Consider the following 68,114-nt stretch of genomic DNA (forward strand, 5'->3'; position numbering starts at 1 on the left):
TAAGTATACGCTCTTTAGCGTCTTATTTATATAAGAGGTAATATATTATTAATTACTATAACTAGCTTTAGTAAAAGCCTTATCTTCTATACGTATTTAGTATTAACTAGAAAGATTATACTATAGTTAATACTACTCTCTAAGCTAGAGAATAAGTAGCTTAGTAATATATATTATCTTAATAGCGTAAGACCTTACTTAGTTAATATAAGAACTTATACTTAGTTTTATAAGCTTATTAATAAGATTATCTATAGTAAGTATACTTATATATTAATAGAGCCTAAGTAGGTATCTAGTTATATCTTCTAGACTGCGTTAAGAGACATAATCTTCTAGTTGTAGATTAGAATTATTGTAATTAACAAGTACTATCTTATTATCTAGTAGAAAGTATTTTATTCTACTTTTACGTAGCTAGATAAACTCTATAGTATTCTTACGTAGAACGTTAATTAGTTTAGTTATTTAGCTACGTTAGACCTTAACTCTACTAAGTAGGTGTTAGACACTACTAGTTTCTACTATCTAGAGCGTAATACTTATAAGACTAAGTTAATTTAAATAACTATTAATAGGCCTAATACGTCTATAACTATTATAGAGATACTACCTAGTAAGTCTATATTATAGAATCTTTTTTTCTTCTTACTACTACTATCTATAACTAGAGAGGCTGCTATACCTATAACGTAGTCTAAGATAATTATCTTTATTAATAAGAGAACCTAACTCTAGAACGCTACAGAATAGGCTATAATAATGCTTATATATATAATAAAGAACTTTCTAGATAATTAATACTATAGTACTAACCTATTAGCTAGAAATTAGTGCGTATTTAACGTAGTTAAGATGTATACTACCTATATTACGTAGTATAACAAAGATGCGACGTATAATAAGTTTAAGTATTTTACTTCTTATATCTATATTATCTTTGTAATAACGTCTCTTAGAATAGGTATAAATCTACTAGATATTATAAGAGTTATAATATAGAATATACTAATTACTAAGAGTATTATAGACCTATAGTAGTAAATTAGTTATAGAGAGAGAGGCGCTAAGTGCACTAGCTAAGCATTTATCTTTCTTCTATACTAGCTCTTTAACTATAATAGAGTTAATTAACTAGACGTTATAGTAGTTCTAAAGCTAAAGCTTCTAGCTTAAGTGCAATAGTCTTGTTATTAGCTTCTATCTTTACGCGTAGCTAGTAGACTTTTATAGATAGTAATATCTAGTAATATTAATATATCTATTAGCTTATCTACGTCTTAGTCTATAGATAATAAAGTAGTGTCTTAAGTAAGGTTGTCTAAAGACAGTTATAAGTTCTAGTCTAAAACTAATAGACAAAGGCAGGCAAATATACTACTATTTTAGCTAAAGGTTATAAGTAATAGCTATTACTATTATAGGTTTCTTAAGTAGCTAGGTAAATATACTATACCTATAGACTAGCAACCTTATATAGCGCTAGAGGCCTGCTATTCTAAGTATACTTAGTAACTAAAGTAGTAGATTAAAGAGGCCTCTAATATCTCTATTAGCTCTATAGAGCCTTGTAGAGGTACACTCGCTAACCTAATATATACTTAGATTAGAGTATTTATAGTGTAGTAGGTAATAGTGCTCTTATATAGAGAGAATTAATAATTTTCTATACTATTAGGTATATATATAGACTAGGTTACGCGTATCTAGATTAGTAATATATTAGTAGATATAGATACTAGAGCTAATAAAGATCTAGCTTTTCTAGATAGTATTAACTAGATACTATCTCTATACACATAGTAGTATTGCAACGTAGATAGTAAGGTAGTACTATTACTATATTAACTACGCAATATACTAAATACTTTTTAAGTAGAGTATAGTGCACTTCTAGATAATAGAAGATAGTTAAAAATAATAAGAACTTAGAGTACACTATTAGAATCTTAGTTATCTATATATCTACCTCTACTAGACTAGCGTATAGATAATAATATAGCTACTAGTGTTATAAGAATAAACGCGTAGGTCTAAGTTAAAGCGTTTATTAATAGTCTAAATAGTAGCGTTGTAGCTCTAGTTCTATAAGACGCTAGTCTCTAGATTATAGTAGACTATTTAGCGCGCATCTATTATAAATCTAATTTAATACTTTTACTAATAGTGTCTTAAATTTGCAAAAACGCAAGTTAGACTACGCCTACTACTAGTTTAGTGTCTCTCTTGTTTTTTACTAGCGTAGCTAGTACTCTAAGTTCTTATATAGTAGTAAGGCGTTACACGCCTAGGTTAAGAGGTTAAGATAGCTATAATATAGTGCGTACGCTATAACTAGCGTTATACAAGAGACAGGCTACTAGTCTAAATAAAGTAGTAGAGATAGTAATAGTAACTTCTAGTTACGCTATTAAGATATTAGTAATATTACAGAGTAGACGTAAGTAAAAACTAATAGATAAGAGTAAGAGTGTGTAGAAGATATTAGAGTAGTAAAGTAAGCTAGTATTATAGTTAGGTAGGTAGACTCTATATATTAATTAGCTACTATTATTCTTATTTACTTAGAGGTTTCTAGAAGTTTATATAAGATTATAGAAGATCTAAATATATAGTTAGTTATTATTATTATATAATACGTACCTTCTCTTTTATCTTTCTATTATAGTGTAGATAGCTATATTACCTTACCTTTTAGTAGAGAGTCTAAAGTCTATTATTCTATTAGCTTATAAGTTTCTATAAGTTTACATAAGACTATAGAACTATTAAATATACTTTTACTTACTAATAGAATACCTATTACTCTTTTACTCTTACTCTACTAACGTAGCCTAGACAGCTAGGCAATATATTCTTTTTAGTTTAGAGTCTAGAGGCTACTATTCTATTAGCCTAGTAGTTTATAGTAGTTAGTAGAAGGTAGTAGATATTTATATATAGACAGCGTCTAGTAATTTACTATAAAATTAGCCTTAGTAGTAAATAGACGCAGGCGCTAGAATATAGCAAATCTTTTTAGCCTTTTTAAACCTTTAATAAATACTTATAATACTTATTATAATATAAGTACCTACGCGCTTTATACGCTACTACATAGTAGTAACTAATAAGGCTTAATACCTTACTACTATAGCTAGTTTACTATAGAGCACTCTCTATAGGTACTAGTAGGTTTTCTAATAGTATTAACACAATATCTATACTAACTAGTATATAGTATAGTACCTAACGCGTAAAGTTAGTTAGTGTAGGTCTCTTACTAACGTTATAACTACAACCTTTATCTATAGCTTTTTTAGCGTTGTTCTACTATTACGTCTCTACCTCTACTTATAGTTATTACCTCTATAGTATTAGCTAAGAATAAAAACAAGAATACTAAGATAGATAATACTTTGCTTATTATTAACAACAATAATAACAAGAGTAGTTTACCTATTCTTAGTAATAATAATAATAATAATAGTGTAGGTAGAGAGAAAGAGAATAAAGCAGCGTAGAAGTCTATTAGTAAAGAGAATAAGAAGATTAAGTAGAAGAATAAGGTAGACTAGAAGTCTATAGTAGAAGAAGAGAAGAACGTAGTAGTAGTAGAAGTAGAAGAGAAAGAAGAGAAAGAGAAGAAGTTAGTTAGCGCTCTCGCGTTAAACACTAAGATACTACTCTCTAGTTCTCTTATCTAATCTTCTAGTAGCGTGTTAGTAATAATACGTACATAGACTAAGCTAGCGTTAATAGAGAGTTAATATTATACTTACCTTCTTTCTTTCTATAAAAGAGAAGCTACTAGCTAGAAGCTTTAGCGCCTAGACTTATAGTATAGAGGTAGTTATAATAGTCGCGCGTTATAAACTTAGTCTAAGAAGATAATAATAGGCTATATTAGTACTATTATAAAGATAGATATAGAAAAGCAGCGCCTTAGTAAGAACTACTATAAGTAATACTGTAGAAACAACTATAAGTGTTAAGTCTACTCTAAGAAAGTAGAGACGTATATTAAGTACGCTCTACCTATATATACTTATTACTAGTTTACACCTAGCCTAGGTAGCTACTCTCTTTCTCTCTAAAAGAAGAGTAGTAGCATATTACCTAAAGAAGGTAATCTACCTTATAGTTACTAGCCTAGGTCTTTTCTACTAAAAAGTCTACCTAGGTTTAGTTCTAGCAGAGCTAGTGCTAGTAGCTTTACTACCTAAGATACTATAAGGTAGTGCTTACCTTAGATAGTTCTAATTAACTCTAGTTGTCTATATACCTAGCTTAGGTTAGCAGAGAGACTTAGTGCAAGTATATATAGTTATTAAGACTAGTAGAAAGAGCCTCTCTTTAGTTATAATAATAGCAGTAATAGCTCTAGTATTTAAGGTAGCCTAATAAGTTAGTTCTTAGGCCTTACGTACGTAGTTCGCTATTAGCTCTAGCTAGTTTAATGTACCTATATAGATAAAGAGAGCTAGTGTCTAATAGAGGCTATCTACGCAAGTTACTTAGTATTAATAATAGTATAGTACGCAAGAGTTAGATAGTTTAATAGATCTAGTAATCTTTTACTTATTTATTTATATATTATTCTTATAGTGTTATATTATATAACAAAATCTAGATATAACTAACTATTACCTTCGCTATAAAGAGCTACGTTACAACACTATACTTAAGCACCTTTTCTTAAATAGCAGTAATATATAATTAGCTAATAACCTAATATAAGTATATAGAAGTTTATAGAAGTTTATATTACTATACTTAGTAGTGTAGTCTATATATAGTAGAGAAGAGAGAGGTAGCCTATACGTCTCTAAGTATTTATAGAATATTACTAGTTAGCTTATAAGTCTCTAGAAGTTTATAGAATATTACTAGTTAGTCTATAAGTCTCTAGAAGTTTATAGAAGACTTATAAGCTAAAAAAAGCTAATAGTAATAGGTACAATTTAAACCTAAAGGTAAAAAAAATAGTAACTTTGTATATAAGAAATCGCCTACCTAGTAGTTAAGCTAGGTATCTTAGTTAAGAGCTAGAGGTTACTAGACTAGTAAAGAACTAATATACTAAATAGTAGTACTATATTAGGCTATTATTAATAGAGAATACCTAGATTTAAGGCTCTATATAGTACGTAAGTATAAGAAGCTAGTAGAAATATAAAGTTGTAATAAGCAGAGACACTATATTAATAGCTACAACGCTAGCTTTACTAGTATAGTAATATAGTACGTAGGTATAAGAGGTAGGTAATTAATAAAGAGTAAGAAGTAAAGAGTAATAAGTAATAAGTAATAAATATACTATTTTTTAAGACTATAATCTTACTTATAGCTATTAAGACTTTAGTCTATAGTAATTCTATACTATATAATACCCTCTATATTAATAACAACAGCAGCAACTACCTTAAAATATCTACTTCTAACCTTCTTCTATTTAGCCTTCTATTTAGCGCTTTGCGCGCTATACTTTTAGTGCTACTACTATAGTTTATTACGTAGTAGTAATAGCAGCACTAGTAGTAGAATAAGCTCTACTAGAGTAAATTAAGGTCTAGCATAGTTAGAGAGCGTAGGTAAGCATAGCACTACTATAAAGCTAGTAACTATATACTAATAGTAATATAGCCTACCTTAAGACTATACTTAGCGCACTTAGCGTCTAGTAGCTATACTACTATTAATAATTATACTTACGCCTGCGCCTACGCTTATTATTTCTACTTCTACTCTTTCTATGCCTTTAGCGCATAACAATAATAATAATAATAATAAGAAGATAGATATTACGCTAAGCTAGGTAGAGATCTTAGTTACTCTTGTACGCAACGTTACGTAGTAGTAGTAAAAGTGTAGTAGGTAAGTAATAATAGATATAAAATAGCTTGCTTTCTTCTCTTCTCTATAAGGTATAAGTAAGTAGTGCCTTTATAGTACTACTACTATAACGTATAGATATTCGCTAGCCTTAGAGCGTTAGCTTCTATATTCTATTCTAGCTATTTAGAGTACTACTAAGAGAAATAATCTAGGTATTAGGTTAGAGCAAGCGTTATAGGTTAGAGTTTAAATACTAGCTATAGTAAGAGAGTAGAGTTTAGTTAGTTAGAATTAAAGTTATTACTATATACTTCTCTCTATATATATCGCTATATACTTATATAAGTAGTAACACTAGTTCTAGTAGTTTATATCTTCTTACTAGTAGACTTACGCTGTAAGTAGTATATCTACACTAAAATCTATCTTTTATAGTGTTAACACTTTACATAACATAGTTATGTTGCTTATAATATAAGTATAAAAGGTAGGTTTATAAGTAGAGAAGGCTAGTAAGAGTATATTATAGGCAAGAAGTTATCTAGACTAGTTATAGCTTGTTTAGATTATATAGAGAAAGAGTATATTAAGAGTTAAGATAAGGTATAGCTATAAGATTGTCTATATCTATATATAAGACTACTTTACAAAGTTCTAGCCTAGCTAATAGCTTACTAGATTAAAGAGTAAAAGCAGAGAAGAGAAGAAAAAACTTATAGCTAGTTAAGAAAGAGCATAAGATAATTAACCTCTATAGTAATAATAAAGAAGAAGAGAAGCTTATAGCTAGCTAAGAAAGAGTATAAGATTATTAACCTAATTAGTAATAACAAAGAGCAGAAGCCTATTACTAATTACTAGCGTATAGTTAAAGATAAATAGATACTAGTAAAATTACCTAGAAAGTAGAAGCTATAAGTAGATTAGAGGCTAAACAAGAAGACTAATAGACACTAGTAAAATTACCTAGAAAGTAGAAGCTATAAGTAGATTAGAGGCTAAATAATATTTCTATAGCTAAAAGGTCTATAGTAGCATTAAAAAGAGTATAAGTAGAGTTAGGTTTATAAGTAGCGCCTATGTTACCTTAATAAGCTCTAGAGTAGTAGGTAAAGTTAAGGCTAGAAGAGTCTTAATAGCCTTAGAGAGAGTAGAGAACGCTAACTTAGTACTCTATAGATGCCTAGCGTAACTTAGAAAGTTACTACTAGAAAGTCTAAATAATATATTGCTAGTAAACTCTCTAGCGTTAAAGCTATAGTTAACGTTAAGAGTAACGTTATTAGTAACGTCTCTAGCGTTAGAGCTATAGTTAAAGTTAAGAGTAACGTTGTTACTAGAGTTCTTAATAGATAGTAGAGAAAGGTTATAGTTCTAGAGAAGAACTCTAGTAATAATAAGCTTCTTCTCTAGCGTTAAAGCTATAGTTAAAGTTAAGAGCAACGTTGTTGCTCTAGAGAAGAACTCTAGCAATAATAAGCTTCTTCTCTAGCGTTAAAGCTATAGTTAAAGTTAAGAGTAACGTTATTACTCTAGAGGAGAACCTTAGTAATAATAAGCTTCTTCTCTAGCGTTAAAGCTGTAGTTAAAGTTAAGAGCAACGTTGTTGCTCTAGAGAAGAACTCTAGCAATAATAAGCTTCTTCTTTAGTGTTAAAGCTATAGTTAAAGTTAAGAGTAACGTTGTTGCTAGAGTTCTTAATAGATAGTAGAGAAAGGTTATAGCTCTAGAGAAGAACTCTAGTAATAATAAGTTTCTTCTCTAGAATATAGTTCTTAATAGATAGTAAAGAGAGGTTATATGTATACTTAATAATAAAGTACTTAATCTAGTAGGTATTTTAGCGCTAGAGAGTTAGTTAGAGTTAGAGTATAGTTATTAAAAAGGTAGTTAGATACAAACTTAGAGCTAGAGCTACTCTCTACGCCTAAGACTACTACTACTCTCTACTTCTCTTGCTATAAGTGTTATAGCGTCTTACCTCTAACTAAATAGTTAGCTTATATAACTTAATTACTATACCTACTAGAAGTATCTTCTTAGATAGCTATAGGCTTAAAAGACGTCTAGAGGCTTATAACTAGCGTACTTAATAATAGCCTTACGTAGTCTATAGTTATTCTTAGAATACTACTTATAGTAGATATATATAGTAAGGTTAATAATTATAAGAGAGTTAGTAATAAAAAGAAAGTAGTTAATAATAGCTTTAGTAGCGTAGCGTATAGACTTAAAAGGCCTAGAGGCTTATAGCTAGTGTTGTTAATAATAATAACTATAAGAGAGTTAGTAATAAAGAGAAAGTAGTTAATAATAGCTTTAGCGGCGCTAGCGTTAAGAAGATAGTAAGAAGCGTTATAACTAGCGACTTAATTACAGCCTATAAAGAGAGGCCTAGACGTTAAGAAGAGTAAAGACCTTAATACTATTACTAGTACACTCTAGCTCTTTAGGCTTATCTTTAACTATAGTAGTTAGATTACCTATAGAGGCGCGTTCTTACTGCGCTCTTCTAGAGAGCTAAAGTGCTCTAGCTTATTAGGCTTATCTCTAACTATAGTAGTTAGATTACTTATAAAAGGCGCGTTCTTACTACGCTTCTCTAGAGAACTAAGGTTAGAGATAATATTTATAGTAGAGAGCTAGACACTAGTATTATTACGCTAGCGCTATAAGTTAGCAAAGTTATTAGATATTATAACTTACTTACGCTAGGTCTTATAACATAGATAAGCTCTTCTATATAGCTTAAAGACATGCTATATATATTATATAGCTACGCTATATCTATAGAGATTATTCTTTTTTTTAAAGTTAATATACTCTTTAAGTATCTTCTTCTACTTAGTGTAAGAAGGTTAGCAAGAAGCTTAAACTAGCTAGAAACGTACTAAGTAAACTTAGAATTAGCCTTAAAGTTATTATTATTAGTAGTAATAGGCGCTACGTAATTAGCTATATTTAGACCTAGTTAGAAGTATTACTAGTACTACTATTATATCTTACACTAAGTAATATTATTAAGTAAGCGCCTAGTAAATAGAGAAGTAACTAGTATAGCTATATAGTCTCTATTTATATATTAAGTTACGTAGCTACACCTTATTAAATACACTTAAGGTAAGTAGCTTAATAGTTAAAGCCTCTTACGTAGAAGTACCTAGCTATAGTAGAGAAGAGACCTGCTAGCTAGCTAGTGTAGCGCCTACTAAGCCTGCTAGCAGAAAATAGAGGGTATTTCTATAGAGAGAGATCTAGGTTTAAGTTATAGTTTATCTATTTTTTTCTATTTTTTTTTATCTTATAGCTAGAACGTAAAACTTCTTAAGACTTATAGGCTAACTAGTAATATTCTATAAACTTCTTAAGACTTATAGACTAACTAGTAACGTTCTATAAACTTCTTAAGACTTATAAGCTAACTAGTAATATTCTATAAACTTCTTAAGACTTATAGACTAACTAGTAACGTTCTATAAACTTCTTAAGACTTATAGGCTAACTAGTAATATTCTATAAACTTCTTAAGACTTATAGGCTAATTACCTAGTAGTTCTTATAGAGGTTGCAGACAAGAGATTTACACTTTTAGTAGTAACTACTATATTAATTTAGTAATTAGCGTGTTAGTAAGGCGTTTATAAAGCTAGAGCTAACTAGTAATATTCTATAAACTTTTTAAAACTTATAGACTAATTGCCTAGTAGGTTCTTATAGAGGTTATAGATAAGAGATTTACGCTTTTAGTAGTAACTACTACGCTAATTTAGTAATTAGCGTATTAGTAAGGCGCCTATAAAGCTAGAGCTAAAGAAGATAGCGCTATATATGCTTAATAATAAGGTGTCTAGTTAGTTAGATATAGCCTTATCTTAGTGCTCTAGTTACTTAGGTAGTTAGTTAGCTATAATAGCGTATTAGTAAGGCGTTTATAAAGCTAGAGCTAAAGAAAGTAGCGCTATATATACTTAACAACAAGATGTCTAGTTAGTTAGATATAGCTTTATCTTAGTACTCTAGTTACTTAGGTAGTTAGTTAGCTATAGCCTTATCTTAGTACTTTAGTTACTTAGGTAGTTAGTTAGCTATAATAGCAATATATAGTTTTCTAGCCTCTTTAGCTCTATAGGTAATGTTCTTACTCTAATAGCGTAAAGTAGAAGAAGACAGCGTACTAGCCTAAGATAGTAGACTACTAGAAGAAAGAGGTAGAAGAGAAATAGTAGGTAATAGCAAGAACAGAGACCTGTATACTATACCTCTAGTAACGTTATCTACTCTTCTAGTAATGTTATAGAATAGTTCTAGTTTAACTAAAAAAGAGGTATATTTAGTAGCTAACGTAGTAGGCTTTTACTTAATAGAGTTTCTTTAGTAGCTAACGTAATAAGCTTCTGCGTAATAGAAGTTTCTTTAGTAGCTAATATAATAGGCTTCTACTAATAGATAGTTGTTTAGTAGCTAATAATATTTACGTAGGCTAAATAAGTTAAGATAAATTAAGTATAACTCTCTATTCTCTTACGCACTTAGAATAATTAGCGACGCTAGCAATCTTATAGAAACTTCTAAGCTAATTCTTTCTAGTAAGTGCAACACTAGTAATCTTATAGAAAGTTCTAAGCTAATTACGCTAGCGAGACCTATATATAGCTTCTACTAGCCTTAATATTAATTCTACCTTAACGTAGTCTTAACTATATAGTAAGTAGATAGTAACTTTATTAACACTATAAACTTATATATACTACTATATACTTCTATAAACTTTTATAAACTTATAAAGTATATTATATACAGCTACGCTAACTAGAGGCTTATATAAGATTAAGCTAATTAATGCTAGTTAATAGATATTTATTAGTAGTAGTATCTACTTAGCTATTATAGCTGCTATAAGTAAAGTTAGCGTACTTGCTAATATTAACAAACCTGTTATAACTATTACTAGGTATTACTACTAACGTACTATAAGGTAGAGACGTTAGAGTGTAAACATACTAAGTATTAAAGATATTAATATTAGCCTTAAGACTATCTATACTATTCTGTTAGATGTCTATAGAATTATATATTCTACTACTAGCGTTAATAGAAGCGCAATAGCTAGCATACCTATCTAAGAATAGATTCTAACTAAGAAAAAATATATTATAAATAGCTCTATTACTTGTATACTTGCCTAATATAGATTCTCTATACTAACACTTAAGTTTAGTGTAGAGTTCGCCTAGATACGCGTTATAAAGAGCTTACTACTAAAACATAATATTAAAGTTATGCGTAGAGTTCTTTTAGTTATAGAGGTTAAGCTTATAACTATAGTTAAGGTGCTTAAAGTGTAGATTAATAGCCTTAAAGATAGACTACTGCCTATACTAGTTTATAAGACCTAATAATAATATTAACTACTAAAGAATAGGCGTATTTATAGAGAATAGACACTATTAATAATATAGCATCTCTCTACTATAGTTATACTACTTTGCCCTTAAAAATATAATAATAAGAGAATCTACTAAGCACTGTAGTATACTAATATTACTATACTTAACTATATAGCGTAGTATTAAGAATAGCTTAACCTTCTATAGAAGCTAATATATAGTATAGAAGTTAACGTCTAGACTAGAAGACGTCTAAGCTAACAAAGTAAAGGTAGTAGATTAGACGTCTTTAATAAGCTCTATAAATTATAGCGCTAATAGGTAGAATATAGCGTTTCTAACTACCTTACGCTAGAAATTCTACTTAGTATTAACTAGTAGTAGTCTGTAGTCTCTTATAGCTGCGTAAAAGAGTACTCTAATCTATAAAGTAAACCTCTAGGTAATAACTAGCTCTATTAAGTAGTACTTTGCGTTATCTCTAGTACTATATAAATAGTTCTAACGCGTTATATTAGTAACAAGAGAGTGTATAGTGTAAAAACTAGAATTAGCTACCTAATAGGTATAGATAATAGTAGCTAATAAGTTTATCTAGACGTAGAACTAGGTAGAAAGTAGTTAAATCTACTACTATCTATTATATAGTAGCTCTGCGCAACGCTACTTCTATAAAGTAGACTATATATAGTTAGTAGTAAGCTAGTCTCTATAATATAATATAAAGTAATAAGTAAAGTTATTAACTTTGCTAGGCTTATTAGTAGCTTTTAAGCCTAACTAATATAAGAATATATTTTTGTGCACAGTATATATGCTCTTAATAGTACTCTTATTCTATAGAATACTAGTAAATTACTAGTACTAAGTAACACAAGGTAGTAACTATTTAATAATAGAAAAAGCTAGATAGAAAGAGTTACTATTGTAATTAAATACTACCTTTATACTCTCTAGATATAAGCGTTAGACTATATTAGTAATAAGTAAGCTAAACACACAACATCTAATATTATTACCTCTAGTTAACGCTAGACTAGTTATAATGTTATAGAGAGAAAAAGGTATAGATAGATTATATATATCTTAGGTAAGTCTGTTAGTAGGTAACTTATTATATATAATAAAGGCTATATTAGTAAAAGCTTAATAGCTTACTATATAACTAGCGTTCTTATGTTATTTACAATCTATAAAGTTAATATTATTATATATAATAACTATACAGAGATTGTATACCTACACTTATAATTAACTCTACTACTAGAGTTAATAAATAATATATAAATAGAAGGTTCTAGAAGATTATAGAAGTTTTAATAACATTATAGAAGTTTATATACTAGAAGAAGTTATATAAGAAGAGTGCTTTACCTATATAAGTTAACTAATCTTACCTATCTTACTATTAATATAATAGTACGTATAGTATATACTAAAGCTAGTAAGAATCTTAATAATGTATTAGTACACGCTAAATCTCTATAAATAGAGACTAATATAGATAGGTAGCGTGTTTAACCTCTTTTTTACGCGCAAGAAGTATACTATACTAGTAATAAAGTAGAGTTACTACTATAGCGCCTTATAGTTTTTTAAGGCTTTCTCTTACCTTTTATTTTCTAAATAGTAAAGAATAAACGCGTACTAGGTAGATACGCGTTTCTTAATAGCTTATATAGTAGTATAGTAATTAACTACATTAATACTTATACTAGCTTTAAATATACTAAATACCTTCTCTTCTATAAGTTATAATAACTTATGCCTATAAGCTAATAGTATATTCTTACTATAAATACTATAATCTAACTATAAAGTGCGTACTACTTTAAGCAGCGTCTATTATTATCTCTTATAACTACTAGCTCTTACACTATCTATTATATACTACTCTATTACCTACGCGTAGACAAAGTTCTAGAATAACTATCTATATTATTAAAGAATCTTAACTACTTAAGTTAACTTACGCTGTGTAGATACCTACTATATATATAGGCGCTAGATATAATAAGTCTATTTACTAGTATTATCTTTTATTATAGTCTCTTTAGTAGTATCTATTAACTTATTATTACTACGCTTATTATAAGCTTTATTCTATCTATACCTTAGATATAGCGTAGGCGTATATATTTAACTAAGGTATTATAAGCTTAGAGACTAGAGAAAGAATAGTAGTAATAATATAGGTATTAATAGAAAAAGTAACGCGTAAGTAGGTAAACTAAGCGTAGTAATAATAAATATTTTAGATATAGTTAAAAGAGCGCAATAAGCGCTATTAAATAGTATATCTAATGTAATAAAGCAACGTTATAGCGTAGGTAAAGTATAGAGTTAAAGTAATAATAGTATATTATTGTAACGCTAAAATCTATATTACTAATATTAGTGCTATTTTCTCTTAGACGCTCTATAAAGATTTGCGTTTAAGCCCGCTTATTAGTCTAGAAGTTTTATAGTATTTAATACCTTTATTTTTTAGGCTGCAATTAGCTTAGTAGCTTTAAGAAGTTTTTAGTGCTGCGCTAGCGCGTTAGCGCGGCGCTAGCGCAAGGGTCGAACGCACAGAATCTCGGAGGAGCGTATGATTTATGAGATAATCGAGCTCCAAATCTTCATGTTGGCAGACGTCCAGCCCATCAACAACGCCGAATTACCTCCCCCCCATCACCCATCCGCCATTCGGAGGCAGCCCATTATGCTGCGCGCCTCCATCCTACGGGCCCGTCCAGCTGCCCGCCCATTGGCCCGCGCCGCCCGCCCGCAATGGCTCCCAGCCCAGCGCTGCTACGCCGATAGCAAGAACCTGGGCGAGACGGCCGTCCCCAATCCCGCGCCCACCACCTCGCCCTCCGACCCCAAGGGCACCATCCCCACCTCGGACATCCCCAAGGCACCGCCGGCGCCCGACAGCACCGTGACTGCAGGCGCATCGCGTGATGCTCCCGCCATATCGCCCAAGACGACACCCCCCACCGGCCCCGGCTCGTCCAGCATCGCCCCCGACCCCATTCAGCCCAAGCCCAAGAAGAAGAGACGCATATTCCGCAAGCTGCTGCTCTGGCTGACGGTCCTCTCTGGCCTCGGGTACGCCGGCGGTGTCTGGTACTCGCTCGTGTCGGACAACTTCCACGACTTCTTCACCGAATACATCCCCTACGGCGAGGATGCCGTCGCCTACTTCGAGGAGCGCGAGTTCAGGCGGCGATTCCCCGGCCGCGCTGGCGAACCACGACTGCACCCCCAGATCTCGGGCGAGAACAAGGTCACCATCCCCGGACGGAGCGGCTTGACTGCGCGCCCAGCCCAAGAGAACAAGAGCGACCTCGCCTCCAAGGGCCCCCATCTGAGCGCCGTCGATGCCAACAAGCCCCAGGACAAGACCGAGTCAGGCGGCCAACAACCCAAGGTCTCCTCTCCTACGCCTGCCCCCGCGGAGAAGAAAGCCCCGGTTAAGGAGGTCGAGGTCAAGAAGGAGACCGCCACGCCCATCTCCCAGCTCGACCACCTCAGCGTACCCTCCGCGACCGAACCCGTCGTCCAGGATGTCGTCAAGATCGTCAACGACATCATCACCGTCATCAACGCCGACAACGCCCACGACGGCAGGTACAACTCAGCGCTGGACAAGGCCAAGAGCGAGCTCGCCAAGGTCGTCTCCGACATCAACCTGATGAAGGAGAGCCTCCAGAAGCAGACCGAAGACAAGGTCAAGGCCGCCCACGCCGAATTCGACGAGGCCGCCAAGGAGCTCGTCCAGCGTCTCGACCACCAGATGCAAGCGCAAGAAGCCCAGTTCAAGGAGGAATTCGAGAACGAGCGCGAGCGTCTGTCGCAATCCTACAAAGAGCGCCTCCAGTCTGAACTCCAGGCCGCCCAAAAGGTCTACGACCAGAAGCTCAAGAACCAACTCCTGGAACAGAGCATCAACATGCAAAAGTCCTTCACAGCCAACGTCCGGGAGCGCGTCGAAGCCGAACGCGACGGCCGTCTCGGCAAGCTCAACGAGCTCTCCTCGTCTGTGCACGAGCTCGAGAAGTTGACTGCGGAGTGGAACAGCGTCGTCGACGCCAACCTCAAGACGCAGCACCTCGTCGTCGCCGTCGAGGCCGTCAAGTCGGCTCTCGAAACTCAGGCTATCCCCAAGCCCTTTGTCACCGAGCTCGCGGCGCTCAAGGAAATCGCCCAGGACGACCCCGTCGTCAGCGCCGCCATCGCGAGCATCAACCCCGCCGCCTACCAACGCGGTATCCCCAGCTCCGCCCTCCTAATCGACCGCTTCCGCCGCGTCGCTTCTGAAGTCAGGAAAGCGGCTCTGTTGCCTGAAGACGCTGGTGTGGCTTCCCATCTCGCTTCCCTCGCCATGTCGAAGGTGCTGTTCAAGAAGTCGGGGTTGGCTGTTGGTGGCGATGTTGAGGCTGTGCTTGCACGGACTGAGGTTCTGCTCGAGGAGGGTGATCTTGATGCTGCAGCTAGAGAGATGAATGGTCTGCAGGGTTGGGCGAAGGTGCTAAGTAAGGATTGGTTGGGCGAGTGTAGGCGGGTGCTGGAAGTTAAGCAGGCGTTGGATGTTATTGCTACGGAAGCGAGACTGAATAGCTTGCTCATTGACTAGACGGGGACGTGGACATAGCCTTGTACTCCTCCTTTTTTATGTTCCTGGCACTACGGTAGTTTTGTACGAGTATTAGTCTATAGACAACGTGTTCTGTTCCTCTCGCACATGCTTGTTTAATTCTGTGTTCTTATCTCTCCCATGGTACCGCCATGACCCATAGATGACGAGCCACTCACGACTCTCGCAATACACACGAGACACACGATGGCTTAATCCGCCCATCAAATAATGGAAGGGATAGGAAGGGATGAGAAAGACGTCTGTGTTCTATCTGGGCCTTGGTGATTGTTGGTATATCACGATTTACTCGGTATAGTCTTCTCTCACTCAGTGTCAAAACTTCCCCAACGCCATGGTATGGAGGTCAAAAGCCTCCAAGGCAGCCTCTTGGGGCTTCAGAAACTGGTCAATCCATCCGCGCCATTCCCCGTCATACGGTGCTGTAAAAGCGGCTTTACAGTACTCCCAATAATCCGGATACCATCCTGCTTGCTCCCAATCCACGATAGCCGCCACGCGAACAGGCGACTCGGCTGTCACGATAATGTTAGCCGGCCGTAGATCACCGTGCGTCAGGACGATGGGTCCTGTGTCGGGTAGAAGCTGTCGATGGGTGTCTTCGATGCTCTTTGGATTTGGCACATCGCGTCGCCATAGCTAGGATAACCAGTTGTGGAAGGAGGCACGAGTAGGGAAGGGTTCTAGGAGGGGGGATTTGGAGACAGCGGTCTAAACTGGGTGCTTGGTGGATGGATCCTATGACTGGCTCCGCACCGGATAAGTTGCCACCCGATACCGTGAGGTGATTTCTTTGAGATGATGGCAGACACTCGCTTTATCCGCGGAAGACATCGAGTCCCCTTTCTCTTCGAGCGTGGGCCCTTTTATGTATTGCATGTAAATAAAAGTCTCGCTGCTCTTTCCTGCACGCTGCACAGCCCTCCAACCATACACTTCAGGCAACGGCACTTCATCTCCAAAGAGCTGCCTCATCATCCAGAGCGCCACGGCTTCGTCACTTTTCACGTCTAATCCGTGTTTAACAATCAAGTCGAAGCACTCGAAAACGACTGGATGAGAGGGACTAAGACGCGATGTAAGTGAGCGGACGTGGTCTGGGGAAGGGAAGGCTTGGGTTTGACCATCCTTTTTGAACCATGGTGATTCCAGGAAGTCTACCTGAGGTTGTGTGGGGTCAGGCATGTCTGTGATGCAGATCTGCGGAGGGCTGCTCATGATGGCTGATCAGGATAGGTCGATAACAGGCTACATACACTGGAAGGAACGCTGCTGGGCAGAGGAATCGTTTCAAGACTGGGCTTGTGGTTCGGGTTTCTTAGATATTTCTAGCACAAGGCGTTTATTATGTGACTTGATATAGTTGCGTCGTGTGTAGAGTCACAGAGTGGGGATGTTGTTGGATCGTTGGACTACGCCGTGCGTTGAGACCGGATGTCTGGTTGCGCCTGTCAGATCTTTGAGCTAGTCCATAAATGGATTAGTATCGGTGTTACGCCTACATAGCTACATTCTTTCTTCTCTATCTTTTACGCTTAAGCCTAAGAGGTCTTTTTATAAAAGTACTTTAGTTATATATATTAAAAAAGAAGATATTTAGTAATAGTAGTTTACTAAGCTATTTATCTAAAGTAGTTATTTTTATATATACTTATAGTAGCTAAAAATAACTTTATAATAAATATATAATAAGTTATTATAATAAGTTAGTATAATAAGTTTTATAATAGTTTATATTATAAAACTAAAGTTAAAGCTTAACTAGTAAGTTTATAAAATATATATTTACTACTTTTTTTTAAACTTTTTATTATAATAATAAATAACTAAATTATTATAATAATAAATACTTAGCTTATTATTTATTAACTTTTTAGCTTTTTTAATACTTTTATAGTATTATTTTTATATTTATATTTTATTTTTTTATTATAGTATAAGATTTTCTACTACTTACTTACTTTTTTTAAAGTAATACTTAAAAAACTAAAAATAATAGTAGTATAGCTACTTTATTAAAATATAAAAGTAGCTAAAATAATTTTATATATATTTAAGTAGCTTAATAATAATATATAATTAGTTTATACTTTAAAGTAAAGTTTTTAATATTATAGTACTAAGTTATTTTTACTTTTATATATAAAAAGTAGCTATAATTAAAGTACTACTTTTTTAGCTTACTACTAAGTAGTAGCTAATAATTTTTAAGAAAAAGTTTTTAAAAAAAGTATAGTAGTAAAAAGTAAGCTTAGTAAATATACTACTTACTAAGTTTAGTATATAACTAGTTTAAAATAGTTAAAATAGTTAAAGCTAGTATTATAAGTTAATTTTATAGCTTTATAATATTTACTATTTATATAAAAGAGTAGTATTATAAAAGAAAAAAATTTACTTTTAGACTAGCGCTTTAGTAAATAAAACTAGAATTATATTAATATATTAAGAGCTACATTCTTCTAAAGACCGCGCTATTACTGCACTGCACTATAGATAGACTTTGCGAAAGGAACTGTTTATGCATAATCTCTCTATTATAACTACTGCATTCACTGCGCAAACAATACAGTCGCGCTGCAAGAACAGGCAGGCAAACACATACCCGCATCCACGACACTTCCTTCATCCACCACCCTCATTCCCACCACCTCCTACCATAGCTACCACAACCCCCCTCTACCCATCTATACCTCCGAACCACTCCTGAACTATGCGCCTATCCTTCCAAAACTCCTCCTGCTCGGCATACGACGCCTGAGCAGATTCGATCAAGGTCTTGACAAGTGCTGTTACATCGTCCTTGTGATACCACTTTACGAGTAGATTCTCCACCTTCACTAACATTGAGTAGTAAGCGGTGCGGGCTTCGGAGATGGTGGTGAAGGATAGGTGGCCGATGGGGGGGTAGTCTTTGGTAGGGGGGTTGTTGGATAAGAAGGGGGATAAGAATATGGAGGAGTTAGAGGAGGCGTTCTCAACATCCTCCAGCTCTTCGTCATCCTCGTCATCGTCGATATCTTCCCAATCATTCTCATCGTCGACATCCTCCAACTCCTCGTCATCATCATCAACATCCTCCCACTCTTCCTCATCATCAGCTTCAAGCTCTTGTGTTGACGATACTATGGCTTCAAGCAACATGCCCATCAACTCTCGCAACCTTTTCTCGCTTTCAAGTGCTCTATCGGCCAAATCTCGTTCCTTTCGTTCCTTGAAAGCGCCACCACCTACAAAAGGACGCTTTGCGTGTGCTGTGGCTGTGGTCATGTTGTGAAAGGATTGCGGGGCTGTTGTTTGGTGGAGTAGGAGTGATTGAATGTAGCGGGAGTGCGCGCTGCCGTGGTGAGGGTTTCTTAGTTGTAGTGAAGTCTTGAAATATAGTTATGGGACGCGAGTGGTTTTGACGGTGTGAAATTGCTGTGTTGGTATGATGGATGGGTGGTGAATGTACAATAGGCCTACAACAGCGTCGGAACGCATTGTTAGATAATTCATGGAAGATTGTGAGGTATACTTAGATCTAGGGATGTATCGACGAAAGTGACGTGATATCATTGTAGGCAACTAAGTCATATATCCTCATCCTCAAATACAAGCGAACGGCACCCGTCGCCGCCAAACCTATCCTTCATCTCAGCTTCAACCCACCCAACTACCTACATATCCCTCTCAGCCCTCTTCCTAGCCCTCTCCTCTCTCTTCTCATTGCGCCTCCGCGCAGCCTCATCCTTCCTCGCCTGCCTATCCTCCTCCTTCTTCTGCTTGACCATAACATCAATCCGCTCAACCTGTTGCTCCCCCGTCAACCTCTCAAACATAACCTTCACCGCCTTAACCACCTCCTTCCCAGTCCTCCAATGCAGCCCCTTGATCTCCTCCACAAACGTCCACTCCGGATACTTGATCGATTTGTTGACGATATCCACAACCGGCACCATACTCCCCTCCATATTGATAAACTTGCGTGAAGCGGGAATGATCAGCCAAGTCACATGCTCATCCTCTTCGTCGACCCATTTCTGGAACTGGAACGTGGATGAAGGTGAAGGTGTTTTGATCTGCGTGGCGGGGATCTCGCGCTTGGTTTCTTGCCAGTCAAACTTTGTCATCGCGCCGCCGACGTCGCGATTGCTGTTGTTGTTGGCGAGCATGGCGGGGGCGACGTGTCGGACGTGCTTGGCTGCGAGCGCGTTGACTTCGGTGCGGCGCTCGGCGCCGGTGGGGATGTAGCGGGGGGTGGGGATGGAGCGCTGCTTTCGCATGCTGTCGAGGAATTTGTGAGCGTTGGTGGTGGATGGCTTTAGGGATGCGGCGGTGGCGGCGGTGCGGTATCGTCGGGTGGCTTCGGATTCTTTGCCTGAGGTCTTCTTGTTTGTCTCTTCATCGGCGGGTTTGGCCTTCTTGGATAGCGGAGAGGAGGAGGAGGAGGAGGAGGCGGAGTCGTCGGTGGTAGTGGAATCGCGTTTGCGCTTCTGGGTAGTAGGGACATAGGTGTCTTCGGGAGAGGAAATGGGTGAAGAGGTAGGCTGCGAAGCTTGGTCAGAAGTATTGATGAAAGCGGGCGCAGATGGACTCACGATAGGCGGTAAGTTGAGGCCCCAGGTAGTCTCGTCCTCGAATAGGTCGTCCAGGTCGTCGTCATTGCTGCTGTCGGAGGCGTTAGAAGACCAGCGGTGAGGCGTCATTGGCGCTACTTCGTCCAGCGAAGTTGGGCGCGAACGCGGAGCATCCATAATGACGGAGGCGGTAGGTACGATAGGGGTGGTTGTCGACATTGTCGGAAGCTGCGGTGTTGCAACGTTGAGTGACTATTGGATAATGGAGTGCAAATATGGTGCGTGTAGAAATCAAAATTTTGTAGACTGGATAGAGGGGATGAGAGTTGAGGAGACAGCCGTGACAAGAAGCAGATGATATAGGTCCCGACCTGGCTGAAGCTCTATAGAGAGGAGAAGACTGCTATTGTAGGTAACAAGTCTATTGTATTAGTGTGCGAAAGTGAATGCGACGCGTCGAGTTGTTCAGAAACAATAGCATCGGATGACGCAATGGCTGTGCAGTGACTGGATTATAGTATAAGTGAAAGGAGGCCTTCGAAGTAAGCACCGACGCATCACAGCGCAACATAACGAGGACGAAAGTGTTATACATGTGAAAATGGTGGAATGTGTTGATATAGTAGTCTCAACCTGCCAAAGCGACGTATGAGGTGACGCCCCCTCTTCCAATGATAAAGACTTCAGATCGAGGTGACGTTTGCCACCAAACCGTTCCTCCCCACTCGCGCTCTCCTCTCAAGAGTAAAATAACGCAGTTCTACCTACCAAGACGTATCCAATCGCGCCACGTACTGCCGCCTCGATCTGGTACTCGCTGTTTCCGTGGTAGGTTACCGGAAGGTATGTGTTCGGCAGTGATGGATGGACTGTGTGGACAACAGCGACGTTGGAGACTTCCCTCACTATCGTGAACTCGTTGTAGAGGAGTCCACGCATCTGCGTCAGTTGTGCCGGCTCCTCCGAGTTTGTTTGACTTCCTTCGTCTCGTACGGCCGGCCTTGACGATGGGTATGCTGGCGATATGGGCCATTCCCCTAGGGATGCATCGGAGTATATCGGGACCGCGGTGGAATGCGATGGCGTCGATTGAGAGTATAGTGGCCATGTGGGAGGGTATTGCGGAGAGGGGGGAGAGTATCCTGGTGATGTGGGCGATTCTCCTAGTGATGCGTTGAAGGACATTGGAAACGTTGGCGAGTATGCTGGAGATGCGCTTCCAAAGCCCGCGACAGACGGAACTTGCAGCGACAAATTCGGATTGACGTTCATGCCCAATGACGTCGCAACCTCCTCTTCGTCATCATCAGAAAAGTGTGTCGGTTCCTCCATGTCGTCAAAGGCGGGGAGATCTTCGACCGAAACTCCCATGGACGCGAACCAGAGTCGCTCGGCTTCTCTCACTGCAGCGTACGGACCCAATTCTGAGAGCCGGCTCTCAGCGTCTTGGATTGCTTGCGCTTCCTGCATGGCTTGGATCTCGTGGGCCGTCATTGGCGTGTACTGGTACATCGCCTCGCGACACGAAGGGCATTTGTCGCGGGGTGAGCCCCAGGTCTCCGTCCACTGGATGATGCACTTGCGATGGAAGACGTGCGAACAGCTCTTGACTGCGACCATGTCATACGACGCATCGTTGAAGTCCTCTTGGCAAACAACGCAGATACCGATATCTGAAAACTTGGGTGCGCCGGGCAGAATGCGACGAGGCGCCAAATGATCGCGATAGAACTCGGTGCGGGTGGGTAGAGCCATGGTGCGGGTTGGTGGATGTGAGTTCTTTGGTACTGAGTGTGGTTGTAGGTAGTGAAGAGGAAGCAAGTTGGTGGACTGGGTCAGGGTCTGCTTGCGGAGAAACCAGGGTTGCCCGGTTGGGTGACGCTCGCCTTCACCGCAAGACGTAGTCGTGGTGTGTGGGGTTGACAATGCTTCAGCCATGAATAATAGGCGTATCCCTATTCATTGTCTTGTCCGCCAGTAAGCAGTATGTTATTGGCGAGGCGTCCGTTCCTCAGGCCGCTGGTTGGCCTAGTGTTTGGTCGCGAACCATGGATACGCACCATATATTCTCGCTCAGATCCCACAGAGCCTCTGCGGAATACCGTATAAAATGAGCCTTCAGCACACACTTCTTTCGAGATCGATACATCTCCTGCTCAAGCCAAAATCCTATTCGCCCTTCACGCCGCCCTTCACGCCGCCATCCAAGCCTCACTCGCAACTTCACAGGTATCCACCATGGCCATACCAACTCTCTACACATTTTACACCACCAGTCTCACTGCCTTCACACCCAACAACCTTGAAGATGAGTGTCCCATCTGCGCCATCTCATATCGCGAGGCTTTGAGCGACGTGGCGCCAGACGTCGTCGCGACCCCCTGCGGCCACAAGTTCCACCGCGACTGTCTCGACCATTGGCTGAGGGACGGTCCAAGTGACGAAGCTACATGCCCCAACTGCCGCATGGGTCTTTGCCAACGCCCTAGACCGAAAAGGGATTTCGCTCTACAGTGTCTTGATCCTGCTCTCTCAGACAACTGGGCAGAGGAGAAATGGGAGGCAATATATCTCATGGAACATTTGTTAAAGACTACTGGCTTGACGGACACGATTTACGAAATCGTCGAAAAGTTGTTCGTGATACTTGGCAAGTTACGAAAAGATGCGACTGGAAGGTTGTCAACAGGTCTTGCATGGGCAGACATTTTCCAGCATGCGTTTCCTTGCTACAAAGACTCACTACGTACGGCCGCGCAATCTTCCGATATGAGCCAAAGGGGAACCTCGCTCGAGGAAGAAAAATTGTTGTATCCTGGCGGGCCAGGAGAATACGTTGCAGTGCGTACGATCTTGAGGGCAATCGCGAAATCTAACAGGGAGAGAGGATGGGTCGATTCTGCTTTATTGGTTGTACTTGACCGGTTCGGAGACTGGGAAAAGGAAGAGACGATGAGTATCGTTGAGGCTTATCGAGGGCTCGGATTCTTCGCGTTGGCAGACGAAGCAGAAGATGAGACAGAATGCGTGATATAGGACAACTTCCGGGATGATGTATCCAGCATGATGCGAACAATGAGTTCTGGGTAAGGTCGGAGCCTTCTGCGATCTTTTTAGGGCCGTTGGGAACGTCGGCGGTTGACGTTGCGCTCCCAAAGTTAGCGAATCAATCCTGGGCATATCTATATTAGTTCATGTCGACGGACCAACTTCGCGCTGTGATGTTGAAAGCAATCGTGCGCTGAAACCTCTGTGGACATTGTCTGAGCATGACTTGAGACAGATGTCTCACGACTGGAACGTGACTTTCTTCGCGAAGACATGGCCAAGCTAGCCGCGGGCTACAAGTCAGCTTGTAAAGTAGCGCAGAAGACCGCTTCGACCGCATCTCAAGCATCATGGGTGACAGCCAGTCAGGAGTAGCAAGCTGGCTAGAAGTACGAAGCTTATCAAACGGATCGAGCTTGTCGACGCGATCGACTCCGACCTCAAGCATTATGGGCGATAGTCGGTCGCGAGTAGCAAGCTGGTTGAAAGTACGAAGCTTATCGGACGTATCGAGCTTATCGAGCCTGCCGACGCAATCAACCTCATCCACAATCACGTCCATCGCCGCGGTTCCTCGCGAGAACACACCCTTCAACCATTCGGCTATTCTTCGCGGTATACACAGCACTTTGATCGAGAAGTCTTATCCGCAACAACCAGATATCAGTCCCTCGGTTCTCGACAGCTTCGGCGAGAGGATAGTCGAACGTGTACAACAGGAGATCGCCACGATCGTGTCGACTGACGGTTTTGGTCCCGGAACAGACTGGGATCGGCGCGTTCTCAGGCCGATAATCGCGACGTTCGAGATCGAAGAGGACCTTGGAGTATGTCAGGGGGATGCAGAGTACGTGTTCCTGCTGGTCACTGTGCTATCATTAGCGTACGAAGTCTTGCTCTTAGCAGATAAGAGCAAGACAAGCAAAACGCATGCATTCCTTGAACAAGTGTTCGACGAGTTTTTCATAGAGCCGGAAATGTGCCGAACAGTTGGACTTCTACTCGACGCTGAACGGGAGCGGCTGGCTCGAATGAACGCCGAGATCAAGACAACGAAGGCGCTCCAGGATATGCGGATGCTGCTGCCCGAGATCAACATGTGTATAACGGTTTGGGATGTGAACATGCTCCGTAGCCTGCGAACCAGCGATGTTTCGACTTATGTTCGACGACATGTTCACATGTACGATGTGCTAGGGCCGGAGGTACGCATCTCTAGGTGGAGCGACGAGGCGGCCGCCTCGTTCTTCAAAGAAGCTGCCACATTCGCACCAGTGCGCTCTACTACCGAGGCTGCTTCCGATGTGCAGGTGAAGGTCTTCCTGGAGCGCGGTTGTTCGTTGCCAATATACTCCGTAACCTCCATCGCCTTCCGTGGGGATCGCGCGATAATACGCACGTCCGAGGGTCTGAGTACGGAGCTTGAGGAGAGCTGTTCAATCTCTTCGATTACCGGAGTCTGTGACAGAATGCGTCTCACGAGGTGGGAGGGTTCCAAGGATGGCTTCATTGGTACGATGTCCATTCCTCCGGGTTGCTCGTATCGTGCGGCCAATGTGACCGGCGTAGCCGAAGGAATAAACAATACGCTCCTGACGATTATCGATACAGAGACTGCTACGTTCGAATTGGATGGAGACAACTATCGTATCAGGCCTGTGGATTTCGGTAGTAGTATCGTGGTGGAACATCGCTGTCAATAAAGAGCGCTATTCGCACGCGCGATAGGACAGGTGTCACGTTCATGGCCGAGCGTTCGGTGTGGAAATGGAGAGGAGAATGTAATATCGCGTTCAGAAGGACTCCGAATCGTAGGCTATATCCATTGTTGATGACGCTGTCGTGCAAAGTGGTGATGCTCGTGTTGCGTTGAAGGAGGCCACATGCGCCATCGGCAGCTCGGCGGATTGAAGATGACTAAGATGCACTAAGCCAAACACGGCGATGACGCACCACCGAACTTCGCGATTGCGCACCACCAAGCGCAACTCGCGTTACGGTATCAGATCACTCTGGATCGCCACTCGGATACTAGCTAGTCACAACCTGGGATACCTTACTTCTGCGATACCAAGCTTCTCTCGCAATGCGGCGCACCCAGCAATCCCAACAAGCTTCTTCTTTCGGTTTTCAGACACCCAGAGTTCAGCACAGGATATCCATTGCACGCGATACGCTGGAATGCGGTCGCACATTCAGAGCTACTACTATCTGCCCCGTTGAGAACGGCTATACACCATAATCGAAGCTACTATCGGTCATTCTAGGTGTATGTGGCCGGTGCGCTGAGATCCGTACTCTGGTTCACACTCTTGTGTCCCACACCTCCCACTTTGTTTATGCTAACTACGGAACATCGCTGGATGTCAAGATCTACTTGGCGAAGTAAGTAGCCAATGTAGAGCCTGATGCAACTCAGCTGGTAAATCTGGTATATGTGACAACCATGGTTGAGAGATTCGCCGCTTTTCGAGGCGAAAATCTCATCACCGCACTGCCGGCGGATTTCGTATATAACATGCCGGATATCGTGCACACTTTAACTCTTCTGAAGATACAGTATCACCACTAGTAAAACGACAGCTACCACTACTACAATTTCAACTACAGCTTCAACTACAACAACTTCAATTACCACTACCACTACAACAGTAAGTACTACTACTATCACAAATCCTTTTCACTGGGATACTGACTGTCAAGATGCTGTTCACGATTCTCATCACCAGAATCTTGTTCTGCCTTGTAACCCTCGCCACCGGCGCTCCCGTCAACGTCGATCCTCGGAAACCACCACCAACGCAGGGCCCCGGCGGATACGTCCCAGTGCCATCGGTTCCATCGGACAGCTGTGGCCTTGTCACCCCCACCGCCGAGACCTGGAGGCAGAACCTACCGAACATCAAGGTATTTGCCGCCGCGCACTGGAACGGCTACCTGAACGACCCAGGCTACAACTCATTCCCGCACTATCTTCGCGACAAGCTTGCGCCCAATGTAGCGCCAAGTGCCTCCTATTGCGACACTGTTGGAGGATGCAGCTTCTCTTGCCAAGCTCTCGATCCCTCGCTATCGCAACACGATAGGCAGATGGCTTACTTCGTCTTCGAACAGATCGCCGGTGTGGACCACCTGTACAAGAGCCTTCGCGAAGGCTTACAGGAAGGTGCATTGTATGCGGATGGACAAGTGCCTTCACTTGTGGCGAGATACAGCGCTGCATCACGCATCTCGACGCAAATTCAACAGGAGAAGAACGACCACAGGAGGATGGAGAAGCTCGGCATGACCGCCGTCTCCGCTCTACTGATGATGGCTGGTGGGGCACTAGCTATCCCAGGTTTCATTGGACTCGACAAGACTGCCGCGCCTTCGATGGTTAACATGGCCGCGTCTACCTACATCTCCGTCGTCGGCACAATTAACACCGCTCGAGCTGACCCTGTGAAGCTTCCTGACAATATCGAGGATGTTATACGCTCATCCCTAAACGACTTTCGCCATCACAGTATGATCAGCATTGCACATGAGTCGAAGCAGCTCATGGAAGGGGACAAGAACAACCATGGCCAAGACCTGCTCGGTCTCATGCAGGGTCAAGACTTCTTCAGAAGAGATGGCAATATCCAAGAGAATATCATGAGGATGTCCGAGAAGGTCTTCAAGCATGCTGTGATCAACGCATTGTGGCAATGGGAACGGCCCTATATCGTTGATGCTGACGTCCCTACAGGTGCCTGTGAGGTAGACATTCGTGGACCGACCGAGAACCGAGTGTGCCTGCCGGAACGTCCGGATCACTCATACTGGATATACGCCTTGGATATCTCGCAGGAGAACGACCCTGGTAAAAACCACAAAGCGTTGATCCATGGCCCCACAGGATATCGAAACTTCTTCGAAGGACACAACTCCGACGTCTACGGAGCTACCTTGAAAGATGTCGTCCGCTCGTCCCTTGCGGTTCACGAGCACAATCTGTATGACGCTCTACAAACTGCTGACTTCCAGACGGTCCAGTCGGCTCTAGGACAGGCGATGAATTGGGGCAACGGCCAATTCAACCTCATGGGCGCCTACACATTAGCGATCGCCCGCAACCCCCTCGGCGAAGCCATTTCCAGCGTCTGGTCCACGCACGGTCGGAACTTCCCTTGCATGGTCGGCGAGTTCGGATGGAACGACAACACATACAACCCTTATCAGGACCAGACCTTCAACTTCCTGGTGCGAAGTGGTCTCATGTTCTCCGAAGATTGGGAGAACCTTTGCCACAATGAAGGCCATTGTAAAGGCGATAATGATGTCGATTGGCATTCGAAACTCGACGCTCTGCGCAAACCGGGTGATCCGCCGATTCCCGGCAGCCTGAAGCACCCGTTCAAGAAGTGCAAGCAGAAGACTAAGCATGATTACGGTGATCCTTCTCGCGACTTCAATCCGACTCGTGAGAGGGGTCTGAGTGTTGGGTTCGCGAATGCGACGATGTCGTGGGCCTAGTCTGTCGCGACCTGTCGTGTGACTGGCACCTCATCCCATTGAAAAGGTAAACACCCTGAAGCCTACGTTGACATTAGATCGCCTACTTTGTAGGCTTTCATCTTGATGTAGGCTGCAGCCCTGTTCAGTTGTATGACGTTGTGCGACTGCCGTGGAGAGATGGATTCGTCGGGAGATCACCGCGGGCACCTGGAGAAGTCATGAGACTTGTAAGCATTGGTCAGCGATAGGAGTGGTTCGACAGACATGTCGCGTGGAGTATGAACGAGGGTCGCATCCGGTCATGAGTACGCTACCATGACTACAAGCTGACATGTGGCTTGCACGCTATCTGCCTATTGGGCCGGCATTTAAAATGTAGTAGTAGAGCAACTCAATAGTGTCTCGCTACACCTACTTACTAGCCCACTATGATCTGTGACAATGCCGTTCTTCGGTGTGCAACATCATGTAAAACCAGCTTGCCCACCCGACATACCTTCGTCCCCATCGCAATGACCGCGATACATGTTTGAGTCCCTGAGACAGTTTCGTCAACGATTCCCGAACCCACAATGAATATGGATGAACACCCCTTGGTTGCATCCAGTACCCACAACGGCGGGTCGCCTGCAAGTAACCGTAGTCTTCACCCGGTATTGGGACGGCAGAGGGTCGTGGGCGAGTATGTGCCTGAGTCCTAGTTCATGTTGTATAACTAGGAACAACCTAGCAAAAACTGTGCGGCAGAAGGCCCGATGCGGCGTCAGGTAAACAATGGCGACAACCCACACGTGGCGGGAGACGCGGGCTTGACAGCATGAGGCCGGATGAGGACATGGCATGATTCTGGCGTTGAGCGTAGAAGCCTCGTAGTTGGGCAATGGTTCGGAGGCGCAAATGCTGACTGCGCACGATGCTGCACGCCTTGTTTTCTGGGGGCTGCGCGCCTTCTGGGGGCGGGCTCGGCCAATGACGGTCGAACGGAGCCGCACCCGAATCATGTTCCTTGGGCGGATCGATCCTGCAGATGAAATTGTCGAGATACGTCCCGTTACTGCAGATATACTGTGGGTATTCACTGCGACATCAGCATCTGAAGCCGAAAGAGAGTGTTTCAACGCCAGAATCGGTGCAGAAAGAGACATGTGCCCGGGCATCGAATCCAAGCAACGCCAAACCTCGTCTCGAGAGCAGGCCGATGTGCTCGTGCATTGCGCGCGCTATGGAATTAGGTGCAAGCCACTGCCAGCCTCGTGGCAGCCGTGTCCCGGCAGCGCAAAGGAGGGCGTATCAGCCTCATATCGAGTCAGGGGCCTGGGCGCGAACATGGTCCTATGTATGCGGAGGATATCGCACATGGATCCAGCGGTGTGGCTTTTGGAACCGATGGAGCGAAGGATTCATCGTTCGAGCATGTAGGCGTCATACGTGAACGAGTCGGTACATACCCTAGTGATACCCACGCCGCAGCCATCCATCAAAGAGTGGGTAGCAGATGGGTTCTGCAGAATACATCGGCACGCGTAAGCTCCAGTACCCTGGTGTCGGCGCTATATGACCGCACCCAATGCCGCGAGAACTGCACGTCCGACTTTACGAAGGTTTGTTGAACTGTGAACACTGCACGTCAGCGTGCAACAGCCACACCGCTGTCAACGGGTCCGTGATATCCGTGATGTCGGCGTCCTCGGAGATAATCGAAGCATTTGTCGGGTGCCGATGTTCACGCGGCACAGTCGTTGTGATTCCTTCGCAACATAATTAGATCGAAATGCCCCCGTAGTTTTGAGTTCGACGATGGAGGATACGGGTGGGGCGGAACAGCAATGGATCGCTGCAGGGTGACAAAGATCCGACGCTAGACCCCGTGCGGTCGGCGCTAGCGTGGGATGCCTGATCTGACCTGGCCGCACGCACAGGCAGACCTTCCCTCCACAACTACGAACCCTTGGATCAACACCATGTTTCGCGTCGATTGCTGCATTCAACACATGGTTTCAGGGTCTAGAAAGTTTCGTCGATTTAAACAGCCCCCCGTTATTGCCGGATGATACTGGTTGGTGCCTCCCGAAAGCTTCCAACTCGGCCAAGACCTAGCTCCCGTAGCTACAGGTGGCACGACTCGTCCATTGGATGTCCCTGTGACCTGAGACATGACCGTGTTCTTGTGCAAGGGACTGCCATACTCGTTGTCGTGGCGGCATGTTTGTACTGCCGGCGAGGCGGAAATTGGTGTCCCGTAAGCCAAACCAACCAAGAACCATCTTTGCTACCGACTGAATGGGCAGAATGGGATTATCTCCGAGGTCATTGGGATGCACTCGAAATGCCTGGGCCGATCCTGATGGAGCAAACTCGTCCAAGGGTTCGTCATTGCTGCCCGGATCGTGCGGTTGGCAGAACCTTTTGTCGTGATTTTGGGTTCCACCCTTCACGGAGAGTTCGTGCGCCGCATGCAAGACCCCGCTGATGCGCCACGATTATCGTGCCTTGCGTACGGTCCGTGTACCTTCCGAGCGTCGAAGCCAATGCGACACCAGCGTCGTGACGGTAGTCAGCGCGCCATTGCGCTTCATGACATGGATGGAGCTAACGGCCATGTGCGCAGCCCCACTCTTCACTGAACATAACCCTCGAGACCCTATCCTAGTGGCAAGCTCTCGATCCCGTTTCTTTGACCTTGCCCGTCTATCCGCAGCTCGTCAATCCTCCACGCCCACATGTCGAGCATACTTCCCCGGGCAGGCCCACGATAATCCAGTATGCAGCTGCCTCCGGTGGATGTCCTGTTGGGTTGGCCGACTCCGAATTACATTGACCCGGAAACGCGCGGCCCTGCTCTCCTCATCGTCAACAGCATCCTCATCGCACTAACCATCCTCGTTGTGATTGCGCGTTTATACACCCGTATAGTCATCAAGAGGTGGTTCGGTATTGACGACATCTTCATCCTCTTTGCGCTGCTCTTCACATGCGGTCTCACTGCCGTCGTTCTCCTGGCAAACCTCCGATATGGATGGGATAGGTGAATAACCCGATCTCCATTCGCATCGCATACAGCTAATCATCAAACCACTATAGACATGTTTGGGATATACCCTTTCACATGTTCGTTCCGGCCTACAAAATCGCTATGACCGCCAAGGTCGTCTTCACAGCAGCCGCGAGCTTCACGAGACTCTCTCTGCATTGCTTCTACTACCGCTTGGTGACAGACTCGGGGAAGACGTGAGTACTCTCGGTATCGCGTTTCAATAGCCTTGCTAATTCGTCTAGATGGTTCAAGTGGGCTGTCCATGTCAATGTTGCCTACACACTCGGCATCTTGATATCATTCCCCTTCATCGCCATCTTCTTCTGCACACCCATCAAGAACTATTGGACTATCGGCGCACCGGCAGACACTTGCATGGACGAGGGGACTGCGACTCTCATTTGTGGAATTATCAACTGTGTCGCGGACTTCCTTACTACCTTAACACCAATACCTTTGGTCATGGGCGTGAGTTGGCTCAATCCCATACGCAAGGCAGAACACTACTAACTGATCCCAGCTCCACATGCGTCTGCGTGAGCGCATGGCTGTCGCCGCGCTATTCGGTATGGGGCTAATTGTCTCTGCTGCTGGTATTGTGCGTACCTGGTTCATCTATCGGAGTCTCTTTAACAACGAGTACGATCAAACCTGGTACGCATATCCACTGTGGATTGCGGCCGCTGTCGAGATAGACTTGGGTGTAGTAAGTTATTACGTACGACCGCTAATCAGTGACACGATGCTTACTCGCCACAGATATGCGCCTCGGCTCCAGTACTAAAACCTCTCCTCGCGAAGATCCCCTTCAGTCTATCGCAATCCTTCACAGGTGGCATATCCTTCAAGAAGAGCGCGAACTCATCAAAGACGCTAACCGCCAACGCATCAGCGTCGCATTCCTCCACGAACCGGAAATCCACAGCACCGCGCAATGCGCCAGAACTCGCAAACGACAAGGGCAACAGCTATGAGATGAAGCATTGGGCGGATACGGAACAGGATCTGGAACGAGGAAGTCAGGAAGCTATTCTGGAAGAGGAGGAAGCTCCCAAAACGGGGATGTCGCGCCTGTGGGGCAAGGTCCGCCCGAAAAGCAACAATGGAAATATGACTACGGACACCGATATGACGATCACTTTGACCAGCGAAGTGGAACTGCAAGTCGAGCGGATGAAGCAACGTCCGGCGCGGTACGAGACACACGGTGACCTTCACGAGAACCACATGCCATTACCCCCGTTGGCACCGCGATCCAGCGGACACGACCGGTGACGCCACGACCCGACTTGCGCGATCAATACGGATAGCGACAACGTCCTCGAATCGACATCAAAGATCTCACGTCGCGCATCATGTACGCGCAAACGGGAAACATAAAGTTACGACTGGCATACTGGGGGCGCTTATATCTTGGTGGATTTTTCTGCATCGCTTTAGCATATGATACCACGTTCGACGACTCTATCAAGGGTACAAAAATAGACATCTCAGAATACAGACGGCCAGGACGCCGAATACATCGATAATCTCAGTGCGACGCGCCACTACGTCCACACGCTCAACTCGTGCATCTGTGTACTGAGCGGCCCGCATTGGACGTCAATGACGGAAGGCTAACATGTCAGCAGTATGACAGCTCTTAGCTTCGCGCACAGGAATTTCAACGACCCAGCTCAACACTTTCGCAGCCCCGAATTGCGAGAGAAGGCGTTCTGCGCCATCTTCATCCTGTCCACGGTACCCTCGTCTCGCGGCCCTTGAGCTCACCCGGCGAACATCGGCCAGACTATTGAAGGGAACTCCAACCACCCAACTGCGAAAGCGCCGACCATAAGCATGCCGTAAGCGCTCAATCTGGCCCTGCAAACTTTCGTCGCGATACTATTGACACCAACGAGCTTCAAACTGCATGAGTTGGCTCACTTCGCGTTTCAAAACAACGATTCAAGGTTTGTACGTCACACGCATATCTGTCGGCATTGTCACAAATGGACGATCGGATCTAGAACGCCATCGGAGGTGGATGCCGAGACGAACTTTCGCACTTCGTGACGGTGGAGCAAGAAGAACTGTAAAAAGAGTCACACTGCCTGGAATGGAAAGTTACGGATACGTTCTCACGTGTATGCGGCGTAACGGCGTGTGCTCCGACGGCTCTTGGAAACGCTAGTTCTGGTCTTGTCATCCGACAGATGTTCCTCGGCAAAGCTTATTTCCTCCGGCACTACAACCTTAGACCTTGTCCACAGGGTGGATGGGGGAGGCGGAGGGGCGGCGGAGGGGAGGATGGTGGATATCGCAGTGTCCAGAATCGACAGCGGAGAGGCTGAATCGTGATGTGTTGTTGGAGGTGGGATGGTGTGTGGGTGGTAAGCGCCTCGTCGGATGGGTGATCCTCGGCAAAGCTTATATCTTCCGGAGCTACAGCCTTATACCCTGGTCTCCCCCGCAATCTACACAGCGAAAATACGGGGAGGGCAGGCGCCATTGAACCTGGAGTTGCAGCCTCGTGACGTCCTTAGGCTGATAAAAGTACAGGCCCTGTCGCTGTTGGAGGAGAAATTGCCCTCCGTGCATTTCCAACTGCCTTTCTCATCTAGTCCACGGACGCAGACATGAACTATGTATATTGACACAGTAAGAACGAGGCTGCAAAGACATTTGTTTAAATGTGGGCGATGTATCAGTTCTCTGGTGATCCAGACGATCGCCCGGTTCTTCTCTCGTAGTAATAATAATAACAGCCAGTCATGCCTTCCCCATCCAAGATCGCCGCGCTTGGCCTAGTCGCTACAGGTTCTTTCGTTGCCGCTGGACCTTGCGACATCTACGCCTCGGGTAACACGCCTTGCATCGCCGCTCACAGTACCACTCGCGCGCTTTACAATTCCTTCAGCGGTTCTCTCTACCAGATTAAGCGCGGCTCCGATGGCGCTACCACCAATGTCGCACCTCTATCCGCTGGTGGTGTAGCCAATGCCGCAACACAGGACAAGTTCTGCGCCAACACCACATGTCTGATTACCATCATTTACGATCAATCTGGTCGTGGTAACCACCTCACTCAAGCTCCACCTGGAGGCTTCAATGGCCCGGAAGCTAATGGCTACGACAACCTGGCTGGTGCTATCGGCGCACCAGTCACGTTGAATGGAAAGAAGGCATATGGTGTCTTCGTTTCACCGGGTACTGGATATCGCAACAACAAAGTCAGCGGTTCAGCGACGGGCGATGCAGCAGAGGGCATGTACGCTGTACTCGATGGAACGCATTTCAACGACGCATGCTGCTTCGATTACGGCAACGCCGAGACCAACAACCTCGACACCGGTACGCAGACTCCCACACTCTCCTCTCAATCACCTTACTAACAACCCCCACAGGAAACGGCCACATGGAAGCTATCTACTTCGGAACCAACACTATCTGGGGCACAGGCGCCGGCTCCGGCCCGTGGCTAATGGCCGACCTGGAAAACGGTCTCTTCTCCGGCATGTCCCCGAAGAACAACCCCGCGGATCCCACTCTCACAGACCGCTTCCTCACCACCGTCTTGAAGGGCGGCCCAAACAAGTGGGCTCTCCGCGGCGGCAACGCTGCATCCGGCTCCCTATCAACATACTACAACGGCGCGCGACCCAGCGCCTCAGGCTACAACCCCATGAGCAAAGAAGGCGCGATAATCCTCGGTATCGGCGGCGACAACAGCAACGGAGCGCAAGGAACCTTTTACGAGGGCGTCATGACAACCGGCTACCCCACCGACGCAACCGAGAACGCCGTGCAAGCCAACATCGTCGCAGCGAAATACGCGACTACAAGCTTAACCAGCGGCCCCGCCTACACAGTCGGATCATCAATCTCGTTCCGCGCCACGACAGCTGGATACACGGATCGCTACCTCACGCACACTGGCGCTACGGTTAACACGCAAGTCGTTTCTTCGTCCAGCACCGCATTGCTTAAGCGGCAGGCTAGCTGGACTGTACGCGCTGGTCTGGCGAATAGTGCTTGTTTCTCGTTTGAGTCGAAGGATACGGCTGGGAGTTATATTCGCCACTATAACTTTGTGTTGCAGCTGCAGGCGAATGATGGGTCCAAGGCGTTCAAGGAGGATGCGACTTTCTGTCCCCAAGCTGGCTTCACGGGCTCGGGGAGTTCGATTAGGGCGTGGGGGTATCCGACGAGGTATATTCGTCATTATAACAATGTTGGGGATATTGCTAGTAATGGTGGTGTTCATGATTTTGATGCTGCGGCGAGCTTCAATGCGGATGCGACTTGGAGTGTTGGTACGGGGTTGGCTTAGGGGGGTGGGAGCGGAGGGGGGGGTGGTGTCGGATTAAGATGTCGGAGGAGGGGGTCGTTGTCACTTTGCATATATCTTTGCTTTCTCAAGTCCTTTCCATGCTTCGACATTAGACTGTTGAAGAATATCTCGATAAGTGGTTGTAGCATTCGAAGAACCCTCCTAGCAGACATTGCAGTTATAGAAGGGCTGTGTTATATGTTGTGTAGTTTCTTCGGTTGCTACAACTATCCGTAGTGAATGATACAAAGATTTGAATTGCATGTATAGCTGAGCTAGTTACAATGTGATCGCGTCCCGTACATCCATACATTACTGCATGCATGTACGCCTTACATCCTTCTACAAACAACGTGACTGCGTGTCTTGATGTCCTTGTAGCCCCCTAGTGTAACTGCGTCTCCCAAAGTTGAAGTTCGTTGGACCAAGGTAGTCGCATCCTCAACCACGGGACTGACTTCCAAGATACACTATATCATCAGTGAATGTAGAGAGCAGTTCAATATGACCTTTCACTCAGCGATCCATTGCTAGCGCGTTAGTACAGTGCCTCTACAGCGTACATACTATCACTCACCTCGCCCCGGACAACTCGCGACGAGCACTGGCGAACGCACAACACCACCCGCCTGACATCGACGCCACAGCCACCGAATCCAAATCGCAACTCCACGAGGAGCCCGGGCGCACACGATGCCTCCACCGTTCGCAAAAACGCCGACAAGTAGCGCGACGTCGTCGCCTCACATCACGTTCTCGACGAGCACACCAACTGGAACGAACCCGTATACGCCCAGCTCTGCCCAAGCACCCATGGTTCACCAAGCGCAGAAGCGCCCAAGACCCGAAGATGAATCACAAGAAGCACAAGCAAAGCGGGCCCGCAACGACTCCATCACAACCTCACAAGAGCAGCGCTACAACGACAACAAGCCCGCAATCGAAGCCTGGTGCAAAGCGCAGCAAACCCACCCTAAAGCACGTTGGTACGAGAAACTTCACGCTTGGGAAACAAATGGCTGTCGCGACGTGCGACGCAAGTCGCCCACAACAGCATCGCCGCCTACTCCCTTGCCCATCACACAAACCCCCGGAATGGATTCGCCAGCCGAGATCCTCGCCACCCGCCAACAATGGGGCGACACAAAACCAGACGCTCGCATACATCCCCTAGACAAAGCCCCCGTCCCCGAATATCCCACCGAAGACTCACTCGCGGCCTGTACAAAGAGGCCGGATGGCTTGTACAAGTGCCTGCATCCTGAGGGAAGTCACCACAAGTGCTGCTCGGAGGGTCTTACAGAGAAGAACAAGAAACATGCTATTGGCAAGCAGATCCGGGCGTGGAAGACGCGGGTTGAGGAGATGGTGCTCAAGGGGGAGCTGCATGTTGCGCATAAGACGTGGGGGGATTGGAATAAGAAGTGTAAGGAGAGTTATGGGGGGGAGGTGGGGAGGTGGGATGGGGTGTTGGGGCTGTTGGGGGGAGGGCTGGGGAGGAAGGGGGGAGGGGGGATGGCTGTGTCGCCAGTTCCTCGTCCTGCAGCGGCGCCTGCTTCTCTTTCCGCAGCGGCACCTGCTCATCAGACTCATTTCCAGGCCGCACGCCAAGCAGTCCCGCAGGGTCGTGGGCTACAACCCTTCGTTCCATCTGCGTCACCGACTCAGCAGATGTCCTCGTTGCGTCAGACCACACCCGCACACGCGACATCGCGGCAGTTTCAGCATCAGTCTCTACCGCCGCGGTCATTTCAACATCCAGCCAACACGGGAAGTATAGCGAGTCCAGAAGCTCGTCCAGTGTCTCAAGCGCAACCTCAAGCGCAACATACCCTCACCAATTCGCCGGTCCAAGACTTCGTCCCATCTGCCACATCCAGAAGTCCGGCTCCAGCAGCAAAGCGTCAAGCTGGCGAACCTGCATTTGGCTACAATGGATTGTCTTCAAATGGATCACATCGACAGCAGGAACTTGCCAGCTTCTCTCCTCAGCGCAGGTCGCAGGAGCATACTGCGATCGCATCTGCAACAGCCCCCTCTTTCGCTCACCATTTGGCGCAATATGCAACATCGCCGCCTCAGACACTGTCGCCAGTCGCCTCTGCGCAATCGGGCCATCATAGTAACGGCCTGACTACACCGCACTCCACGAGTCGAAAGCGAGAGCAGCGCGGACCGCAACAGCAAGCTCCGAAGCAGGCTCGAAATGCGAATCGACAGCAAGCTGAAGTCCAGCTGCTACCATCAGGTGTGACGAAAAACCATGCGGCCAAACCACATCCAGCGTCGACCCAGATGGCTACAAGCCCAAGCACAGCGCCAAAGCGCACTTCCGCTTCTATCAATACACCAAAAATGTCCTCGACTACTCACACACTCTCGCCGGAAAAGTCTTCCACGCTTGCAGCTTCGTCGCCTGCGAAGGCAGAGCCTGCTGTCGACTACCGACCGGTAGCAATGCGCATGCTGCAACAGCAGATCAAGGACCACAAGCCTATTTTGCTTGGTGGACTGAAGATCACCAGGGATGATGTGAATAGTAATATGAGTGGCTGTGTGGGAAGACTGGCGACGGCATTGCGGTTGGAAGCCGAAGAAGTTGCGCGGATGGAGGTTGAAGAAGCTGCGCGAAAGGAAGCTGAGGTAGCTGCGCGGATGAAGGCCGAGGCAGCTGCGCGGAAGCAAGCCGAGGAGACTGCGCGTGCCAACTCGAAAGACGCTTCTCAAGGCCAAGCTGAAACCACCGACGAGATCGCGGCTCTCGCGGTCTCAAACGACAACGAAGGTCACGAACTAGACTACCTCTTCTCCGACACCCCCATCCCCGCCTCTCACAGCCACCCCATCGATTTCGGCAACCCAAACGACTATCTCTTCTTCTCCAGCCCCGACAGTCCCGACAATAACGAATGGCGCCCAGAGATCATACCCGACCTACCACCTAACTTCGGCAAAGTGGACCTCATAGGGATGACACGACGGGCCTTTGAAGAAGAACCCTCACCAACCTCACCCTCACAGCCAGAAGAGCAGCCCGAGCCTGAGCAGGAAGTCGACACACCAGCCGACCTGAGCTACCCAGAAGCATGGTTTATAGAAGATGTCGAAGACTTCGTGACCAGTAGACCGCTTCCGGAGTGGATGACACGGCCTACGACGGACTTCACTTTGGAGAATATGCAGGTAGAGGGGTTTGATGGGGATTTGGGGATGCCGGGGGATCCGGAGGAGTGGGTGCAGGCAACTAGGGCCTGGCGGGAGGAAAGGGATGCGGGTGCGCGTTGAGTGCTGATGTATCGAGGTGATGACGTTGCTGTCAGGGCTGAATAGTCGCGTGTCTCTCGCTTGGTGAATGCGGGCGCATATTACTATGATAGGTGAAAACGTTGCGCGAATAGCATGGTCGCGTTCATGCTCCAACCTGGCTCCGGGGGTTCTTGTTCCAGCACGTGATGTTTGAGCTGGCCGCTCCCAAGGTTCGCAGCGGACGTACGTCAGCGGTGAAAACGTCGTCGTTGATTAGACAATAGCAACTAAGCTATCTGAAACGTTCTGCGGTGGCGCAGACTGATCGAGCGGTCGATATTTTCAAGTTCGCAGCCAGTAGAAAGCCCGCAGCCAAAGTCGCGCTCACTTCGAGGTCCATTCGGAGAGGTGTCATTGGTCCACACGCCCTTTCACCTCGCCCAGCCTCATCTCTTCCCACGTATCGACTGCTATTGTGCCCTATAGAAACCAGCCGTCAGCGAAAATTTGCATGCTCACCTTCACTTTTGCAGTCCTTGCTATTGTAATACCGGCAGAATAGACGTCGTCCCAGCCAAGAAGTCCTTACTATATAAGAAGTCCTTTCGTCTCCAACTCTTCTGTTCTCCAGCTCTCTCTATCCATCTCACATCCACAATTACTTTTCAAGCCTACCATACCATCATCATACCAATATTCAAGACTAGAATTGAAAACAAGTCATACCATACTACCACTTCACCACCACCACACACCCACACCACATCAGCGACCAAGCCAAATCGCGATCATGTACGCCTCGCCCCCCATCCGCATGTACGGAGCCGGAGCCAAGGAAGCCGCCGACGCCCGCCTCCTCGACGAGGTCAGGAGCCGTCGTGCCGCGACCGCCACCACCAAGACCAACGTCGTCGCCGCCGCCGCCGCCAAGGCCGCCCACCAGGACTCCGCCGCCGGCATCCAAGAGCAGCTCTTGGAGCTCCGCCGCCGCCGCCAGTTCCTCGAGGAAGAGCTGAGCAAGAACAAGGCGGCTGAAGAGACTTTGCTGCGCAAAGCAGATCGGGCTTCGGCCATGAAGAAGACTGTGGGGGGGTTGGCGGAGAAGAAGGAGGAGAGGGAGAGGAGGAGGAAGGCGGCTTTCGAGCAGAAGAGGAGGGAGGGGGAGATGGGGAAGAGGCCGGTGGGCGTGGTGAAGAGGAGCCCGGCGAAGGCGGCCTGGAAGGGCAAGTTCAAGGACTTGTAGGCGGTAGGGGGGTTTGGGAGGTTGGTGGGTGGAGTATGTAGTGGGTGATGTCGTCGCCTGGCTTGAAATCCGGCCTGAATGAATAATGTTTCCCGATGATGATGTATGCCTCAACCGTGATTTGTATCCTCACATCTCCGGGCGCACGGTGATATGTCGTCGTGAAGTCATCATATATCAGCACAGATACTCACCCCATCATCACTGAATACCTCCTGGCTACAAGATATCGCGACGTGCGTACCCTAAAAACGCGATGTCTGCCTCAAAATGTGGTGGCAGAAGTCAAGTTCGCGGTACCCCACAAAAGCCAGCTATGCGCCAGCGCACGGACGGACGGTGACGTACTGCGATATCGTGACCGACACGCACCTATCACGCCTGCGTGGCGACGACAAGCACCTATCTCCTCGCATTCAACCACTTCCTTTCCCTTTGTCGCCGGCAAACCACTCCATCGCCCGCCTCCTCACCCTCTGCCGTCGCACCCGAAGACATTCCCGAGCCGCCTCACCCTTGCAGCGCATCATCCGATATCGCAACATCGTCAGCACCGTAAAGCCAACATCAAACACCAAACACCTAAAAGAGCAGGTACTCAGCACGTCCAAGATACGCGAGTTAGTGCTTTGATCTTCTTTGATCTTGCATAGCGCTCGTATTCGCTGCTTGATCACGCCAATCTACCCCGGACTTGTTAAGGCTAGGCGAAGGTGGGAAGGTGTCACCGCGGAACGTTGCCGAGACGGTGGGATCGGGTGGGAGAGCGCCCTGCAGGACCGACGATTGAGGCGCTATATTAAGTCTTCGTGCGGCGATTTACTACTCCTCTTTTCGGTGCGGGTTGCTTGCGAGAGGTAAGAGGGACGGACGTGGTTGCTACTTAAGCTCTTCGCCACCCTGGCTGAGGTACTTCAACGGTCGATCGATTCCTAAAAGGAGGCTGCATACGACTTCAAGCACGCGACACGATCAATCGATACCATGGAGCTACGGATTCGCGAGACAGAAAGCCCGGCACCGCAAACGCCCATCCCGCCGCTGCTGAACCTCCCTTCGGAACTACTCCATCATGTGCTCAGCTACCTCACCCTATCAGACCTCCTGACCGTAGGCATGGTCAGCAAAGTCCTGCGCACCCACACATTCCAAGACACGCTCTGGCAGGCCTTCGTAGAAGCAGAGGTACCCAACCCCACGAAACCAGCGCGCCTCACCTGGCGAGAACTATACCAAGAACACCACCCATACTGGTTCATCGCACGCCGCAAAATCTGGTTCGCCGACACAGCCCACACCGGCAAACTGCTCATCGCGCGCTACGACCACAGACTCAACGCAATCGAAGCCTACGCGCTCGTCGCCGAACGACGATCGCCCGTAGCTCTATCCTGGGACCAGCACCCCGAAGCCATAATCCACACCTTCAGCCCCAACGTGCGCCTCGACCTCAACGCGCCCATTGTGCGCCTAAATCGCGATGCCTACGAAGAAGCTGTCGGGGACATTGGCTTCCGCCTCCAGAAAGAAATCCGCATGTCCCTCTACCGCGACCGCCAACAACAAGCCGCTTCTCTCTTCTCCCAACTCATGCTCACCCGCCCCTGGCCCCAGGCCATAACAACGGACGCCACGCCCGTCTGGCCGCCCCTCACCCTCCCCAGCGCACACCGCACGCGCAACGACCACTCCCCCTCTGGCTACCGCCAACCAGGCCAGAAACCCGCGACAGTCTCCCAGCTCTCCGACTCCACATTCCGGATCCGGCGCTGGATGGAATTTTCCACGCGCGTCCTCGGCATGGGCATGCGTATCGGCGAGGACGTGACGACGTGGGCGACGCTACCAGAAGCGAGCTACACGCCCACGCCCCAGAAACCATGGCAGGGCATCTGGTGTGGCGACTACGCGGGCCACGGCTGCGAGTTTCTGGCCATCATGCAGCCGGATGAGCGGGATGCGAAACCGCTTCCTGAACGTGCGCTGTGGGCTATGCGCGCGAGGGAGAGGGAGGAGAGTGTGAGTAGTGGGGGGAGTTGGACGACGGCGCCGACGGATGCGGCGTCTTCTTCCGCTTCCGAGGAGGAATTTGTTGATGGTGGTGTTGAGATGGAGAACGCGGATGATCTGGAAGATAGCGTCGCTACTTTACAGTCTGCTTACCACAACTACATCTCCGCCTCAGGGGAAAAATCAGACACGTCAGACAATGGTAAAGCGGACGAGGATGAAAGTGTATACAAAGGCCGCATCGAAGCCGTCAAGCTCACCGGCGACCCAAACATTCCCCGCGGCGAATACACATTCATAGCACCGGATATTGGCCCTAATGGCTTGATCCGCGTTGCGAAGGAGGAGATTTTCAAGGGCGCAAGGATTGTGAGGAGTGTGGGGCATATTGCTGCGACGGGGTTTAGAGATGGTATGTTTGTCCTTTTCCTTTCTTGTCTCGAGGGGCTGTGGATGATAGAGGATGGGGGATGGGAGGGTGGGGAGACCGTTGCTGGGGGGTGTGAGAGGATTAGGGTAGATGGATGCTAACGTTGACCAGATAATTACATGACAAGCCAGCTTATCCTCATCAGCCATGATCGGCTGGCGCAGTATTGGGAGACGTTTGGGCACGTGAGCTTTTATCAGAGGGTGGATGTTGATGCTTTTACGAGGGTGTGAGGAGAGGGGTTCGGTGCTAGGATGATGGAGTTGATAGGATTGATGGTGTATCGCCTATTCAAGTAATATTCCACTTACAATTTTCTTCTAATACTTGGTAGATCGATTGTACTAGAAGGGTGTTTAGTACCTAGGTACCCGGAACCCGATGTGCTCTCGCGTTCATGCCACGCCCAGAGTGACACTCGACAGCGCCCGCCGCATGGCAGATCGCGCTTTGCTGAATAAGGGCTAGCGCCACAATCCCTGCTTCCGTGCGGCTTCGGAACGTCATCGCTCATCACCAAATTTTGGGGCAAGCCCAACAGCGCGTGTGATCAACACTGACGAACATTACGACAACCCCACGCAGCACTTCAGGACTTACTCACTCGCATAGGAAACCCATTCTTTACTCGCATCTTTGTTTAAACCCAACCTTCACCCACATCGAAGAGCGTCCCAAAGCAAACATGGCGACGCACGAGCAGTACATACTGCACGTCACGGCGGGCGCAACCTACGACACGTCGAAACACGAAGATGTCCTTGTCAACAGCGAAAAGCCCGTCGACATATCCTCCGACTTGATCGACGCGCGCGTACACATGCGCATCAAAGACTACCGCGGTACGCCTCCCACCTGGACCCCTCGTCAACCTACCCCTCCAACGCTCCAGCCACTAACAAAGCCCAGGCCTACCAGAAGGCTCACCAAAGACCTCACCCTACTTCTCCGTACCCCAACATTGCTACGATCGCTACTCGATATCCTTCTCTTTCACACCAAAACAAGACATAGCGGGCGACAAGCTCGTTTTCGGAAACGACTTCGATCACCCGATTCGCGACCGGTTACCGCCGCTGTTCGACAAGGCGTTTGGGGTAGTCAGGTGGTGGATTGATCCAGGTCTAGACGGCGATGTGTACGCGGACGAGCCGTACCTCTATGGCGCGCTTCTTTCCTCGATAAACGTCCTGCGCATTGGTAGCAAGAAGGATGCGGACAAGCCGGCCAAGAGCGACCTGGAAGGCGAGGCACAAACAGAAGGAGATGTGGAAGTGCCTGGCTCAGATGGCGAGGCCGTTGTATACGAAGAAGGCGCAGATGGCGACGGCGTGGACGTCAGGAGGAGCAAACACGTACCCGACAGAGCCAGCGCGCGACAAAAGTTCTTCCTCACGGAGCAGAACAGGAAGGACTTTGTGTTTGAGGCTGGCAGGGAATATAAGTGCGATTTCTTCAACCCGTATCTCGATTTCAATGAGTTTGCGCTCAAGATCGGGTATGGATTACCTGTTATAAGTATGATTGGGCACTGGGACGGACAGCCGCTGCGGTAAGTCACACATTCCTTCAACCTCCTGTATCCCCCATTATCGTCGTCACCACAACCACTACTACCACAACCACCACCACCACTACTACTCACACATTTCTTTGGACCTCGGGATACGGAGCTGACTTGACTGCATTCACTAATCAGACCGCACACGCTTAGATATGTGCTCAAGAACCGGGAAACCAACCAGGAGCTCTTTGTCGTGGTGATAGAACTACTGCCCACCGAGCAAGCTAAAAAAGAGGGTGCTGAGGATCCGAAAGAGAAGTTTGAGGAGGTTCATGGTGGCGGTGGGAAGAAGGATGGAGGGAATAGTGACCTTGATTAGGGGATTGGGTCTTGGTATCCGCAGTTTGTTTGGTGAGGGGGGGATGATTGGGTTGAGGGTTAAGGGTATCAGCACGGCGTTTGGGGGGGTAAGGGTAATGTGGGATGGGATGGGATGGGATGGGCTGGGGGTATTGTTAGGGATGCCATGGATTTGCGCTCCATATGAGCAGCAAATGCAGTAGTCAATGTAACTCTGACGATAAATTTCCATGGATGGCAATCTCCGTTCTCCCCCGCGGGGACACAACGTGGGCGGCCGGTAAAAGAAGCTCGGACCTCCGAACTTCGGCGGCAGCTGCAGCAACACCAAAAATTCCATGCGCGTGAAGCTGTCACTCCCGCATCACATCCCCAACATGGCCGCACGCACTTTGAGGATAGGTAAGACGATCAATTGATTTGCCACGCGCCAATAGCATCAATTGCCATGCGAATCGACTAACACACCCCAGGCCTCATCCCCGGCGACGGCATCGGCCGCGAAGTCATCCCCGCGGGTCGCCGCATCCTCGAAGCCCTGCCCTCCTCCTTTGGCCTAAAATTCTCCTTCTCGCACCACGAAGCCGGCTGGGAAACCTTCCAAAAGACAGGTGCCGCTCTCCCCGACGACACTGTCTCGGCCCTGAAATCCGACTGCGATGGCGCCCTTTTCGGAGCCGTCAGCTCGCCCACCGTGCAAACCAAGGGCTATTCGAGTCCTATTGTTGCGTTGAGGAAGAAGATGAAGCTTTATGCTAATGTGAGGCCTGTTAAGAGCGTTAGGGGCGCGGCAAGGGATGTGGATTTGGTGATTGTGCGTGAGAACACCGAGGATCTTTATGTTAAAGAGGAGAAGACGTATGCTGCGCCTGATGGAAGCAAAATCGCCGAAGCAATCAAGCGCATTTCCGAAACCGCGTCTTTCAACATCTCCGAAATGGCCGGCGACATCGCCCTCCGCCGCCAACGCGTTCGCGACGCCGGCGCGCAGTCTATTCACTCCTCCCCACTCGTCACCATCACACACAAGAGCAATGTGCTATCGCAAACAGACGGCCTCTTCCGCGAGACCGCTCGCCGCGCGCTGCAAAACAGGAAATACGGCGGCGTAAACGTGGAGGAACAAATCGTCGACTCAATGGTCTACAAACTCTTCCGCCAACCCCAAGACTACGACGTCATTGTCGCACCCAACCTCTACGGCGACATCCTCTCTGACGGCGCCGCCGCCCTAGTCGGTTCCCTCGGTCTCGTTCCCTCCGCCAACGTCGGCAAAGACTTTGTTATCGGTGAGCCGTGCCATGGGTCTGCCCCTGATATCGAGGGCCAGGGTATCGCCAACCCGATTGCGACGATTAGGAGCACAGCGCTGATGTTGGAGTTTATTGGTGAGGAGGAGGCGGCGGCGAGGATTTATCAAGCGGTGGATGGGAATTTGGAGGAGGCGAGGTTGTTGAGTCCTGATATGGGCGGGAAGGCGGGGACGGAGGAGATTGTTGAGGATATTTGTAGGAGGTTGTAGAGTCTTGACTAGAAGGGCTGTCGAGAGACGCTTCATGAACTGCAACACGACATGTGGGGAATGAATCACACACATTTCATACGGAGATGTATTACAGGATCTTCGTGAAAGTCGATATGCGGTACAAGAGAGGTGTTCCTGATGGCCCATCAAATCCACCATCTTGGTCCCGAACACAGCAACTCATATCCTCCATTGTGGAAGCAGGGATTGTGACGCTAGCCCTTAACCAGCAAAGCGCGATCTGCCATCAATTGATGCGGCGGGCGCTGTCAGCTTGCGCGTGGCAGGAGGTAACCTGTATCACGAAGCAAGCGACGTATGCCATGCGCTCGAACGCAACTCTCTTATGATCAATCGATGAGCTGGCTTTCACTACCATGCTTACCTCACATAGACACCTCTCCTTACGCTCAAAGGCTGATCCATGATGCCCCTCATTACTAGCACCCCGCCGCGGACCGTCTACATCCAACTTCTCCTTCTCCAAGCTGTATCTCTAATAGCATTCTCGTTGTCACGAATCCTACACTGAATTCACTTTGATTTGCGGTCAGCGCTTCCGCCAATGTCCTATTATCTTGTTGGGATACACAGCGACATGGGAGCTGAGGCCTTGCCCGGCTTACCGTCGGACATAGGCTAAGCTTGTAAGGTTGTCAGCCACCAACCTGACACGAGCCACAGTGACAAGCGATGGATCCATAGCGGCTGATAAACTGCTCATATAGCCAAGAACACCATGGCTGGACTCTAACCATGTACGGAGTTCCTACAGCGGCCGGTTGGCTTGGTATCGCTCGGCCATGCCGCGTTATTCGTTGCATCCGATCCGGCAACCTCAATCGCTTGCGTACGCTACCCGGGCTATCAGGTTAACATAAACTCGGGTTAGAAGGTCTTAAGAGCCCCATTGTTCACATCCTTCGCCCTTGAACCCACAGTTTCCAGCTTACTACCGCAACGATTATTCCCAAAATGGCGCGCACCAGACCGGACCAGAAGCCCAAAGTGCAGCGACTTCCTATACTGCGACCATTAGGTACACCAGCTCCAATTAGTGATCCAAGCCCTCCAGTCCAACTAATTACCCCACAGGCAAATCCGAACAGCTCTCAGCGGTATCCCACGCACTTGGCTTCTTCAAGAATGTCGGCATGTCTGCCCACTACAGCTTGTCTAACAGTACCGAATCGCCCGATCTCCAACGCGTAGTCTATGCAGCTTTGGCGGATGTTGTGAGAAAGAATGCTATCCTGTCGGCCATTCCTGTTGATGAAGCGTCTCCGGAGGCTTACTTTGCGAGGCTGGAGTCGATCGATCTTGCTAGGTGCGTCTTCTGGAGGAGAAGGACTGGGTCTACTGCTCAAGGAGAAGCAGATCTCGAGCTCGACACCATACTGGAAGAACAGCACAATACCGACTTCAAAACCAATTATGGTGACCTGCCTTTCTGGCGCTTGATCATCCTTCAAGACGCTGGTAGCGAACTCAGCTTCACTGCATCCTTCATCTTCCACCACAGTCTCGGTGACGGGGCAACAGGCTCAATCTTCCACACATTCTTCCTGCAAGCGCTCAACACCGCAATCTCACAAACCCCTTTCGTCGCTCACAGCAGCTCGATCGTAACCATCGACGCCAACATCCAGCTTCTCAGCCCTCTAGAACAGCTCCATCCTTTACCTATCAACGAGAACCTGCGAGACCATCGAGCTGATGGAGGGAAGGGACTGAAAGAGTGGTTCGGCAACCCCATTCATACACCGCTGGAAACACATTACAAAACGCTGTACTTCTCACCCGCGTCCACTACAACCTTTGCGAAGAAATGTAAGCACAACGGCACGACGGTGACATCCAGTCTCACCGCCGTCCTAGCGGGCGCTCTCCTCTCTGCTCTACCAGAAGATATCGAAGCACTCACAGGTATCATACCCATCAACCTCCGTCCGTGGCTAAACCTTCCCGCCAACTCAGCAGACGGCGCAATGGGCAGTTTCATCGATGCGATGAAAGTGCAAATACGGCGATCGCAGTACGAACAAGCCGATGATCATCACGAGAAGAAATCACGCGGTCTGCGCGCCGCACACCACACATCTCAATCAATCTCGTCCTATCTCGCCACCACCTCACCAACCGGCGAACCATACACGTCCATCGCGCCTTTCAAACTCATACCTGATGTTGCTGCAGTCTTCTCGTCCCTCCTGGGTACTTCTCGCGACGCAGCGTTTGAGGTATCGAATTTGGGTCGCTTTACAGCTCCGGCTGCTGGGCAGCTTCGCTGTGGTAATGATGATGGTGAGGCAGCGTGTTGGCGAATGGGTAGGATGGCGTTTAGTCGTAGTGCTGTTGCGTTTGGGGCGGCGGTTACGACGAGTGTTGTTACGGGGGCGGATGGAGGATTGAGTGTTGGGGTTTGTTGGCAAGATGGTGTTGTTGGGGATGTGGTGGTTGAGGGCGTTGTGAGGGGGGTTAGAGAGGGTGTTGAGGGGGGTGGGTTTTGATTGGATGAGGGAGAGTGGTGGTGCAGAGAGAAGTGTGCGAATAGACTGCTACCTTGTATCGATAATGCGCGCAATTGTTGCAGCGGGGTGATGTAAAATGGCGGGTGAGGAGCTGAGGAGGGCATCTTGGCATGGTGTAAGGCTGAGGCCCTGTTGGAAGCTGGATGCACGCAGCGCGAGGCTGTTCGCCTGTGTACTTTCTCCAGGCTTCGCGCTCGAGCTTCAAGTCTTCTCGCGAGGAACTTTGGGTGTGACTATTCGTGGATTAGTAACTCGATAGCGGTGATTCAGGGTATTTCTCTATGTTTATAAATAACCAGCAGCATAATTCAAGATGTAGTAGGCTCATTAGGTTTGCTTATGCGCGCGGCTTTGTCAATGATGATGTTTACGCCACAGCACAGCCCCCACTTGCTCGATGCAGTCAGCTGCCATGCGCCTAGAGGTTGCTGCCTAAAAGCTGCCAAGGACTACAGCCTTTTAGCAAAGGAGAGCTTGCACTTCTTTCAACCTTCGCATGGTATTGCGCTAATCCAGCGGCGACGTTCAGACAACGAGCCGAATACCCCCCACCGCGATTGATACAACTATGCGCGAGGTGACACTCTCGAATTAGAGGCGTCACAACCCCAAACCCCCTCGACAACTACTCCTATTCGCGATCACTGTCCACTTCATCTCGTCATGGAAACTCCTTCGTACCAATATCAACCGCTACAACACAGCGACTCGGTTCGCATGCTTGTCCTACATCCAAGTCAAAACGAGGCAGACCCAATTGAATGTACGATATGTCACGAGAACCTGTCCGATGGGTCCCTATACTACGAAGCAGTATCTTATACGTGGGGGAACAGTGGCCGCACACACGTGATTCAGTGCAACGATGCCAAACAGAGTCTATCTGTTGGGAGGAACTGTCATGCAGCTCTCCGACGCTTGCGTCTCCCGTGGAAACGTCGCAAACTTTGGATTGATGCTGTTTGTATCAACCAGGAGGATCCTTTGGAGCGAGGCCATCAGGTTCGCATGATGAAGGATGTCTACGACTTCGCATGGGGTGTCATGGTCATGCTCAACGATCAGGTTCCAGACTGTCGCCTATTACTGGACCAGTTATCCTCCATGCCACAAGGATCAGACGCGGTATCCATTGACCGTCTTGGAGCAACTATGCGACAGGTAGAGGCTCTGTACGAAGACCCGTGGTTTCAAAGAACGTGGGTTCTTCAAGAAATTTACAACAAGAGCCATATCACAATAGTTTACGGCTCTGCTACAATACCTTTCGAGGCTCTTATTAGACTTGGTCTCGGATCTAGTCCTGCTGAGAACAACTGGCCTGTACACGTAATAATCTTGATAGCGCCACTACAAGAGTTTTCAACCTCACAATTCACTTTGTGGAATTGGCTGTATGAGACCAGACAGTGTCTAGCGACCAATCCCAGGGACAACGTTTTCGCCTTGAAGTCTTTACTTGGTCGCAAACAACTAGAAATGGATTACCTGGTCGACTATACCCAGAGCGTCGAAGATTGTTTTACTAACGTAGCGGGATTCCTTTTGCCAGTATTGGGACCTCGGATACTTGCCGCTACTCGGCACCCACACGATTCGAATATGGCTTCTTGGATTCCGGATTGGTCGCAAAACCTTCCGCTCGATTTCTCGAGCTTTTCACGCGAGTCAGACGACCCTTCATTCATAGAGGCAGGCTCTCTGTTGGCCCCTACTACTGGCGATCATGACCGCACACTGCAATCGTACTCAAATGGCGAACTTCGCAATAACGCGACTATTCACATTCGCGGGTGTCAAATTGCGCGTATTCTAGAGTGTAGCAAGGGATTTCGATTTGTGAATCTTGACGATGCGGCCAAGCAAATGCGCAATGTCTACAATGAATTCGATGACCTTAGGCAATATCTCCATGAAGAAGACAAGTCTAATACTGCTACTGTTTCTGGGCACTTCACCCCAGAAATTTTGAAGCGTAAGCTTGGGGACCGTGTGCGCTATGCTGCTCACTAACTCGAGTAAGGGATGTCTAATCTGCATGGCATAGACCTTCGCGACGGTCTTATGCGTGGAACCGGACTAGCTGTAAGTTAAATTTTACGACAAGCGAATCAAGTTTATAATTCCTCACTAGGACCTGCCATACACTATTCCGAAAGATGTTACGCGCCTGTACGATGCTCTTCAGCATTGTTGTATTAGTTTAACGAACGACGACGAGCTCGTAATCGTACCTGAAGCCGCACAACCCGGGGACATAGTCTGCATCATCTCCGGTACTCGCAGACCGTGTCTTCTAAGGGAAGACCAAGATAGATATTGGACTCTTATTAGTGGTGATTGCCACATATTCGGATATGATCCCGATACAATGAGGGAAGTCGATGTGTGCATCGAGCAAGTGGGTGGAGTCGAAGATTTCACGTTGCGTTGAAGGCTTCTCGTATATGCATCAGATCAGCAGTATAGCCAAGTAGCTCGACATCTTTCTAGTATTAGCAAGTGGACCAGATAGTATCAATCAGCATGTACAAGGTGCGGGTAGGGAAAGTCCTTGTGATAGCTATGAGTATTCGATCTATGTATAGGAGATTGCCGAAGCAAGTATATCCAACCACGGCGACTTAAGTAATTTGACTCGTGGTAACTCTGTGTTGAGTGAATATGTTCTCCCATCTACGATGAGTATACGAGAAGCTAGGGATACGAAACAAGTAGTATCTGTCAAGAGAAGGTTGAAGCGACCAAGGGAAACCCATCAAGGAGCATTGCACTGAAGCATAGACACCATGAGAGGGTGTTTCGGGAACTGGACCTGGGATGACAGGGTAACAGAAGTGAGGAATCTCAGCCAGCACAAATCAAGACGGCAAAAACAGCGCCTCATGCCGTGCTTCCGTCATCCTCCAGCGGCAGCATCACCCTCCTCAGCCAAGCCCTCTTCGCCGCAATCGCAGCCCCCACAACCGGCACCTTCGGATTCTCAACAGCATCAAACAAGTGCGTCCCCCCGGGCCAGACATGCAGCTCACACGAGGAACCACACCGCCACATATTCATAGCATACATGACTGCAGGATCGCGGAAGACCTCGCATTCAGCCGCATCGATGTAAGTCTGAGGTAAGTTGGACAGGTCGGTAGCGCGGGATGGGGCCTGATATGCGGTGACTGTGTTGGTACCACGCTGACCGGCAAGGGCGTGGTTCCAGGCCGCGCGGTTCGTGGCGCCGTTCCAGGGCACGCCGTATCCGAATTGGTGGTCTGAGACGCTGTTGCAGCGGTCGTCGAGCATGGGCGACAACAGCATTTGCGCTTTGATCGGGACGGTTGGAGTTGCCTTATCGCGCGCCATGAGACAGGTTGCTGCAGCGAGGGGCGCACCGCCTGAGGACCCGCAAATCACGATCTCGGCTGGATCGATGCCTAGGCGCGCGGCGTTTGTCGAGAGCCAGACGAGCCCGTCATAGCAGTCTTCGGCGCCGCCTGGTGCAGGTGTCTCGGGTGCGAGCCGGTATTCGATCGAGGCGATGACGCATGGGATGTCTTGGACGAGATCGACTAGTTGCGCAACAGCGCTGAAGCGATCGCCTGAGATCATGCCGCCACCGTGGATGTAATACAGGACTGGTAATGCATTGGGCGAGGCGTTCGGGGCGAAGACTGACAAGGCGATGCTGTGGCCGCACGAGCCGGCCACGGCATGCTCCGTATGCGTCAGATGCGGGTTCGCAGCGAGGATTGGCTCGGGACTGCCACCAACATCGAAGCCGCGGAGGAAGGCTACATCCAACTCTTCCGGTAAAAGCGCAGAGTCGATCAGAGGTGCTAGACCGGGATCGATCGAAGGCCTGGGGATGGTGATGCGCGGATCTAGCTGCGCAGCTTGCGAATACGGGTATGGATATGGTGTTGAATCGTGTGTCATGTTGGCCGGTGAGAGTATGATAGCGAGCCGCGACGCATCGTGGCCTTGCATGTGTAAATGTACTGGACGCTTGCGGCGGACGCAGAGGCGCCATGCTGACAGTAAGCGGGGATGGAGACACGACCCGCGAACCAGGGTGAGGTTGGTGAAGCCATACGCGAGCACGGACCCTGGCCAACGGCCCGCTCCACTGCAAGCGGTCTGAGGGCATATTACCCGCTGGTGTGGGCTTGGTTCCGACGCCGTCATCCCACGCACCAGGCCTTCAGCACATGTCGCCCACGAGTGCGCAGCCGATTCTAGTCCTTGCCACGAGGCACCCTGCCGGATCAGCCACCTAGCTGCACGAGATAAGCGCCTTCTCAAACAAGCGCATTCCGCCGTGAGCGCGTTTTCGAATGAGCGAATTTCGCATGAGCACGTTTCGGCTATCAGCTGCTCTTATTAGCAAGTCTAGCGACGCATCTTTTGCCGCTAGAAATGTCATGTAGAAGTCCGACACACGACTGAGCTCCTTCTTAACCTCCTAGGGAGATATACTCCGCAGCCAAGATATGGACCCCGCCCACAGTAATCCGGCTAGCGAAAAGACGATGGAGAAGAGGGTATCAACTTGTATCGGTGGATAACCGGGAGCTTTGCGATGAGCGCGGAGACATGGGCGGCATGTTGGAGGCACGGGTAGGTACGGTCGGAAGACTACGAAGAAGAGAATGCGCTTCTGGCTCAAACTAGAGCCTGGTCTCGCGTCGGGATGATCGTAAGACTGCTGTTGCTGTCAGCTTTGAGACTCCCACAATACGGCGATGCTTACTCGGTTCTCTTAGCCTTCAGATGTAGCTCGTATTGAGCCGTTCTCTTTCCACTTCTCCACCGGGAGGCGGTGGCCGGACAAAGCTATATCGCAACATCGCGTAAGCTAGGGATGGTTGGCGTTGACGCCGCTCTAATCCGCCTGAAGTCAAGGATTTGCGATGGCGATTGTGATGTTTGCAATTGCGTGGAACCTTGCACTAAGATTGGCGGATGAGGAGCATCGTTGAGATGATGTTGAGAGCATTGGTAATGTTGGTGTCAGCGTGTTCCTAGACGGCAACACACGATTGGGCGACGTGCTGCTCGTAGCCGGTTAGCATATATCGCATGGTCAACTGTTAGTTGTGATCAAAGCGTGAGTATAGGCTGTACTGAGCCTGCGTCCGCCTGGTGGCGGCGTGGATGCAGTAGAGGAGATGCTTGGCGGTGAAGCGCGACGCGACAGATGAGAGGATTTCGCGCTCGGACCGCCGCTAGGCAGCACGTGATGCTTGGCACCCCTCGTCAAACCTCACCGCGGCAGGCGACGCCAACATGCCCTCACACACCAACCGACCTGCATCCTCGACCATCACGCGTCCTAGCCCCCATCCGGGTTATCGATCGCCGGATCGGGCTCGTCTTCAGTCAGAATGACTATACTCCAGCGACACAGCTTGGCCGGACCAAACATGCACACTAATCGTAAACCCTCCACCTCCACCTGGTCTCGTGAAGCCCAATTGCATTAATGGCAGGAGCATCTCATAATTCCAGCGCTGAGAATGATCGCCATGACTCGCACGATGCGCTGACTGTATGCTGCCTGGGAACAAGCGACCCGGTGAACGTCCGCTCGCCTCGAACAACCTCATATTACCTCAGCCGCCCCTGCAATGCCGGAGCTCGGACTGTATTTGCGTGCCGTTCCCGACACTACACTGTCATCGTGGCTTCCGTCAGCCTTCGTCTGGCCTGAAGGCTCGTGTGGCAATCCTGCATCTTACCTGCATACACAACACAACTCTGACCATTTCATTCTAGGGTCCTTATATGAGCGACTTCAGAACCTGAGGACAGGCTTTACTCACCTTCACAGACCATAAGTGTTTTGATGTCTCACTGACTATGGTGGACATGACCATACGCCTCGACGGCTTGACTGGCAACAGCCCCAACGGCCTTGGTATCTCGCTTCAAACCACAAACCCGCCAGTTGCTGGATCGTCTTCGGACGTAAGACTTCCATCGACCAAGATCCTGGATATCATCTACGAACATGCTCTCAACAAGTTCGACGATTCCAAAGAACGCTTAGCGGCAGGAACGGCGAACTTCCTGGCCGTAATCGACCGATTCGTCCTGGCGGGTGAACGCGTCGAAGCATGTTTGCCGGCCTTTCCCTTCAAGTCGGCCAACAAGGTTTACAAAGTGCTTGGTTCCCTTCCCGACAAGGCTGAAGAGTTAGCGCTTCAACGCCTGAACCACATGTGCGCAAGGATCAAGGATGTCTACAAGCCCGGAGCCAGAGTCACCATCATATCTGATGGCATCACCTACAACGGTATGTGTATGTATGATGGTTACGGATGTTCTCTACTAATGCATAAAACAAGACTTGTTATCGATATCTGACCGTGAGACATGGATCTATGGCGAGGCTCTGCGGCAGATGGCAGTGGAGAAGAAGTTCACCCACGTTGCCTTCTCTCGCTTGAAGGACATACTTGACCTTCCGCTCCCGGACAAGCTGCGAGAGATCACCTACGTCGCCAATTGTACCAACTTCAGGCGACTGCTTTTGAACAAGCATGGAAGGCCGGATATCGATATCGACAAAGAGATCAGGGAGAATGCGGATACGAGACTGACTTATCTCGGCTACCGCAAGTTTCTCGAGTCGGATCTGAAGCACATCTTCGCGCTTGGAGAGAACCGCGGCAGCAACCAATACAAGAGGGACGTCAAGTATCTAGCCAAGCAGATGCTTTTCAGAGGATACGTAAGTTTCAAGAACCTTCTCCTTACGTGGCTGAGCTACCGGACACTGACATCAGGTGCAGGCTTATGCGGGAGCAGTCAAAGCAGCCTTCCCAAACCACCTGAGATTGTCGATACACGAATCGATAGGCGACCACAAGATCTCCATAAGTCTTCTCAACACCAAAACGGGCTACACCACACCCTGGCATTGTAGCGTAGCCATGCTAGCCGATGGGGAATGGGTCAGCGCACCCAAGGGCGAGTTCGAGAAGGACCAGCGTCTCGAGCTGATATACGAGGACGGACGGCCAAGCTACTTCAAGGAGAGGAAACTGCTACGAGCCGATATGCCGTGGATCAACGAAGCAAACACCAGCTATCTGCAAGCTCGCAGCCTGTTTAACGGCACGAAGAGCGGATACTCATCCCCAAGTGCGATGTCGATGGCCAGTGGCGCTTCGACACCACCCACCTCATTCGCACAATCACCACCGCGATCCCCACCACGTTCTTCACCGAACATGAAGACCTCGGATTCATCGTATACGGACGCCATTGGAGGAGAGCCTGACTATGGCCACCGTCTCATACCTCAAATCATGGACCAAGTCGCGAGAAATCACCCCAACCGTGTTGTCTTTTCCATCGCAAAGCCTTCTGGTGCAGGTCTAACATACCGAGATATATCAGCGCATGCGTTTGCGAAAGCCGTAGACAAGACTGCTTGGTGGCTCCACGCACAGATCGGCGAGTCGACATCTGTGCGACCAGTAGGCTATATCGGGCCACACGACCTCCGGCATGTCCTCCTTACATATGCGTGTGTCAAAGTGGGCTACGCCGCCCTCAACCTTTCGCCCAAGAACAGTGTTGAAGGCGCACTGGCCGTGCTCGAAGCAACCGACTGCGACATCTGGGCCAAAGCAGGCGAAGTGCCGGCAGTACCTCTGGTAAAGAACTTCCTGGAAAGGCGTTCGATGAAGTTGTTGGAGCTACCACTTCTAGACGAGCTCCTGGATACAGAAGACACCAAGCCGTTTCCATACACCAAAACCTTCCAAAACTCGGCTTCAGATCCCTTCTGCTATCTTCACACATCGGGCTCGACAGGTGTGCCAAAACCTATTCCATGGTCTCACAGCTTGGTCGGAACGATGGATGCGATTCGCCTACTTCCACCTGTCGACGGCGATGAGGGGTTGGTACCATGGACTTCGGACTGGAAGGAAGGAGACCGGATCTACTCTTCCTTTCCTATGTGTCACGGCGCTGGCATCATCATGAACATCCTGATGCCAATATTCTTCGGTCTACAGGTTGTCATGGGGCCAACAAACGTTATACCCAACATGTCGCTGGTCGAGAACCTTGCCGACAGCGCGAAGATCGACATTTGGAGTATGGTACCATCACTTGTCGATGAGCTTGGAGACACACCTGATGTGTTGGCCAAGCTCCAGCGATCTAAATTCATCTGCGCGTCCGGTGGCCCGGTCAGCCCGATCAGTGCCGGCAAAGTCAACGACGTCATCAGAGTGCTCAATTTAACGGGAACGACGGAGGGTCTCTTCATCGGCAACCTCGTTGTTGACAGGGAGGATTGGTTCTGGTTCGCCTTCCATCCCTACTCCGGATTTGAGTTCAAGGAAGTGGAGCCTGGCGTCTATGAGCATTGGGTTCACCGCAACGAACATTCATCCTTGTTCCAAGGCATCTTCCACACATTCCCGGAGAAGACCTCAATCAACTTCAAAGATCTCTACAAGCAACATCCTACCAAACCCAACCTTTGGGCGTTTACTGGGCGCAACGACGATCTCATCGTCCTGTCTAACGGCTACAAGATTCTACCCTTGGAGTTCGAAGCACTGGTTGGTACTCATCCTGCGATCGATGGCTGCCTTGTTGTCGGTAGCCATAAACGTCAGGCAGGCCTTCTCATTGAGCCGAAGGATGCTGTTGCCAGGAGCGATGAACTTTTGGACAGCATTTGGGCCAAGATCGAGACAAGCATGTCTTCAGCTCGGCACACGGTCAACTTGACACGCGACCATGTTATCTTCGCGCAGTCAGCCAAACCCTTCGTCCGTACGGATAAAGGGACCGTCAAGAGAAAAGCAACAATGGCACTGTATCACGACTACATCGAGCGGTTCTACGGATTCCAGAGCGAAGAGAGGTCTTTCATTGTTGATAGTAGCTCCACATCAACGTTGCAGCAGTCAGTCCGAGAGATACTCGCATCCTCTCTTCCAGCTGCCTCCAACGCCACTCCAGACGACGACCTGTTCGCTCTCGGTCTGGATTCTTTGGGAGTGTCTGCAGCCGTCAGTGCCATTCGAACAGCTATCACGGGTCTGGACAAACTTGCGCCTCGTCATCTCTACGCCAATCCAACCCTGGCCAAGTTTACTGCCGCCCTCGAACCCTTGATCGCTGGAGCGAAGAACGGTGCCAGATCAGGTGACGATCACGAATCGAAACTGCAGCGCATGATCGCTCAGCGAAGAGCGTGGCAGTCTTTCCGGCTGAACCCCTTCGACTATGTCAATCCGAATCACTACATGGGCCTGGTGTTTTACTTTCCGCTACAGGCAGGCACGTCATTTGAAGAAACGTTTGCAAACATGCAAGCCGGACTGAATCGGACTTTCGAGCTCATACCAGCCCTTGGTGGAAAGATGATCCGCTCTTCCAAAGACGAGATTGCACATGCAAACGGCGACCTCACCGTTGCCGTTCCACCCTTTGGCCAACCAGCTCGCGACCGGCTGGTGTTCAAGGATCTATCCGATGTGCTTCCGACTTTCGAGGCCTTACGAGAAGGTGGGTTCGTGCCTTCTGCCTTCAAAGACGAGCTGGTCCTGCGACAAGACACCTTCCCACAGCTACCTGCAGACATTCTTGTCGCGCAAGCCAACTTCATCAAAGGCGGTTGCATCCTCGCCATTGACCTCAACCACTGCTGCCTGGATGGTGTAGGTGCTATCATTGCCATCAAAGCGTGGGCCGAGAACTGCAGGTACCTGCAAGGGGACTCATCAGCCACATGTGCGTGGTACGATGCAGAGAGCTTCAACCACAGCCTTCCCGAAGTACTGCATGAATTGGAAGGACATGCGCGCTCGGTAGATGAGATCGACCCTGATGTCTGGGGCTTACTTCCATTTGTTCCCACGGACGACGTCCTTGCGAAACATGCTGCCAGGCCAGCGGGACCTCTTGGCCGACCGCCACGCTACCCGCTGCACTCGATATGGCCTTTGCCGGCTGCAGAGAGAAAAATGGACACTACTCTCTTTTTGATCCCACCCGAGAAGGTCGAGTTACTCAAAGCGGACGTCACAAGCGATCCGGCTGCGAACGGTGTCAGTACGTCTATCAGCGATATGGTACAAGCCTTCTTCTGGCGCTCGGCATTGCGGGCTCGCTACGCTGTAGCCAAGGCCAATGGCCAACAGTTCGGCCCTGACGACTGCTCCATTCTCGAGTTGCCAACGGACGGACGACCCTACTTCTCCTCCCTCTTGCCAGACTCATACATGGGCAGTCTACTCACGCTCAACCGAACGAGCATGCCGGTCGAACAACTCTGCGCCTCGACCACGAGCATTGCAAGTATCGCGCAGATGCTGCGTGCTTCTGCTGCGCGCATGACACCAGCACTGATCCACGATGCTTTTACCCTCCTACAGTCACTGCCAGATCACAGCAGGTTCTCCACAGCCAACATGGGTCTTGACCACATGCACGCCATGATCTCCAACATGATTCTCTTCCAGATGAAGGAGATCAGCTTCGGTGATGTCTACTTCGCCAACGGAGGTTCGCCGGAGACGATGAGACCCCAGCTGGAGCGTGGAAGCGGGCGATTCAGGTTCTTAGTGGTGTTCCCACTGAAGGCAGATGGTGGCGTGGAGCTGGTGTTGGGTACGTTCCCCGAGGAGCGGGATATGCTTGCACGTGATGAGGAGTTCACTAGATATGCGCAATTGGTTGATGTCGCTGCTTGCTGAGATAGGTAAGGCTAGGCGCTTTGACGCGATTGCGGGGGGGTATGATAGCTATTGCGCGTATATTTTGACGCTCCACACTATGACCCTACTCGAGCGCGTGCAGTGTTACCTTGGAATGAAGCGTCAATGACTGAAAGATGCAGCCGCACTCACCGCCCAGCACCATAACAAAGATGGGCAGGTTCGTGCGACAAGTCTCCACGGGCATGATATAGCCCCCAAACGCATGTCAGCCGTGCATTTTATGCCCCCACGCTTGCGCATCGGCAAGGTTCAGGGTTTCGGGCCATAACGATCGCAAATATGCTCTTCGCCCAGCCGCTTGTACCACATGCATGTCATGCTCGTGTTGTGCCGTTTACGCGGTGAAGATTCCAAGTCAGCTTAGCACAAGAAACTGCGGCTTACTTACTCGCATGGGTACTCTGACCCAAAGCGGCTGGGCTGTCGATGTAGTTAGCCGCGAAGTTGTGTCTACACGGTCGAGTTTACTCCCGTCAATACAACCGCCCGACCCTCCCAAGACCATAACTTTGCGACATGCCCTCTTTGCGCGCGTCGATCGAAGAGCCTCTTCTCTCTCCATCCTCTTCGACATCCACGTTTGACGCGGCTGTCAAATCTAGCATCGACGACACCCACCACACCCACCACACCCACCTTGAAGACCCACCAGTCAATGATGACCCCCCCTCCACCGCAGTCCAACCAGGCGTCCTCGCCATCGAAGCCACAACACGCGCCTGGACAAAGCACTCCCTCACAACAGCCTACATAATGATCTGGCTCATCTACTTCGTCGAAACGCTACTCGCCGGCACAACAGCAGCGCTCGTACCATACGTCACATCCGCTTTCTCCATGCACTCTCTCACGCCCACCGTTAGCATACTGAGCAACGTCGTCGGCGGAGTCACCAACCTGACGATCGCAAAGATCATCGATGTCTTCGGGCGACCGCATGGCTTCATCCTTTGCGTGATCCTCGGTACGATGGGATTGCTTTTGATGACTGTGTGCGAGGGCGTGGGAACGTATGCTGCGGCTATGATATTTCATACTGTGGGCAATAACGGGGTGCAGTATATCTTGTCGGTGTTTATTGCTGATACGACGAAGTTGGAGAACAGGGCGCTGATGCAGGCCCTTATGAACTCGACTGGTCTGATTACGGGATGGGTAGCTGGGCCGTTGGCTCAACGGTACCTTGGTGGCTTGGGATGGCGGTGGGCGTTTGCCATGTTCAGTGCACTCGTTCCGCTTGTTACGCTGCCGCTGTTTGGGCTGCTGATGTGGAATTACAAGAAAGCGAAGAGAATGGGACTTGTGCGCGAGCGCAAGACCGGTCGCAATGCTCTGCAGTCTGTGATACACTACAGCCGGGAGTTTGATGCGATCGGCTTGTGCTTAGTGTCGGCGGGCGTTACCCTTTTCCTGCTGCCGTTCAACCTACACACGTTGGCGGGCAACGATTGGGCGTCGCCAATGGTGGTCGGCATGTTCGTAGTCGGCATTGGTCTTCTCATCGCATTCGCATCGTGGGAAAGCTCTTTTGCGCCCATCCGCCTTCTTCCATACAGCTTACTCCTGGACCGAACCGCCTTCGGCGCATGTCTCCTATGCACATGTCTCTTCGGCAGCTATGCCGTTTGGAACAGCTACTTCGGCTCATACCTGCAAGTCGTGCAAGGCCTCAACGTAGAGGAAGCGAGCTACGTCGCGCAAGCCTATACCGTGGTCAGCGTGGTATTCGCGGTCTTGACCGGCTACATCATTCATCGCACTGGCCGCTTCAAAACCGTATCGCTCGTCGTTGGTATACCGCTCAGCATGCTGGGTCAGGGTCTCATGGTCCTCTTTCTCGCTCCGGGGAACACCGGCTATATCATCATGTGCTTCCTCCTCATCTCCGTTTCCCAAGGCGTGCTCGTCGTTACGGATGAGATCGCTATCCTGGCAGCAGGGTCACATGAGCATGTCGCCGCAATGCTCGCTCTCGTTAGCATCTTCGGCAACATAGGAGGGGCCATCGGTCTGACTATCGCCGCCTCGATCTGGTCGGACGTGCTTCCAAGTCGACTTCGGCAATATCTGCCTACAGAGGAGTTGCCAAATCTTCACAAGATCTTTGGGGATCTGGCGAAGCAGCTGTCTTATCCGATCGGCTCGCCCACGCGTATCGCTGTTCAGCATGCATATGAAGACGCGATGTCTCGGCTTCTGCTCGTGAGTACGGGTATCTGGATCCTCGGTGCTGTCGGAGTATTGATGTGGCGCAACATCAATGTGAAGCAAGTACAGCAGAGCAAAGGCCATGTTTGGTGATAGCGACGTTGTCGGAGAAGGGACGACATGTTGGATCCGCAGTAGATGAGAATGAACATTGACACAGAGTCGATGTTGCGCAGTAGGATGCGTTGACGGGAATAGCGTGTGCGTGCCGAGATTGAAGCAATGACAGCCTCTCGTTTAACCGTCGGAAATAGCTGCTCCACGATACGCCTTTTTGGGGCGTAATCAACGTCCTGAGAACGTTTTAGTACCACTCTCACGACACAGCGCTTCACGAGAGTTTGCGCATGTCGACTGGAACTACCATTCACTAACTGTCAATATATAACGCTCTTCGACCTTCGAGGCAATCCACGACCCGATATCCAACAGGAAGAAGCAATGCAAGAAGCCCGTCAGCCCCCGCAACCAGCGCCTGACGCACAGACATTCGCGAGGCTCCATTGTACCAAGGTTGAGGCCTCTTCGATACGAATCGAAGACCGCACTTGTTTGCTTTGCGACACAGAATATGACGACCCTAGCCCTGATGAGGGAAGCGATCCCGAGCACCCTGTGCAAATTGACTTCGGCGATTGTCACCACATCTTCGGTCATCGTTGCCTGCGCAGGCTGATCGATGCGCGAACTGCGTGGAGTAATAAGTGCCCGCTATGCCGGACGCAGTGGTTTGGCACTATACCTGTACCTTTGCGCCCAGATCAAGTCATTTTCTACATTCGAGCAAGAGAGCCAGTATACTCTCCCTGGCCAGAACGCCGTCGGAGGGTGGAGACTGCAGTAAGAGCTCAAGCTGCGCGACTGCTTGGTAGGAGAGACAGGGACGGGGGTGGCAGCCAAGCGGATGCATCACGAGTTGCAGACCTTGAGGGACCTGAGGAACGCACACGGCCAGACAATCGTCACATCTGGTGAGACCGGCGGGGTCTGAAAGACTCTCAAGATTCGTGTGAAGGACTGGCAGTGCTGGAAGGATTATGCAGAAGCCTAAGGGCGGGTCTATTCGTGAATCGGACGACGAACATGATAGGCCGCTTCGGCTACTCGGTGGCAGGTTGGGCGCTGGTGCAGAAAACTGGACTTCCATGGTTGTGCTTTTAGTTGTCTCTTTGTCTAGTAGGCTAGTCTGTCGTGGATTACCATGTGCGGATGCTGTGGAGAAATTAGATCCTCTAATATGAGCAATCTGCTGTCGACGGTGAAGTCGCATGCTTGCACAGGGTACCAGAATAAAGAAAGTTGATGTACATCCTACTGGATGTCATGGATTGAACGTGTGGAAGCCATTGCAATGTCTCCCTACGTGACCACGACTTTGAAGGCTTGATGTGAAGCACGAAACAATGTATAAGTACTCTTTGCAGGAACGTCGTTTCTTATATCCTTACCATACCTATACACGTCGCGCAATCCTGTGTATTAGCTCCTTCAACATGCCAAGTATACAAGCTGAACGACGCATTCGCGAGTACCTATCGCATTTAATACCCGTGCCATTACTCGATGTACCAGAAAGCGACAGGGTATGCACGTTGTGCTACGAACCTTTTCCTGCGCCAGAAGAAGCCGGCGACTACCCAGTCCGTGTACGCTCCACCCACGCCAACTCGACTTGTCGGCATGTGTTCGGAAGGACGTGCATCGAAGGGCACCTGAGCAGCCGTAGAGGATATAGCAGGAGGTGCCCGATATGTCGCGAGAGTTGGTTTGGCGATGCTGAGGACGAGGCACTCGGAAGCGTCGACGAAGAGGCGGCGGAGTCTGCAGCGGAATCGTTTCTCGAGGGGAGTCGCTTTCGTGCGCCTGCAGTGGGACTGAGAGATAGGCGAATTGAGCTTATCTTCGGGTTGGAGGATACGAATGAGCATGATGTTCAGCGATTCTTCGAACACATAGGTGAAGCTCTACGTGGTATGCCTTCCGCAGAAGCCAATGGTCAAGCAGCTATCGACCAGACAACCCAGGCGATTGCTGACGCCGAGGAAAGATTGCGCGTGATTCGCGACGTCGAAGGCGATCGCGCAGCACCCCCAGCTGTGCACGTTCCGCAGGGCACGCGTCGTGGCAGCGCAGAAGAGGAAGACGAGGAGATTGCTCGGCGAATAATGCAGGCGGAGCTTCAACAGGCCGGGCCGGCGGCTGATGATACGACCGTACAACCCGCCGCCGCGACTGCGGCGGCCCCGATCGCGGTGTCACGTGAGGATGTTGAGCGGCGGTTGTCAGATCGAGAGTCTCAGCGGGGACATACACCGCCAGCGTTGCGACGCCGCGACAGATTGTCTGAGCGGCAACACGACGCGATTCTTTCGAGCGCAGGCCGTATCACAAGAGCGATCGGCTTCCTCGAGCAGCTTCGCCGGATGGAAGAGGTGACGATTGATAGTTCTGACATAGTTGAAAGAGTGCAAGAAGTCGAAGATGCCGTAAACGCTCTGTGGCGGGGTGTTGAGGGCGATAGGCTGCGGCGAGAGCGCATTCGCTTCGTGCGTCGCGACTCTTAAGCAATAACTGAGCAATGCGATTAGCTTTTGTAAATGCAAGTGTTCCCGTGTTTGGTTGCCATGATGTGAAGATGGAGGGTGTATTTTGGCGGCGATGCTCTCGGGATCCGCCCGGAGATTGTGATTATCTCCGACGTCGCGCTAGTCGCGTCTGATTCTGCACCCACCAATTACGCCGACGCGACTACCGTCGACGCGTACAAAGCGGCGCAAGCTCTGCAACGTCACCTGCCACCAAGCCGTGTTACTACAATTGACCAGCTGGCTCAAGATGTCTTCTTTACCAGCCGATGAAGACTTCAAAGTCGCCACAGATCGCTTTCTGGCGTGGTTCAAGGCCGGCGGTGGTGTCTTCCGCGACGACCTGCTGGAGATACAAGATCTGAGACACAAAGACGCTGGCCGGGGAATCAGTACGCGCCCGAAGAAGATATGCATGGTTAAGTGGGTACTGACAGTGCACAGTTGCGAAGCAAGATATCCCCCAGGATACGACGCTTTTCACCATCCCCAGGGACCTGATCATTGGCGTGGAGACATCGGAACTTCCCAGTAAACTGCCAGAAGTTTTTGACGCGTTCGTCGGTGGTGAAGGCGACGATGAGAAAGAACCACTCGACTCATGGACGTCCCTCATACTGGTCATGATGTACGAGCATCTACAGGGCGGTGCATCGCGCTGGAAGCCGTACCTGGACGTACTACCACGCACGTTCGATACACCAATCTTCTGGTCCGAAGCAGAGCTGAAGGAGCTTGAGGGAACCTGTCTTTCGGTCGACAAGATTGGAAAGCAGCAGAGTGATGACATGTTGAGATCGCGCGTTGTTCCTGTCGTCGAGCAGAACCCGGAGGCATTCTACCCCGAAGGTGCTTCAAAGTTGAGTAGTCAAGAGCTTCTTGATCTTGCGCACCGCATGGGCAGCACAATCATGTCTTACGCTTTCGACCTCGATAACAAAGACGAGGAGTCCGACAACGAAGAAGACGGATGGGTCGAAGATCGCGACGGCACCACTCCGCTTGGAATGGCACCCATGGCAGACATACTGAATGCAAATGCCGTTTTTAACGTGAGTCGCATGCCAGCGCAGGCGCATACTTCACTGTGCTAACAGACCCCGACAGGCACATGTCAATCATGGCGACAGTCTCGAAGTTACGTCGCTTCGATCAGCTCTGCCAGCTGGGTCGGAGGTCCTCAACTACTACGGCCCATTACCAACGTCTGAGCTACTACGCCGCTATGGCTACGTAACACCTGAACATGCTCGTTACGATGTAGCGGAGCTATCTTGGAGCCTCGTACGCGCTGCGCTGGTTGAACAGCTCTCAGTGCCAGAGGAGGTCGTTAGCAAGGTCGAGGTATGATGACTGTCACATCCCGATGGGCGTATGAGCTGACATTTACGCAGGCAAAGCTTAAAGAGAACGAAGAGTTCGAAGAGTACTTCATCATCGAGCGCGACTCCGGCGACCCAGATTCGGAAGGGCAGCTCACGTATTCGGCTCAACTGCGCGAATTCTCTCCTGAGCTGGAAGAGCAATTGAAGGCTGTATTCAAGGGCATCAAGAAGCAAAAGCCAGAGCTCTTCTCGGATAAGCGGAAGCGCGTTGACGACTACCAAGCGATCGTATCGAAGGCTCTGACTACAAAGCTTGGTACGTATCCAACCACCATAGAAGAAGACGAGACGCTTCTCAAAGGTGACGACCTGGTGAAGCGCCATCGCATGGCTATCACGGTCAGGCTCGGTGAGAAGAGGCTGCTGCATGAAGCTCTGGCACTTTTGCAGCGGGACGACGCGGGCAATGTCGCAACCCAGGTCGGAAAGAAGACGAAGCAGAAGGTGTAATGTACGCATCAATTCGGGAGAAGGCAATACCCATGTCACATTCGCGCCCTCTGCAAACACACGAATCGAACTCCTTATACGTTTTCGCATCCCGATCAATCTCGCACTAAAGATCCTGTTGTCGCCTGCTGTTACCTCGCAGAACAAACATCCATTCATAGCGTCGCATGCGATGCACCGCGGTTATCACTGGACTTTGGCATCCAAAGACACTTACCACGCGCGTATGCTGTGACCGCGACATCACACCGAAAGCCCCCACTCACAATACGCGACCTCCAATGGCCACTGTTGACACAGCACTAGAGTACCGTCACGTCGGAGTCTTCACGATGTCAACGCTGCAATTTCCCGTCTTAAGGCTCAGATGGCACTGCGCATTGCATGCAAGCAGTGTTGGGTTCTAGACTTCACGCGATACCATCACTCCAGCTCACCATTGATCTCCTTCACAGCCGCGAAAGGTTTGCATCATCCACTCACTCGCGCCACGTCGCATTGCGTCAATGTTGACCATGCTAAGGGTGGCACCGACAACGCGCGTGTGGTGCTCAAGTTCTGGAATGACAGCGTGTCAAACCGCTCGCTACCCACGAGGAACGGACGGACGCGAACGAATGTGGCATGTCAGAAGTTGAGTACTCTCAAGCAACGTCCGCAAAGGTGCAGGAGATGAGCAGTATGCATTCCTGTCATCTATGAACGCGACTAACTCACGACCATGCGTGTCGTCGCGAGGCCTTATATCCAGCGATGCGTATGCAATATCTCGCGCATCCTCACCAACGCAACATCGACAGCTTCAAGCTCGCGTCTCACGCCTTCGTCATTCGCATCGAGTCGCGCCAGTCTCGTGAGCGCGCCCTCCACTTCCGCGAGCATCTCCGTCCGCCCACCATGTGGTGCAGGGAACCACTCTACGCGACACATCGGACAGGTGTGGCTCCACGGTTGGCCGCCGCGAATGTGTGTTTCGATACATCGCCGCCCGAAGATGTGCGCGCATGCGCCGCGGTTCTGGACCTGCACTGGGTACTCATCATCGTCGTCGTCGCCTGATCCAGAACCCGCGCGATTGGTGGGAGGCTCAGCGAACTGTCGATGACATATGCAGCACTGGTGGTCACTTGGAGCGTCGTTCGGAAGCGACGCGAGTGCGATGGGGATGATGTTGGAGGTAAGGAAATGAGCGATTTGGTAGTCTTGGATATGTTGTGGCATCGTGAGTGGTGCAAGGAATGCTTGGATGGTGATGCGGTTGCTGCAAGAGACTGTTTGTAGAGAGAGCTTGTTCGCTCTTCACGTTGCTTTTGTTATAAGCTTAAATGCAAGAGTCTCTCGCCGTGAGAGAATGTATCTATATCGCATCGCGTCACGCGATAGCCTTCTCGCGACAGATCTTTATTTACGTGTTGCTACGTTTCGTACGTGTTCGCAGCGTGTCTCTTTATAACGCATATTTTTGCGACGTAGATCTTTGCTATATAGACTTTCGCAATCTAGACCTTCGCAATATAGATCTTTATAACATAGAGCTTCTATTAGAGTTAACTCTATAATATATAATATAATATTATATATTTATTAGTAAACTAATTCTATAGCGTAAACTAGTCTAAAAAGAGTAAGATTTATTACTAGTATATAAAAAGACGTATTTCTAAAAAAGTTAAAATACTATATTTAGAGGTATAGGCGTTAGGTAGACTAAGACTTAAGTTCTTAGCGCTACTACTTCTAGCGTAGTTAAAGCTTTTAAAATTTAGAGTAGTAAAGTAACTATTTTATAAATACTAATATCTACTTATAGTAGAGAGAATTATAATATAATTATATATTTTTAATAGCTTATAACTAATAGAACTATAAATTATAAAGTAATAAAATACTAAAATATTTAGTAAGTAAAATTATACTTCTATATATATACTTTCTATTCTCTATCTCTATCTCTATCTTTATTCTTATTCTATAGCTTATAGTAAATTAGAGATCTAAGACTTATTAAAGATATAAATAGTAGCTTAAATCTAATACTAAAGCTATACTAGTACTAGATAATCTTTTAACTATATCTCTACTCTTTTATAAGTTCTTCTAGCGTTAGTAAGTTTATCTAAAGCTTGTTTTATTACTAGTTATATTACCTTTATTAATTATATTCTTATACTATATTATATTATATTACTACTACTTATTAAAGCTTCTATAAACTACTCTAAAACTACTACTAAAAAGAAAGTTTTTAGTTAGACTATTTTAGTAATTATTATATAAACTATTATTAAAGCTATTATAGAAGCTATTATTAGAGCTCTTAAAGTCTATCTTACTTATTTTATATTATATTTTAAGACTACTAAAACTATTACTACTATTAATACTATTAAGATTATTATACTACTACTATAAAAGCTTCTAATATATAAACTAAGATCTTTTATAGTTCTCTATTATAGCTAAGCCTTTAAGTAACTTACTAGTAATATATAAAAGTTTTTTTATAAGCTATATCTACTCTAAGAGAAGTAATAGAATAGTTTTAGGGTTAGGGTTAGGGTTAGGGTTAGGGTTAGGGTTAGGGTTAGGGTTAGGGTTAGGGTTAGGG

General features: G+C 48.1%; 17 protein-coding genes across 17 annotated transcripts; 13 read left to right on the forward strand and 4 right to left on the reverse strand.

Annotated features, from left to right (window-relative positions):
* Positions 1-13,830: 13,830 nt before the first annotated feature.
* MIC60 (MICOS complex subunit mic60) lies at positions 13,831-15,828 on the forward strand (the record flags this gene model as incomplete). Its single annotated transcript, XM_049404353.1, has 1 exon — positions 13,831-15,828. The coding sequence occupies one exon, from the start codon at positions 13,831-13,833 to the stop codon at positions 15,826-15,828; it is 1,998 nt and encodes a 665-aa protein (XP_049249886.1).
* A 2,700-nt stretch (positions 15,829-18,528) lies between these two features.
* On the reverse strand, positions 18,529-19,119 carry J4E88_010764 (uncharacterized protein; the record flags this gene model as incomplete). Its single annotated transcript, XM_049404354.1, has 1 exon — positions 18,529-19,119. One exon carries the CDS (start codon positions 19,117-19,119, stop codon positions 18,529-18,531), a length of 591 nt encoding a protein of 196 aa, XP_049249887.1.
* Positions 19,120-19,508: 389 nt separating this feature from the next.
* On the reverse strand, positions 19,509-20,627 carry J4E88_010765 (uncharacterized protein; the record flags this gene model as incomplete). Its single annotated transcript, XM_049404355.1, has 1 exon — positions 19,509-20,627. The coding sequence occupies one exon, from the start codon at positions 20,625-20,627 to the stop codon at positions 19,509-19,511; it is 1,119 nt and encodes a 372-aa protein (XP_049249888.1).
* A 519-nt stretch (positions 20,628-21,146) lies between these two features.
* Positions 21,147-22,163, reverse strand: J4E88_010766 (uncharacterized protein; the record flags this gene model as incomplete). The annotated part of the gene is made up of 1 exon (XM_049404356.1): positions 21,147-22,163. One exon carries the CDS (start codon positions 22,161-22,163, stop codon positions 21,147-21,149), a length of 1,017 nt encoding a protein of 338 aa, XP_049249889.1.
* Positions 22,164-23,905: 1,742 nt separating this feature from the next.
* On the forward strand, positions 23,906-25,159 carry J4E88_010767 (uncharacterized protein; the record flags this gene model as incomplete). Its single annotated transcript, XM_049404357.1, has 1 exon — positions 23,906-25,159. One exon carries the CDS (start codon positions 23,906-23,908, stop codon positions 25,157-25,159), a length of 1,254 nt encoding a protein of 417 aa, XP_049249890.1.
* A 1,000-nt stretch (positions 25,160-26,159) lies between these two features.
* J4E88_010768 (uncharacterized protein) lies at positions 26,160-27,956 on the forward strand (the record flags this gene model as incomplete). Its single annotated transcript, XM_049404358.1, has 1 exon — positions 26,160-27,956. One exon carries the CDS (start codon positions 26,160-26,162, stop codon positions 27,954-27,956), a length of 1,797 nt encoding a protein of 598 aa, XP_049249891.1.
* A 3,478-nt stretch (positions 27,957-31,434) lies between these two features.
* J4E88_010769 (uncharacterized protein) lies at positions 31,435-32,247 on the forward strand (the record flags this gene model as incomplete). The annotated part of the gene is made up of 3 exons (XM_049404359.1): positions 31,435-31,440; positions 31,493-31,678; positions 31,732-32,247. The coding sequence occupies 3 exons, from the start codon at positions 31,435-31,437 to the stop codon at positions 32,245-32,247; spliced, it is 708 nt and encodes a 235-aa protein (XP_049249892.1).
* A 1,478-nt stretch (positions 32,248-33,725) lies between these two features.
* On the forward strand, positions 33,726-35,284 carry J4E88_010770 (uncharacterized protein; the record flags this gene model as incomplete). The annotated part of the gene is made up of 2 exons (XM_049404360.1): positions 33,726-34,305; positions 34,359-35,284. 2 exons carry the CDS (start codon positions 33,726-33,728, stop codon positions 35,282-35,284), a joined length of 1,506 nt encoding a protein of 501 aa, XP_049249893.1.
* A 693-nt stretch (positions 35,285-35,977) lies between these two features.
* Positions 35,978-38,569, forward strand: J4E88_010771 (uncharacterized protein; the record flags this gene model as incomplete). Its single annotated transcript, XM_049404361.1, has 1 exon — positions 35,978-38,569. One exon carries the CDS (start codon positions 35,978-35,980, stop codon positions 38,567-38,569), a length of 2,592 nt encoding a protein of 863 aa, XP_049249894.1.
* A 751-nt stretch (positions 38,570-39,320) lies between these two features.
* On the forward strand, positions 39,321-39,773 carry J4E88_010772 (uncharacterized protein; the record flags this gene model as incomplete). Its single annotated transcript, XM_049404362.1, has 1 exon — positions 39,321-39,773. One exon carries the CDS (start codon positions 39,321-39,323, stop codon positions 39,771-39,773), a length of 453 nt encoding a protein of 150 aa, XP_049249895.1.
* Positions 39,774-40,757: 984 nt separating this feature from the next.
* J4E88_010773 (uncharacterized protein) lies at positions 40,758-44,096 on the forward strand (the record flags this gene model as incomplete). The annotated part of the gene is made up of 4 exons (XM_049404363.1): positions 40,758-42,195; positions 42,882-43,055; positions 43,123-43,711; positions 43,928-44,096. 4 exons carry the CDS (start codon positions 40,758-40,760, stop codon positions 44,094-44,096), a joined length of 2,370 nt encoding a protein of 789 aa, XP_049249896.1.
* Positions 44,097-44,454: 358 nt separating this feature from the next.
* On the forward strand, positions 44,455-45,599 carry LYS12 (homoisocitrate dehydrogenase; the record flags this gene model as incomplete). The annotated part of the gene is made up of 2 exons (XM_049404364.1): positions 44,455-44,479; positions 44,551-45,599. The coding sequence occupies 2 exons, from the start codon at positions 44,455-44,457 to the stop codon at positions 45,597-45,599; spliced, it is 1,074 nt and encodes a 357-aa protein (XP_049249897.1).
* A 978-nt stretch (positions 45,600-46,577) lies between these two features.
* Positions 46,578-49,298, forward strand: J4E88_010775 (uncharacterized protein; the record flags this gene model as incomplete). The annotated part of the gene is made up of 4 exons (XM_049404365.1): positions 46,578-46,641; positions 46,698-47,842; positions 49,109-49,198; positions 49,248-49,298. 4 exons carry the CDS (start codon positions 46,578-46,580, stop codon positions 49,296-49,298), a joined length of 1,350 nt encoding a protein of 449 aa, XP_049249898.1.
* Positions 49,299-51,016: 1,718 nt separating this feature from the next.
* J4E88_010776 (uncharacterized protein) lies at positions 51,017-52,060 on the reverse strand (the record flags this gene model as incomplete). Its single annotated transcript, XM_049404366.1, has 1 exon — positions 51,017-52,060. The coding sequence occupies one exon, from the start codon at positions 52,058-52,060 to the stop codon at positions 51,017-51,019; it is 1,044 nt and encodes a 347-aa protein (XP_049249899.1).
* Positions 52,061-53,983: 1,923 nt separating this feature from the next.
* J4E88_010777 (putative NRPS-like protein biosynthetic cluster) lies at positions 53,984-58,854 on the forward strand (the record flags this gene model as incomplete). The annotated part of the gene is made up of 3 exons (XM_049404367.1): positions 53,984-54,419; positions 54,472-54,857; positions 54,919-58,854. 3 exons carry the CDS (start codon positions 53,984-53,986, stop codon positions 58,852-58,854), a joined length of 4,758 nt encoding a protein of 1,585 aa, XP_049249900.1.
* A 416-nt stretch (positions 58,855-59,270) lies between these two features.
* On the forward strand, positions 59,271-61,179 carry J4E88_010778 (uncharacterized protein; the record flags this gene model as incomplete). Its single annotated transcript, XM_049404368.1, has 2 exons — positions 59,271-59,274; positions 59,522-61,179. The coding sequence occupies 2 exons, from the start codon at positions 59,271-59,273 to the stop codon at positions 61,177-61,179; spliced, it is 1,662 nt and encodes a 553-aa protein (XP_049249901.1).
* Positions 61,180-63,921: 2,742 nt separating this feature from the next.
* Positions 63,922-65,506, forward strand: J4E88_010779 (uncharacterized protein; the record flags this gene model as incomplete). The annotated part of the gene is made up of 4 exons (XM_049404369.1): positions 63,922-64,063; positions 64,116-64,723; positions 64,779-65,015; positions 65,066-65,506. 4 exons carry the CDS (start codon positions 63,922-63,924, stop codon positions 65,504-65,506), a joined length of 1,428 nt encoding a protein of 475 aa, XP_049249902.1.
* Positions 65,507-68,114: the final 2,608 nt, after the last annotated feature.

This window comes from Alternaria novae-zelandiae (assembly GCF_023758075.1).
Source record: "Alternaria novae-zelandiae strain BMP 2774 chromosome Unknown scaffold_39, whole genome shotgun sequence".
NCBI lineage: Eukaryota > Fungi > Ascomycota > Dothideomycetes > Pleosporales > Pleosporaceae > Alternaria > Alternaria novae-zelandiae.